At 40.0% G+C, this 62,185-nt stretch overlaps 2 protein-coding genes across 2 annotated transcripts; both read left to right on the top strand.

Moving 5' to 3' along the window:
• Positions 1–15,381: 15,381 nt before the first annotated feature.
• On the top strand, positions 15,382–16,093 carry LOC111142582 (centrin 1). The gene has a single exon (XM_022495871.1). It carries the CDS (start codon positions 15,408–15,410, stop codon positions 15,924–15,926), a length of 519 nt encoding a protein of 172 aa, XP_022351579.1. The 5' UTR covers positions 15,382–15,407; the 3' UTR covers positions 15,927–16,093.
• A 21,796-nt stretch (positions 16,094–37,889) lies between these two features.
• LOC111142735 (clusterin like 1) lies at positions 37,890–61,647 on the top strand. The gene is made up of 8 exons (XM_022496024.1): positions 37,890–37,940; positions 38,822–38,940; positions 40,056–40,204; positions 41,985–42,152; positions 44,106–44,538; positions 49,849–49,986; positions 57,655–57,869; positions 61,425–61,647. The coding sequence occupies exons 2-8, from the start codon at positions 38,835–38,837 to the stop codon at positions 61,611–61,613; spliced, it is 1,398 nt and encodes a 465-aa protein (XP_022351732.1). The 5' UTR covers positions 37,890–37,940; positions 38,822–38,834; the 3' UTR covers positions 61,614–61,647.
• The last annotated feature ends 538 nt before the right edge of the window (positions 61,648–62,185 follow it).

Raw genomic sequence — 62,185 nt, 5'->3', positions numbered from 1 at the left:
GGGGGGGGGGGGGGGGGGGGGGGGGGGGGGGGGGGGGGGGGGATTATCTAATCACAAACCTCTGGTGGCTTTTTATCTTTCAAAAGACAGTGGAAGAACAACATCAAAGGCAAAGTTCTACTTTCCAATCCACACCTTTAGGAGAAGCCTTAAGACTCTACGAAAATAGAATTCACTAGTTCTCTATTCCTTGGGAAAACATTTTCACTTATAGAGAGGTAAATGCTACCCTAGGAATCTTCTTTGACTGCTCTCCTTAAAAATAAGCACTGAAAAGGCTGTAAATAAGGTTAAAACTGAACTGGCCAAACTTACTAAGCGCTCCTTTTAACGGAGACGTCCAGATACGAACATACGCAATTCCTCTCTCTCCCTTTTCTCCTTTCTTTTCTTCCTGTTTCACCCTTCCTTTATTTCTAAAAATATCTTGCACCTACTGGGTGCAAGCATTATGATAGATACTTGCGTTACAAAGGAAAATAAGGAGTGGTCCCTCCCTTCAGATCAGTCTATGGAGGAAGCCAGACAATTAGGTCATTCATTCATTCATTCATTTACACATTCTCCCAGCCACTACTTCTTGAGTGCCTACTGTGTGTGCCCGCATTGCAATGACACCAAAATCTGTTATCTAGAGAGGTAAGTGAATGCTAAGGCCACCTGGGTCAAAAATAAAGAGATGGAGGAAATTCATGTTCTCAACTTTTCTACCTGCCTGTTTGAAATATATAATAATAACATATAAAAATAAGTGTTTCTAAGTGTTCTACTATCTAGGTCTTTGACATAAAAAATTATGATTAAGATAAAATGTAATGAAATACCCATAAGGCAGATGGAGGCTTCAGCTGAAATGAAACTTAGTAAAATGTTTTATGTCAAAGATTAAAAAACAAAGAAAAGAGAGAAAAGATAGTCTGTGCAAAGTATGTTTAGAAATCTTTCCATTATTATGTAACTTTCTTGCCGAAAAGATGTTTCACCTCTTAGAACTCATTTATCTGTCTACTTGGACTTGGAGAAAGATTTTTTTTTAAACTCTTCTAAATGAAGAATATCAGTGTTTTTTAAACCATCTGCCAAATATAGAGAGAAGCAACATCCACAAATAAGTGACGATGGAAATTTCCTAACCAAATATTAAGAAAAACTTTGCATAATTGGTACCAGAACTATTTAAAAAATAAAGATACCATCATTTGTAAGTACACCCAACAATGCACATCTTTCATTTTTGTATTATATGTTATTGTGAGGTATCTTTTTCAGCTGTGATCATCATTAAAATGAAATATAGAAATAAACTGAATTTAGAACTAGGCTTTCAAGTAGTTGTATTATAAGCTGTTAAACGAAAATTTTAAAACATGATGAAATGTATTTCATGTCTTAGTAAACTCACTGCAAAGATTGCTTAACATTAACAGTGCTTATAATATCTCATATTAATAATTATTGCTTTATTAAACATTTAGATATTCTAAAGGGGTAGGGAGAAATTTTACAGCCTTAAATGCTTATAATGATAAAGAATAAAGGCTGAGAATTAGCAAGCTAGGTACGCTGCTTAAGGAACAAAAGGAGGAGCAGGGAAAAAAAATAGAAAGTAGAGGAAGAAAATTATAATAAAGATAGCAAAAATATACACTCGTGGTGAGCATAGCATAACATAGTTATTGAATCACTATATTGCACACTGAAACTAATGTAACATTGTGTCAGCTATGTTTCAATAAAATAAATACATGAATACATAAATCAATGAGTTTAGAAAGGTAGATTTTTTTTTAAAAGGACAGAAATATTAATGGGAGGAAATCCTATACTAAGTGAGGATCAACAAATCCAAAAATTGATTATTTGAAAAGACAAATATTGCCAAACCTTTGGCAAGCCTGGGCAAGAAAAAAGATAAATCATTCATAAATAATGTTAAGAATAGAAAGGAGAGGGGTGCCTGGGTGGCTCAGCGGGTTAAAGCCTCTGCCTTCAGCTCAGGTCATGATCCCAGGGTCCTGGGATTGAGCCCCGCATGGGGCTCTCTGCTCAGCAGGAAGCCTGCTTCTCTCCCTCTCACTCTCTGCCTACTTGTGATCGCTGTCAAATAAATAAATAAAATCTTAAAAAAAAAAGAATAGAAAGGAGACATAACTATAGTTGCAGAAGAGATTTAAAATTCTTTGTAATAATACTGTGTACAACTTCATGTCAAAGTCATAAGTGAAATACACAAATTACTAGAAAAATTTTCATGATCAAAATTGACTCAAGAAGAAACAGAAAATCATAATGACCTTATATACATTAAAGAAATTGAATTCACAAAAGTAATTGAGTTAATTCAAAATATTCTCTCAGAAAAAAATACTAGACCCATTATTTTACTGTTGACTTCTAACATACAAGGATTAAACAATTCCAAGTTTTACAATATTTTCAGATTATAGAAAAAGAGAGACTAATTCCAAATTCCTATCACGATGCTAGCTTAACCTTAATGTCTAAACTTGACCAGGACAATCGGAGAAAGGAAGAATATTGGCTAATCTCAGTCATGGACATAGAAGAAAAACCTTAAACAAAATATTAGCAAACTTGTGGCCAGTAATGTATGAAAATATAATATTTTATGACCAAGTTAGATTTATTCAGAATATAAGGTTGCCTCAATGTTAAAAAGTCAAGTAATATGACAGCTTCAAAAAGGAAACAATGATTTCTCAGAATATGCAGAAAAAGAATTCAATAAAATCCAGTTACCATAGTAGCCAAAGTAAGGAAAGAGCCCAAACATTAATCAATTGATGAATCAATGAAGAAGATGTGGTATATATAGAGAGAGATAGAGATAATGGAATATTAGTCAGCTACAAAAAAAAGAATGAAATCTTGCCATTTGTAAAGATGTGGATAGAACTAGAGATTGTAATGAACAGAGGGAGAAAAAAAGAGAGGCAAACCAAGAAACAGACTCTTAACCATAGAGAACAAACTGAGGGTTACTGGAAGGGAGGTGGGCAGGCGGATGGGCTTAATGGGTGATGGGCTTTAAGGAAGGCACTTTTGGGGATGAGACTGGGTGTTACATATAAGTGATGAATCACTAAATTCTACCCCTGAATCTAAACTAAAGTAAAAGATAAATGAATGTATTGGTTGTTTAAAGAAAAATAAAAATCCAGTTACCATTCAGAAGTATAAAACAAACGCCTCAACAACTAACAATAGAAGAGAACATTTTTAATCTGTTTAAGGTATACATCCATGGATGAATATTTAAAAAAAGTTAAAGTAGAAAAAGTCACAGAACAATATTTCAGTGATTCTATTTAAATGATTTTTTACTTCTATATGATTTTTGTTTTTATATGACTGTATTTATAAGATTCAGTGATTCTATTTCTATGAAAAATTCACAATTAGACAAAACTAAACAATATATTGTTTGGAGGTCCAAACTTGCATATAGTGAATACACACACAGCTCTGTGTGGGGGAAACGATGAGCCTCAATTTCAGGACAGAGCGTAACTGGAGGGGAGAGATAAGATAAGAAACAAACAAAGGACCTCAAAGATTCTGGTAATACTCCTCTCTCTCTAGCTCAATCATGGTTACATGTGTGTTTGCTCTAACATTATTTTATTTTTAGTTCTAATATTATATGATATAGAAACATTTTGCACATATACTGTATTTTTAAGTAGCAAATGGCTTTTCAGTAAATTGCTCATTGAGGACAAGTGCTCTGATGACAATGAACAGAAAAAATGATACTTTTAAATATGGCCAAAGTGGGGGACATTGGATTAGCATGGGAATCAAATTTTTCTTTTCACACTGAACTATTTATAGATGAAATGCTGAAAATAGCTTCAAAGTAACCTGAGCATAGGGGTAAGGGTGAAAATATTGACCATGAGTTGGTAATTGGTGAAGCTGCGTGATGAGCGCATGGGGGTTCATTTATACTATTGTCCCTAAAGATCAAATGATTGTGTGCGCTTGAGACGGGGGAAGGGAGGAAGGAAGGGGTGGAGAAATCTCACAGATGGGAACTGAAACAAGTGAGGATATTTACTGATAGTCTGAATGTTCAGCATTCCCTGGTATAAAGAATAAAGCAGGGGCACCTGGGTGGCTCAGTGGGTCGGGCCTCTGCCTTTGGCTTGGATCATGATCCCAGGATCCTGGGATCAAGCCCAGTATTCGGGCTCTCTGCTCAGCGGGGAGCCTGCTTCCCCGTTTCTCTCCGCCTGCCTCGCTGCCTGCTTGTGATCTCTGTTTGTCAAATAAATAAATAAAATCTTAAAAAAAAAAAAAAAAAGAATAAAGCAGTAGATTTAAAAGGAAGAGGAACGAAATAAAGGCAGACCGGCCCGTTTTTGTTTTTTGTTTTTTATTTTTAAAGTTATCTCTTACACCCAGTGCTGGGCTCAAACTCACCACCTGGATATCACGGGTGGCATGCTCTACAGACTGAGCCCGCCAGGCACCTCCTTGCTGGCTCTTTACACATGGAGAAGGCAGCTAGAACTCATAAAATGTGCAGGCATGAAGGCATAAAAGGTCTAGCCAGGCTGGCAGAGCAGGTGTGACCCGAGGTGAGATGGTGAGAGCCAACTCTGGGCAATCCTACACACTGTGCAAGAGGCCACTTCTTCTCTGGCTGCTGCTGAGGACCTCCATGATCTTGCCGCAGCCCTGAGTCTTTGGGGAGGTCAGGGGAAGACACAAACTGATAAAACACTGTGGGTATCCTGCCGTGCTATACTGGCCATCAGCCACCTGAACTGGGTTGTCTACAACACAGAGAGCCCTATCTCCTCCAAACTACCACATTCCATGGTTCTAATTCTCCTTCCCACGACCTCCATGGCTTGTGCCTGCCACCCCACTGCCTTCCATATATGAGTTCCCAGCAAACCTCATAGGGGCTTACACTGTCCCCAAGCATACCCCCTCCTCACGTACCCACACACACGTTCCCTACTCATCCCCTACTGAACCTGCTGTTCACTTTCTTGCTTCTACTTCTTTGTACTGTAGGTGTTATTCCCTTATCAAAAAGTCCCTTGCTCTTCTGTCCTCCTGGACAGTTCACAAACGCCCTCCCAGAATGCTGGAGTGGGACCTCCTTTAGGAGGCTCTCCCTGACCCACAGGGAGGGGAGGCCTTGCCCCACTGTTTTAAAGCATCATCCTCAGTACTACGATTATTTGCAACACTTCTGGCTTTTTCCATGCTGCTGAACTGCTCTCTGCTGAATATTCCACAATTGTGGAAAAACTCTTTTTTCCTGTCTCTATGACCATCATTCTACATATGGAAATCACCTAAAAAAAAAAAAAAAGCACACGTTTGCTATTTAAAAGATTGTAGAAGGTATCAAAGGAAGGTTATTATGTGCACAGAGGGATATTGTAGTTTAATCCTAGCTTTGTTCTTGATTTTCTGTAATTACATGTTGCTGTGATTTAGATGGAGTTAGTGGAGAGAAGTTCCTGCTGAAATCAAGGACTGCAGCTGATGCCTTCTTCACCTGAGTATTTGTCCCTACTCCACATTACATGACTGTTCTTGCTCACACCCAAAGCCAGACGAGCCCCCAAACGAGCCAGGCATGGGGAGAGAGGGAGATGGTAGAGTAGGAACTGGTTTTTAGAAACTCACAAAACAAATACCTTTCTTTCAAGGACAGACATACCTGGTTCATTAAATATTAAACTATTCTTTTTTAAAAAGGCAACCTAAGGGTGCCTGGGTGGTTCAGTGGGTTGAGTGGACAACTCTTGATTTCAGCTGAGGTCATGATCTCAGAGGTTGTGAAATCCGGCCCCAGGTCGGGCTCCAAGCTCAGTGCAGAGTTAGCTTGAGTTTCTCTCCCTCTGCCCCTTCCCCCAGTTCACATGTGTGCATTCTCACTCTCAAATAAATAACTAAACCTTTTTTTTTTTTTTAAAGGCAACCTAAACTATATCATGAAATCTATGCTAAACCAAAGCAGGATGCCGTTGGACTGAAGTTAGTTTTTCTGTTCCACCTTCAGAACTCCTAGTTATTAATCCTGGGAGAAGGATAGCTGCTAGCTGCAGTCAAACTTGGCAGTTTAAATGTCATATCCATGGTATCTGTTTTTATTTAGTAGCATGATATATCTTTATCCGCACTGTTCTATTTCGCCTATGACATTTAAGTGCACGCACAATATTTCGGATCATATCTAGGTACAGAGGCCGATCACTTTAATTTATGGGTGACCCCAATTGTCACTTTCCCCCAAACAGCAATGGAATTTTTCAATATCCCCAGAATAAATCCCTCCTCTGGAGCAGTAAACATAATATGACAGTGTGTCAACCACAGATTTGTTTCAAGATTATTTACTTACAATTCAACAACACTGCTGGCCCAGGGAGTGCCCCGTCAGCAAAAGCTGCATTGTTTGAAGTAGCTCAGGGAAACGGCCAGGGTTTCAGAATCCAAAGAATGTAGTTTTCCTAAATACCTCAGGATTACGAGATGCTATAGAACTAATAAATTTGCTCCTTAAAATAGTCCAGAAGGAATCCTTAACTATTCCTACATGTTTGAAAGTTTAGGTTATTGATGGAGAGAGAGAATGCAGTTTTGTCCCTTAGGCTCACATAACAAGTGTCATGGGTAACTTTTCTCCCCTGCCCTTTTCTCCTCGTGATTATTTTTAAAAGGATAAATTCCAAAGGTAGAGAATCTTTTGGAAGAGAAAAAAAATAATGATGAAATGAAGAGAGAAGATCTGCAAAAGCCCACTTCAGCGTAACCTTTTAAGCACCAAATATTTACCTGGTGCTGATCACTGTTTCCCAGGTTGGTGGGCTGGGTGAGCTCGCCCACCCAGGGCGTGAATCGGATTGCACTCTGTCGAAGTCCAGTCAGGTAATGTAGTCACAGAATGAAAGGAGTTACTACTATCACCATTTTAAAATGAAGACATTTGGGCCCAGAAGACTCAAGCAACATGTTTAAGTTCATATAGGAAATGGGTCAATGAATGCAGACAAAATCTCAGGTCCCTTAGTTCAGTGGTCATAACCCCTGGTCTATGCAGGATGCATTTAATTCTGCAAAGTCACATCTGTCTAACTAAAAGAAATATGCACATGAATCACGTGCAGAGATGTCCTCTGCAGTCATGGACTTTAGCTGGGAGCATGGCAGCCCACAATAAAGAATGCATTTTGGGCGACCTGGGTGGCACGGTCGGTTGGGGATCCAGCTCTCGGGTTCAGTTCAGGTCCGATCTCAGGGTGGTGAGATTAAGGCCGCACGCAGCTCCGTGTTCAGCAGAGTCTGCTTGAGGCTCTTTCTCCCTCTGTCTCTGCCCTTCCCCACTGCGCTCACTCTCTCTCTCTCTCACCCTCTCTTTTTCTAAAATAAATAAACACATCTTAAAAAAAGAGAGCAAGAGAGAAAATTCACTTCTCAATCTGTCTGGTAGCTACCTGTGTCCAATTGAGTGTGAGCAGAAGGGATGTGGGCCACTTCTGGGTCATGGAAGGCTTGTGGAGCCCCCTCTCTTGGCCTGAGCTCCCCTGAGAGTAGAGTCTGAAGCTAAAGCTTGACTGCAGATTTATTTGGGAAGTGATTCCAGGGAGCAGGAGTGAAGGTGACAAAGGCGAGTGTGACAAGAAAAGAGGGAGAGCCAACGCAAGAATGTGTCAGAGTTGGCCACCATTACAGGTGACTAGCACTCAATGGCACAGTACGTTCTGATGGGGAGACACAAGGGGAGAGATACCCACTGGTACTCGTCCATCATCAGTCAAGGTGTTAGCTGTCCCACACCACTGGCTTGTACTTGCTACAATGTCCAAAAAGCTCCAGAACAGAAAAGTGAGAGGCTTGGGCTGAAGTAAGGCATGGCCAGATCGCACCTATGCAAACTGGCAAAGCCTGCACAGTTATGGGCACCAGAGGAGTGGTTAGGTAGAGTGGAGAGGATTCGTTTCTCAAGAGGAACTCAATACATCTCCCTTCCTGCTGGTGAGGACACTGGTGATGGGGAGCCACCTTAGACCATGTAACAATGGCAAACTGCGTAGTAGGGCTAGAACAGTAATACTGAAGGAGCTTGGTGTCCTGGGACGATCTGAGTAGCCAGGTGAGCTGGGACCATACAAAAGAGAGAAATAAATCTCTTTTATTTAAGCAACTGTTATTTTAGAAACTAATAAAAAGGAAGCCTGATAATCGTAAGTTATAAACATGAAACTGGAGGGATCTGTTTAGACAGTGAATAAAATCTTTGGGTGTTAGCCAACAGGTGACAGAGCCCTGGGCTACGTGACAATCACCTTAAAAATCTCACTGTCATGTGGCTCAGTCCATGACACCAAATCACATGGATTATCTCATTTTACCACCACCACAATCTTGTGAGTTTACTGCTTTTCCACTCCCATTTTATAGGAATTTGGAGCTTACTTTGCCTGAGGTCATGTACCTAGTAGTGGATGGGGCTGGTATCCAAGGACAGGCACCCAGGGCTCTGAGCTCACCCCACTGCTGCCCCATGCCCATGGACCATATGGGCACTACCTATGTACTTATATACCACCAATGTAATTTAGACAACTTGTCTGAGACTAAAATGTAATCTATAGATGCAGCCTCTCTGGCTTCTCCCCATCAGGGCTGCCAATAATCCAGCAGAGCTGGAATAACCACAGTTATTTGGAGGATAGAGACCTTTCTGCTGGTGAGTTGTTTTTCATCAAGCTAAAGAATACTATTCTGAACTTGTTCTTTGTCTTCTTCCATTTATCTAGACATTAATCTTTGCCTTGTAAATTTCAGGAGTTCCTCCATGCTAAATTCAAATGTATTTGTTTTGTGTATTCTAAATTAATCCCTAATGAACCAGGAATTCCAAAGTGCCCTTTCCTTTGTTTTGAACAAAATGTAAGGTAAAATGTCTAGTTTATGCCTTAGTGTCTAGAAGTTGATTGCTAGGAAATCAGGATGTTCACAATTTTTAAGCAGAAAGAAAGGCTAAATAATGACCACTTTCTGAGGATTCACTAGATACTCAGGATTTTGATAAATTCTCATAGACAAATCTGTGTTAAGATATGAATCCTCCCCATCTTTTTCAACCCAGCTTGGTAGATGAGTCAGAAGTGTAAGTTTGTATCTAAAAGCTAACATGTGTCCTCTTTCTCCCCTTGACTCATTCCCCTCTGTTATCCTTAAGCTGTTTTTTAAAATCCTTAAGTTATTTTTCAAAGTGCATGTATGAAACCGTTCTTAGAGGATGTGGGGAGCTTTAAAATTAACCAACTATGGACTCACACTAATGCAATGGGGTCCAAAATCACCCTGGCAGGCAAACACTTTGTATGAGGTGCAACTGAAAACAATACCACAAGTAAATGACCCAGTTTCCATTCTAAACTTTATCCCATGCATAGCACTCTGAGCAAAAGGAACCCTGGCTAGTGCCAAGGGGGGAAAAAAAGAACATGGATTTCAGATAAGAATGATCCAGAAACCAAAGGAATTTGGAAAGGACTTTGTAGATGCAAAGTAGCAAATGCGGAACATCACGGAAAGTAGAGGGACAGTAATTCCCCATGGTGAACCCACTGAGTTTCAAAAGATGTTTAACCAACATCTGAATGAGAAACCTCTGTGGGGAGGTCAGTTGCCAACTGAAACGGCTGAGAAGACATCATCTCCTCCTACACTAATTTGTACCCCCTTTCCCATTTAAAGGCTTAGCAGGAGGGAGCTGTAATATGATTACTTGTTGATGAAGGGATTCTTAACATGACCTACTGGTTTCCTTTGATGCTTTGTTTTCTGACACACTGCTAAACTCTGAAATGCAGAAAAACTATAATTTAGTTCAGAAGATTATTTTAAAACATACATTGCAGTCACAGAACTGATTCTTATTACCTTCTTCTCAAAATTTTTGGTTAATGCAAGACCCTTCTTCACAAAATGCATTACGTTTCCTTCTACTGTCACTTTCATTTGGTTTCCCCAATTTCCAATGAATTGGGGAGAAATCTGAAAACACGGCTATGTGGGAAAGGGCCTCTGTGGGGAAGGGTCCCAGTCCCAGCTTTTCTGCTCCCTCACTGTGCCTTGCACAGGACTTCAGGTCTGGCCTCTAAGAAAGGACCTGGATGGGTCTCACCGCCAATCACAGGGGCCCCTAGGCCAAAGGGAAGCTGGTGGATGAGGACGTGGAGACATGGCAGGCAAGGAGAGTTTCTCCTTTCCAAGCTGGTTCAAGGGAGAAAATCAAACAGATTAGTGCATCTGTAGCAGTTCACTTTCCCCTATGGGGCTGACTCGGCACAGTCTTCCCTTCCGGAACGATCTTTATGCTGTACTAAAGGAGCTAGGCACGAATAGGCTTTGAGCTAGGATTCAATCTTCCCTCTCTCTCTGTCCTTTTCTCTGAGAGGCATCCTTAGTACACGAACCCCAGCAGAAGTGACCAGTACAAGGACTGGATAAACAACATGCAGGCCACAGGCCAAGTTCCGCCTGACCTGTTTTCCGCAAGACCTGTTTTCTTGGGCCTGTGCAGTTCTTTAGTTTGTTCTGTTTTTACATTCGAATGTTGATGTCTTTTAAAAGGGCACAAACTCTCCAGGTCACTGCTAATCCCTAAAAACGCCCTGAACGCGCAGCCCACTTGGCTCATCTTGTGTTACAAACATCCCTGTGGGCTTTTGACCTTTCAATCCCTGGTAAGCAGAAACTTCTCCTTGGTTAACAGCCTCGGAGCCAGTTAAGAGGCTGATGTCTCAGAGGTCTTGGAGAATAAATGAAGGTGGATCAAAGGGTAAGTCAATAGCTTAGTTTAGGAGATATTTTAAAAAATCCAAGCAAGCCATTTCCAGGCTTCTCGGTTCAGCATTCTCTGTCGCATGTCTGCACTTGGGGGCCCTCTGCAGACAGCAGGGCAGTATGATTGCTGGCTCACAAATCCCGTGAGGTTTGGCTTTGAGTTTATATCAACATAGATTGTATCTTTTCTCAGCATGCTTCCATCAGAGCAATGCTTAATTTGGACTGATCTGGGCTCCCAGAAGGGAGGATAGTTGTTCTTTCATTGGATGCATTTAATTTCACCCTCTCTTAAGTTTAAAATGCTCTGGACATGCATTTACCCTCCTTCCTCTCTTCCCCACACTTTTCCTTCCTCCTCCTTTTATTTCTCCCAAATCCAAATGATGTATAAGTGGAGTGGACCTCGGTTGGGAGTGGAAGGGAAACACTGTCAATCTTTATTTTTTCCACCTCAAGCTCTACACTAGATCCTCCATCCAAGTTTTCTAAAACATGTAAGGTTCTTCTCACCCCTGCTTACATCCTTAGGATATACTTAGTCACAAAACAAGCACAGTGCATTTTCTGCGAGGGAATCAATTTCCTGGATGGTCAATCATTGAAAACCATAATAGAACTGGCAAATGTTCTATGAAGCAAAAAGCAATATTCATTTTTTTAAAAAAGGATAAAACACAGAATTATAAAGGCCTTCATGCTTGGTGGAGGCTTCTTTCAAATGTTTCCTTGGATCGCAAAGAAGTCCTTTAGACCTATTTTGCTATTAGGAGTAACTGGGCGAAAGTTTGAAAAACAGTGTGAGATTCTGGTAAATTCTTTTCTAAAACACAGCCTGATTTTGTATCTGAGAGGAGTATTTCTTTATTTCTGGGGTGCATGAAATGAGAAATTATGTAGCCTTTGGCTGGACACTTAAGTCTATTCCTGGGCTTGCCAAAAAGGCTTGGGTTGAGTCACTGGACTGGACTTCACAGTCTCATTCAGAGACCACCGGGATTGTAAAACTCTTGCTGCTGAGGCCATTTTTTGTAAATGACTCCACGTATTTAAGAATAAATAGCGTAGTTCTCTTATTGTTGGTTTGGGAATCACCCATCCACCATGCTGGCACAGTTGTCCTGCTTATGCACAAGTGTCAAACATTTGCATTTTCTCTGTTCTGCATTTGTTGGAAAGTAAATAGGCAGCAATAAAGAAACTTTATTATGCATGTTTTCTGCCTTGGGTGGCACCTGGAATTTGCTGAATTTGCTGAGTGCAACTTAAATTTTAAAAGACTCCTGAGCCTCACCTTTTTTAATGCCATGTAGGTCAAATGGAAAACCAAATACTTAGAATAATCAAGCTGCATGGGTCCTTTCTCTTGGTCTTGACTGACTCCAGACCCTGTTGTGGAATTCCAGCACCTCTTTTTTTCCCTCTTCCAGCCGTTAAGCTTCCATGACCATTCCATTAAACAAGCATCTCCTCTCCCCCTCTCAGAAAATCAACAACTGATTTAACATATTACCTAGGACACTGCAGTACAAAAGCTTTAATGGGCAAAAACAAAACAAAACAAAACAAAACAAAACAAAAACACTCCTATCCACTGACTTTCCAGGACATCTTGTTTACTTTATGTCGCTCTTAGTGGAACTTAAAATGTGACTTACAGGCAATGAAGCTGATTTCACAAGCACTATATAGACTCTCACTGATGACAACTGAAAGGACTTTGCCCAGACTGCTTCTCGCTACCTTGTACCAGGAGCTGAAAGCAGGGAATGGAATGAGGCAGAATGGAAAAATAAATGTAACTATCAAGCATATTGCTCTTTTTTTTCATTCCTCACCCCAGAAGGGGGCACCATCTAAGATCCTACAAAATCCTATTAAATCTTTCTAGGCAAGATGCTTAATTATTATTACATTTAGGGAAGAAGAGCAGGATCATATCTTCCCAGTGATACTACCTCTTGGTAATAATCTCAATTTGTAGAAAAGGAAGCATGGTATGGTGAACACAGCCTCAGCATTGGACTCAGACAGGCCAAGGTTTAAAATCCCAGAGCCACCATTTATTGGCTGTGTACCACTGGATATGTTACCAACCTCTTGTGGGCCTCATTTTTCTTCATCTGCAGAGTGGGGAAATGATGGCGAGGATTTAATGAGACCAAATGCAAGGAGCAAGTGCAGTGCTGGGCACACAATCCATGTAAAATTTTCTTCCCTTTTTAAATCAGATTACAGATTATGAACATAAAGTAACTCCCCAGCAACAGCTGACTCTGGCTGAGGGCACTGTTTTCTATGAAGGGTGCTCTTGGTGGCCCCTAGTTGTGACTGCTGATTGCACACATCTGGAAACTATGACAACTGCTTTGCTTTGAGCTCAGCTTGGCCCAAATGTAGCTCTATATAAGGCAGCTTCTATCCTTCAGTTTTTCCCAACACATCATAGCTTGGCTTGAATTTGGGCAGAGGAGTGGGTGTCAAAAGAAATGCACAATGTCTAGGAAAAATTCAGATTCAACTAACAATTACCCAGCCCTGTTTGGTTTCCACTGGGGAACCATTCCTGGAGTAGCTCACAGAACACGCACAGGAGCCCTGTTAGGAAGCTATACTATTATGTCTACTTTGCAGATGTCTCAACTGAGTCTGGGAGGTTAAGTGACTTTCTCGAGTCACAGAAATAACAAGGCATGGGGTTGGGATAAGATCCCAGGCTTTTTGACCCGGTTAAGAAAGCAGGAGGATTTACAGTGTTGAAAGATAGGCAATGACAGTGTCTACTTGCCAAAGTCTACTTTGGGTTGACACTGTGACAAGTGCTGGGAGGCAGGAGATGGGAGATGCCAGAGGTAAGTTTTCTTGACTTTTAGAAACACTATACTAAGGCCCTCAGTCCATCATGTCACATATCAATTGGGGCAGGTAGTAAGATGTAGCTATTAAACAGATCATGTAAATATATCTGATCACTAACTAAAAAACAACACTGAATTTATAAAACACTCCCAGCATAATTTAATCTGGGAGTGGGAGTGGGGTTGGTCTTATCTGGACAAGTTAGAACTATTTTAAAACCAATAGTAACTCTCATTCACTTATTCAACAAATATTTATTAATCTACCTACTAGGTGTCAAGCACTGCTCTAGATACTGGGGATACAAAAACTCTTCAATAAAAGCTTTTGAAAGTGCCTTCTTGGTGACTGATCAAGTAATAATAAGTTGAGATTTGGGGGGAAAAGGATGCTAAAATGTCAGATATTCAAAAAAATTTCCTTTATGGGCTTATTTGAGGACTCTTTTCTTTGTTTTCACTTAAAAACCTCCCATTTTTCTCTTGCCCCTTTGTTCCCCAGAGGCAATTTTTAGTCCCAATATGTGCTGCACCATATGCTTCCATTTCCATGACCAAAGCAGGACAATGGTGGGGGGAGGGGGGGTTCAGCACAGCCCCAACTAGATGATAAACAGTGAGCGTAATATGCTGCTAGAGTCTTTAAAAAATACCGGAAAGTAGTATTTCAACCCCCCTCCAAATGAAAAGCCTAGTGAATGAAATTAAGACTGTTATTTGCGGGGCGCCTGGGTGGCTCAGTGGGTTAAAGCCTCTGCCTTCAGCTCGGGTCGCGATCCCAGGGTCCTGGGATCAAGCCCCACATCGGCTCTCTGCTCAGCAGGGAGCCTGCCTTCCCCCCCCCCCCCCCCCCCCCGCCTCTCTACCTACTTGTGATCTCTGGCTGTCAAATAAATAAATAAAATCTTAAAAAAAAAAAAAAAAGACTGTTATTCGAGTGTAATTACACTGAGTATGTAAAATTGAAACACTGAAAGTAAATCATACATTTGGATATTACATTTCATATTTCAGCATATGCTGAATAAGCCAGTGAAGTTTTATTATTGTTGGGGGGATTGTCAGGAGAGAAACTTCTACAAATTTTATATATAACTTTTTCCATTTTATCTGTTTTCCATTTATGTCAAGTTGAGCACATGCTGTGACTTAAGATTCTCTCTCCTTCTTCCCCGCATTTAATGCCCAGGGACAAGCTCCATCTTGATTATCCTAAATTTCGCGTTAGGTGACCTCAGACTAAGAGGGGGCTTTTAATTTTGTTTTGTTTTCTTAATTCCACGAAGGTTTTTGTTTGTTTGTTTTTGCTTGTTTGCTTGTTTTAATTTATATAGAAAAGGAGAGAAGAAGGACTTCCAAATAACCCTATAAACATGGTCTTCTGGGTGCTGGCAAACGGCCCGGATAGTACAGCAAGTTACAATGCATTATGGAAGACAACTGTGGCTGCAGTCACTTCTTGCCGGCCCATGTCTCAGCTCATGGAAACTGGATGACAATCGAGGGAATGGTGGGTTAGAATGTAATAAGATGCCGCAGAACTGGCCTGCTTACTGAGCTGCAACTCACTGGGAGAACGTGAGGGAAAGCTTTGGGAATGAATGGGGAGAGGCCCCGCGCCTGCGCTCCAGGGAGGGGTCACCCCTGCGCAAGCGCAGTGACTGCAGTGGTGCCGTTAAAGGTAACAACCGCCGAAAGAAGATGGCTTCCAGCTACAAGAAGTCAAATGTGGCCTCTACCAGCCAGAAAAGAAAGGTGGGTCCTAAGCCTGAACTCACGGAAGATCAGAAGCAAGAAGTTCGCGAAGCATTTGACCTCTTCGATGCCGACGGAAGTGGGACCATCGACGTGAAGGAGCTGAAGGTGGCCATGAGAGCGCTGGGCTTTGAACCCAGGAAGGAAGAGATGAAGAAGATGATCTCCGAAGTAGACAAAGAAGGCACAGGGAAAATCAGCTTCAATGACTTTTTGGCCGTGATGACTCAGAAGATGGCCGAGAAAGACACTAAAGAAGAAATCCTGAAGGCTTTCAGGCTCTTTGATGACGATGAAACTGGGAAGATCTCTTTCAAAAACCTAAAGCGTGTGGCCAACGAGTTAGGGGAAAACCTCACCGACGAGGAGCTGCAGGAAATGATAGACGAAGCCGATCGGGATGGAGATGGCGAAGTGAACGAGGAAGAATTTCTTCGGATCATGAAAAAGACCAACTTGTATTAAAGTCACTTTCTTCTGCAAGCATGTGTAGAGAAGTCAAATGGCTTGCTGGGTTCTCTGATTCTGTTTTGTGAGACCTCAAGTTAGAGGACAGCGCTATCCTCTTACCCCCAATTTCTTTAGATACTTCTATTTCCAAATCTCTGGCTCAATTATAGAATTTTAAAGAAGCTTTTTAGTGTGTTTTGGTTTCTAATTCTCGCAATCAGACCTGGAGTACTTTAGGTTGAATAAAGAGCCCTGAGGCTTCCGTCCCCTCGCTCACCTTCTGCCCTGCTTTGGTGGATAGCCATTGAGCTGAAGGAAGGTAGGTTGGCTTCTTGGGACAAAGAGCCATGCGATTCCCTTGTTATTTCTTTGGTGGCCTTATATTATCTTGCTTCACATACTATTCCTTGAATTCGAGCCATTCTTTTAGCATGATGAGGTGGAATTGGCCAGCATGTCATTCTAGCCATTACTTTTCATTTAACTGAATATTGGTTTGAAGAAGAATGGTGCAGCCACTTACTAGGCTCAGGAAAGGTGCTCTTCTAAAGTATAAGCTTGCAGTTGGGTGTTGGTAAATTATGCAGTTTTGTCTATTCTTTGACTTCCTCACATACAAATGACTCTTCCTTTGTGTATAAATTATCTACTGTGTATTACCCAAGGCCAGATGTATATCAGGGCTATAAAATAAAATTTAATTTAATATTGGCCCAAGCGAAGCATCGTTTGCATAAGAAGTTAAGCTAACTAGTGATTTTGAGTAAATATCTTACAAATGTAAGATCTTCGTTTAGTAAAAATAGAACGTATTTTAAGCTACTTATCTGTCCTTGGAAAGATCAGTTAGCATTTTAGTTACACTATATTATATCCTTCCCTTTATTACTGCTTTACATTACACGCCAGTGTCTACATGCTAATTCTTAGAACATCTTAGTTCTTGATTTGATTTCCCCCCTCTGTTGTATAGTTGATGCCAGAGCATTTGGCATGTAAGTGGTTCTTTATTTTATAATCCCAGGACACTATTTCACTGTGGTGTGTCTATGTGTTAATACTACTTGTTTTCTGTTCTAAATTAAGCCTTTCTTGTTTTGAAATAAGAAATCTAGCCCTTTTGAGTGTCTATAAGCCTGAAATTAGAGAGAATTTAAATAATATGACTGTGAGAAGATAATATAATCTGCTAAGATACAGCCTAGGTTAACGTTTTGATAATAGGCAACAAAACTATTAAACAGGCAAGATATTTTGGTCACAACTGAATGTAATTTAAATCTTCATACAAAGTCCCATTAAGATAAATGTTGAAATTCTGGAAAATTTTTCACTTGCTTTGCCAGCAGTTGTACCCTTCAGAGGGTGGTGGATATAATCAGGGAAACTACTACTCTGAGCTTAATTCTCATTAACAGGAACTAATTTGTCAAAGCAGTAGTACTAGCTGAAGTGATGGGTATGTGGACATTTGTTGTGAGAAAGAATTTTGCTGAGGTGGCTGTCACAGGGCAGAGGAACTCACCCAGGCTGCAAAGGCTAACAGTTCAGGTTCAGGGTCTAGGTGTGGATTCAAGTTCAGTTATAGGGGATACAGGTGCAATTTGGGTGCACATCAATCTGAAGGGCCTGATCTGAAGGCAGGGGGAGGAGTATGGCATTCTGGGAAGCAAGACTTCCTGGGATCCTGTTGACCAGAATCTTGGCCCAACGATCTATGTATGGATCAAGGTAGAAATACCAGAAACAAAGAAAGTTGGCAGAAACTAAGAAAAAGGGTCAGAGCCTCAGCCAACTGGCCTAGTTTCAGTCTCGGCTCCTGTCCCAGGTGAGGACAGAAGTGAAAACCAGGAACCTGGGCTGAAGCCCAGCAGTCAGGCTGCCCAAATGCCCTGGGGTCAACTGTGGAGGCTGTAGCCCAGTACATAAAGGGTTGCCCTGAAGGCACAATCCCACACAAGGGAAGGGAGCTCCAGACTATTTCTGAATCCCATTTACTGCTAAGGAAGAACTTCACAATGAACTATTAGTCTTGCTTCTCAATTGACTCATACTTTAGAGGATGGAAGGTAAAGAGGAGAAAGGCGGATGATGAGAGCAGGACCAAACTGGCATTTGAATTTGAATTTTTTTTTTAAGATTTTTTTTTGACAGAGTGAGCACGCAAGCAGGGAGGAGTGGCAGGCAGAGGGAGAGGGAGGAGCAAACTTCTCATTAAGCAGGGAGCCCTATGTGATGCGGGGATTAATCCCAGGACTCTGGGATCATGACCTGAGCTGAAGGCAGTTGCTTGACTGACAGAGCCACCCTTGAATTTGAATTTTAAGAGAAGTTAATCATATATGTCTGGCTCAGTCTTACTCTTTACATATGACCTAGTCTTTGTAAAAGTAAATCACAAGAAATTCAAAGAAAACTTACAGATACTTTTCTGCAGATGAGGAAACACAGCTGTAAAGCTTAGAAAGAACAAAAAAAAAAGGTAATTTCCACTCAGCTATTACAAATGACCCCAATAAAGGAGCAGGAAGCAGACCAAAGAAATCTATATGAACTGTGTGGAGACCTCATTGATAAGCCCTTGCTTTCTAATAACAAATGGAACATGAAAAGCATAGCTTAGAGCCAAGGATGAAAATATGACTGTATTAAGATTGTAATAATATCAAGAAAGTGGGGCACCTGGGTGGCTCAGTTGGTTAAGCATCTGACTCTTGATTTTGGTTCGGGTGGTGATCTCTGGGCCCTGGGATCAAGTTCTACCTCAGGCTCCTTGCTCACTGGGGAGTCTGCTTGAGAATTCTCTCTCCCTCTGCCTGGGACCCTCCCCACCCTCATTCTTTAAAAAACATATCAAGAGAGTGAATGCTCCAAATAAGCAGAGAACAGTAAAAGGTTTTTGTTGTTTTCCCTTAAAGACATCTTAGTTATGTTTAAGAAGATATTGGAAGGAATAATTCCAACTCTTTTGATTGGTGTAGGTTGGTTTTCATGGGAAGGAGACTCTGAGTCTGAGGTTTATGTGCAGGAAGTTTATTCAAGTTTATTCAAGTGTGTTCTCCAGATTGCATTTATGGAGAAGGGAAGAAATCAGGACTGGGCAGAGGGAGGTGAGCTGTGGTTCAGTCACAACAAAGGACTCAACGGATCCCACAAGGAGTTCTGGAGTGAGGATGACCCTGCTGAGCTGTCTCAAATTGGGACAAGGAATTTGGGCCTTTCAGACTTTTCACTGATTGACAGTTACTTTTCCAGGAAAGTGGTATGACTTTGAGCAAGGTGGCCCTCCTCGGCCAAGGGTAACACCTGGGAGGGAGAACTCAGTTGCGGTTACAAACCATTAGCTGTCAACCCTCTCAGCACCTAGAGGAATGAGGACTGCAATTATGAAGTGCAAGGCCAGAGGGGAGATGTAGGCAGTGCCCCACAGCTTCCACAGCAGTCTACCCCTTACACCACTTAGATCCACTAGCTTTGTCTAAGTTCTGGGAGAAATAAATTCAAGAGTCAGATGAAGCTCTCTTCATGGGAGAATCTTACAAAAGGAAGATTAGAGGGACAATCTACAGCCCCAGCTGCAGAAGCTGATCTCTACACCACAAATAGTACTTAGCTCCCTCCACTATCCAATCTAGATTCCCCTCACCCTCAACACCTCTGTTGATGTAGGTAACTTACTGAGTAGAATGATCCAGATCTTCCTTTTTAAGAAGTCTGAGCTTCTGGTCACCAGGCCCTTGTCAGGCTGTGGCTGCTGCACTTATCCCTTTACCCTCAAAAAATGAGTGAAAGGGCACTAAGTGTATTATCTGGATGCCAGACATCCTCTTTCCATATTCTTCCCGCAGCTTCACCTCCTCCTGATGACCGGGATTCCTTACTTATGGATGGCGATTCCTTTACTTGACTATTGCTCTCTGAGCATGAGGAACCCACCATGACTGGGTGGCACACAGAAAATTAATAGCTTTGTTACTGTGCCCACTGGTGGGAGCAGTCCCCGTCTTGAAACCAAGATGTTTAAATACACATTATCCAAGGTTTGGGGAATGAGAAGCACAAATTAAAAGCAAATGAGTGAGAATTAAGGTGAAAACTACTTCCGCCCTTGGTTTATTGGACCCAAGGGTTCTGCTTGAGAGATATCACAGCATAAAATGGGTAATTTATTTAGAGCATAAGCTGCATCCTGGAGGGTGGTATCCTATCTTCTTAGTTATGACATTCAAGCTGACACCTCAAAAAGGATCTTCAACAGGATTTCTTTTTCTCTTTACCAGAAATAAAATTTGTAGAAGCTTTCAACCTCTAGATTCTGGATCACTAGATTCTGTGGCTATATGCCTACTCCTGCACTGCTGATTATCATCACTGGTCACCACACCTCCTTTCCTGTGGAGTGGGTCCCTTGGTCCAATGTAATATTATGTGGGATCCTGTGTCAGTGGAATAAACACCCAGATACGGTGTCGGCTGAAGCTATGTAAGCAAAGGCAAGCTCATGACCAAAGTATGTGTCTGGTCCAATCAAGATGAGTCCCTGGTCTTTCCAAAGTAGAAGGGATCCAATTAGGCTACTTGACATTAAGAGGACAACTGATCTCCTTGAGAGCAGTGCTGTTCAGCATTTGTCAGCAGCTATGCTGTTAGGCTTGTGCATAATTTCTGTCTCTGCCACAATGACTATTCCATTTGTGTGCCTGTTGTGCCAGCACTCGGGCAGCCAGGACCGAGGCAGACTGATGTCCAAGGACCAAGTCATCCTGTCTTCTTGGTTGGCTGGTGTCTCTTCTATGATTGACACTCTGATAGCTAAGTGATATTTAGCCCTGATGTTTCCTTTTTCAGGGCACTGAAAAATCAGCGAACTGGTTGCTTACCACTCTGTGAGTCCACATATATTCTGATCACTTCCTACAGAAAATGGAAGTGCTTATTGGTTTAGTTGGATTAGTATCTCCTACATTTGTTACTGTTTTCTATACACTGTCTCTGTTCATTTGTTCATTCTTTTTCTTCCCTTTTTTCTGCCTTATTGGTTTTAATTGAGAATTTTATGATTCCATTTTATCTTCTCTGTTTGTATATCAATTATACTCATATTTTTAATTTAGTGATTACCCTAGACTCTACAATATATACACTTATGACAAATTCGAGACCATTTTCAAACAACACCATACTGCTTCACAGATAGTGCAAATACTTTATTCCCAACTCATCCTTCTCTTCCCTTATAACATTTGTTAACCTTAACATTTCACTTATTTATATACTACAATCACTCGATACATTGTTGTTGTCATTGTTTTGATCAATTAACATAAGAAAAATAAAATGTTTTATTTACCGTCATTTATTCTTCTCTCTTCTTTTCTCTATGTAGATCTGAGTTTTTGACCTAAATCATTTTCCTTTTCTCTTAAAGAGCTTCTTTCTTACAAGACAGGTATATCAGTGACAGGTCTGCTAATTCCTTCCATTTTGCTTGTCTGAGAGAGTCTTTATTTCTTCTCTACTTTTGAAGGATGGTTTTCTTCTCTACTTTTGAAGGATGGTTTCACTGAATCCAGAAATCTAAATTAGTGTTTTTTTCAACACTTTAAATATTTCACTCCACTTTCTTGCATGCTTTCTGAAGAGAAGTCAGTGAAAATCTTATCCTTATTTCTCTACATGTAAGATGTTTTCCACCCCTCTGGCTTCTTTCAGGAATTTCTCCTTGTCTTTGATTTTCTGCAGTTTGAATGTGATAATTACATGCAGATTTTTGGTGTTTTCTGGGCTTCCTGGATCTATGGTTTGTTTCTGTCATTAATTTTGGAAAATTCTCAGCCATTATTACTTCCAATATTTCTTCTTTTCTTTTCTCTTTTTTTAAGGATTTTATTTATTTATTTATTTATTTATGAGAGACAGAGACAGAGACAGAGACAGAGACAGAGAAAGTGCATGCACTCAAGGGAGCATGAGCTGGGGGAAGGGCAGAGGGAGAGAGAAGGATAAGCAGACTCCCCACTGAGCAGGGAGCCCAATGAAATGCGGGGCTCAATGCGGGGCTCAGTGTGGAGCTCAATCCTAGGACCCTGGGATCACGACCTGAGCTGAAGGCACTTAACCAACTGAACCACCCGGGCACCCCGCCTCTCTCTCTTTTTCCTGGCATTCCCTTTATATGTAAGTTATACCTTCCATAATTGTTCCACAATTCTTACACATTCTGTTCTTTTTCATTTTTTTTTTCTCTGTATTTCTCAGTTTTGGAAGTTTCTATTGACATATCTTCAAGCTTACTCATTCTTTCCTTGGCTACATCCAGTTTGTTAATGCACCCAGGAAAGGCATTCTTCATTTCTGTTCTAGTGTTTTTTATTTCTTATTTATTTATTTATTCCTTTCTTTCTTCTTCTTCTTCTTCTTCTTCTTTTTTTTTTTTTTTTTGGGTTAAGTTGCTGCATTTATTTAGAAATGTGGATGAGGAGGGACCATAGTTTTGTTTTTGTTTTTTAACATATAATGTATTATTTGTTTCAGGGGTACAGGTCTACGATTTTCTTTTCAATTCTTTCCTAGAGTTTCCATTTCTCTGCCTACATACACAACATTCCTTCATATTGTCCACTTTTTTTTTAGCATCCTTAGCATGCCTATTATATAAATGATGATCAGCTTCTCTTGGTTGTTGGTGATGATGAGTCTTTGTATAACACTGATGATTTTCTGTCTATTCTATCATTTGTTGAGAGAGGGATGTTGATGTTTCCAATTTTAATCGGGGATTTGTATATTTCTCCTTTCAGTTCTATTAGTATTTGCTTCACATATTTTCCATCTCTGTTGTTTGGTTATGTAGACATGTAGGATTGCTATGACTTCTTGGTAGAATAGCTCTTTTTTTATTATTTAATATTTCTCTCAGTCTCTGGTAATTTTATTTGTTCTGAAGTCTAAGTTACCTGATACAAATATAGCTCTTCTGCTTCTTTTCATTAATGTTTTCATGATGTATCTCTTTTCATCCTTTTACTTTTTATCTCACCTGTATCACCTTATTCCATATCACCCAGTGTTCTTGGAGCCCCTACACATTCAATTATCATCTTCACTTTAACAAAGAGGAAACTGAGACATGAAGAGATAAAGTAATTTGTGCAAGTTTACATACCTACTAAGGGGCAAAAGGAAGACTTGAACCCAGTCTGTCTGGCTCCTTAATCCAAACTCAAAACTTACAGATTCTACCATTCTAACTCTTTATTTAGTTTAATCAACTTCTCAGGACCTTTCCAGTCCAATACAAGGTATGTCTTTTAAAGTTCATACACCTAATCAGTGGTGCTCCTGGGCTCAGAATAGTTTTGGAACCCCTGTTTAGAAGACAATCTTAAAACATCCAGCATATTCTTTTCTTTTAAGATGTTATTTATTTGTTTGAGAGAGAGACAGAAATAGCAAGAGACAGCATGAGTGGGGAGGAGAGGGAGAAAGAGACTCCCACTGAGCAGGGACCCTGACTCGAAGCTCGATCCCAGGACCTTGAGATCATGACCTGGGCTGAAGGCAGATGCTTAACCAACTGAGCAACCCAGGTGCCCCACATCCAGCATATTCTTGTGAACATTCTCAAGAAGCAAATCTAATTCCATTGAGACCGGGGTTAATTAATTTTTGGAAATCGCTTCAAGTTACTTGTACTCAAGTCTGATAACAGACTTGAAAAGTCTGGAAAGGCTGAATATCATCATTTAAGGATTAAAGCATTAGATGCCACTGAAATGATAAGCCTAATTTCTTGGAATGGTATGTAAACTGCCTTTGAAGGTACTTCCAAAAGAGAAGCATTGGAAAGGTGATGACTGATGAAGACATCGTTGGAGTAAGTCTCTAATCACCAAGGCAACACAGTATTTTGAAGGAACAACACACATTGGGACATGCACATCTGGTGTTACTGTGATTTTCAAAGTTATACATTACACAAATACATTCTTTGCTTTATAAAAGAATTGTTCTTGCATTTATTAAGAAATAGAGGGGAGAGGAAGGTACCAAATAGAAGATCTCCATGCACTAAGAAATAATTTATATAAGGTGCTCTGACACATAGCAGACCAATAAAGGGAAGATATTAAGAAGAAGAAGAATAAATGAAGTGTACCAAAAAAGAGAAAGTAAACAAAGAAAGACATCCTTCTCACATACAGACTACATTGACCTTCGAAAAAAAATGCCATCTAAAATCCTGGTGTCTACTGATCCAACATTCACCAGCCAGGATGACTGAGAGGAGGTTTGGGGGACCCAGTGAAGGGGGAAATATTTTTAAGTTTTATGGCCCCTTAGAAAGGGTAGGGTTGCAATTTCTGTTGGCCTCCCTGCTCTCTAGCTACATCTTCCATCATCCAGAGTTTGTGAACCTGAGGCCCAGGGGCAGAATCTGGCTTGTATGAACACACTTGGCAGTGGCGTGAGAGCTGCCTGCAGCTGTGCGGGGTGAACCTCCATGAGCGCCCAGCCAGCAGTCAAGGGAGGAGGAAACCCGGCCAGGACTCACTCGTTAAGCCAGCAGCACAGGGAGCAACTGCTCAGGGGGACCTTTTTACTTGGCACGTTGGCACTGGGGTTTTGGTCCTGCTCTATCTGCCCAGAGGGGTGCTTTTATTTTCTAATTTACACACGACATTATATACATTACCCATGGTCCTGCCATTACAATGTTTTTCTGTTTTGTTTTGTTTTGTTTTTCCCAATTGAGTGAGTTTGCCAAGTTTGAAAAGTCAGGAATCTCAGCAAGAATCTGTATTTCTAGCTTCTTTTGGAAATCTGGATGTTCTTTGTACTGTAGGTCCACAATTGCTTCACGACGGCCATTTACCTGGGGCCAAATGGCCACTTCTCCTTTCAGACCTGGTAGCAGCTGCTTCTCTGAAAAGAAAACCTACAAGCTTGTTGGGTTCCCCCCATTCAGGTGGAGACTATCTTGGGACCAATAGGGCTGACTTCTGGCCAGTGGCATAGATGCCTCCAGAGGGCAGCACTTGAGCGATTACGAGTGACAGGTGAAGGAGGATAATCCTCTAGGCTAGAGACATTCCTCTTCTGGCTGCTCCTGCCCACTTCCCTGGAGGGCCAGAAAAGCCCCTCTAAGATCAGGCAGGACAAACTCAGTGGATGTCCAGCCTCTTGGAAGGCAGAACAAAGCCACTTCCTGTCCTTGCCCAGGAACGTGGAAATGCTGGTGGCTCCTTCAGAGGCTGCCAGCAAAGCTCAGGTGACCTCCTGGGCTATACTAACTCATTTCTTGTCTTTGTCAAAACAGCCAGCAGTGTGAACACAGGGAGACAGCCCAGCCCTACAAAACCATTGGTGGGGGGGTGGGGGGGAGGGGAAGCCAGGCAGAAAATGAATCACTGTGACAGGGATGTGTGATGAATGCTCGGACAGTTCATGGAGCTCTCAGAGCAGTTCTGCAGAATTCAGCATTGGTGGAAGCGTGGAGGAGCCCCCTGTTGTCAATCCGTGTGCCTGATGGGCCCTGGTTACTGACGAAAATGAGACAAAGAGCTGCGTACACTATTTAGGGCTAGATTAAGCTGATTACTCTAGCTTAGCCTACTTCCAACGTACAGATCTTACCAGTGCTCTCTTATCTGTTTTTCTTTCCCAGGGACTCTTCTTTGGACATTGAAAACAGAAATCCTAATAAGACCATTTTTTTACCTGTCTCATTCGAGAACAGGATTTTCAAACTCCCCCAAGATGGATGAAACCCCTCAGTCCCAGACTGTGACCGTGACCAGAAATATGCAGCAGCACAATTACTCAGAGAGATGAGATGCTGTTACCTAATAAAAATGTCATAAATATAGAATGATGAACTACCATGGGAAATGCATTGATGGAGAAGGACACATTGGAATGCAGGATAGTAAAAATCACTTAAACTTTGTGTGACCTTGAAGAAAGTCATGGCGGTATGTTTTGCCATGTCCCTCAGATAGCATTTTGAGATACGGCTGTTTTCCACATCTTACTTTCTAATCAGCTGAACTTAGACTCTTCCTGAGGCTTCTTCCTTGGACAGCGTGGTGTCCCTCTTGCGTCCAAAGGGTTGTCAAGTTTCTCTCTGTACTCAATAACCCTTAGGCAGGATCAGTTAATGAGACAATGAATTCCATGGAAGCATCTTGTTTGTAGCAATGGGGACAGAGGTGCCTCTCTTTGATAATTTAGAACAGTGGTGAGCGGAGGGTCAGATCTCCCTGGGGTAGTGTCGCGAGCTAAGAAAGTGGCTGTGGCACTGCGTTCCTCTATGGTTTTCTACAGCTGTTCCAGATTTTCCATGGGCTCACCTTTAAATTAAAAGAATTTCTGCACTTTCAAGAATTTGAAAACAAAGCCATGTGTGAGAATATGAGATCCACTCATATGCCCTTGTAAGAAATAGGTTGCATTCCTTTTTCTGCACTTAAAAAAAAAAAAAAACCTCCTTTTATTTTCCAGAATGCCATTTATGTAAATGATCCCAAATTAATCTTTAGCATGTGCCCATATTGTTTTGATTTATTAAGCTTTAAAAATATGCCCATTGTTCCCTTTTAACGGTTTTTGGCAACTATTTCAGAAATTGAAATATATGAGCAAATTAGTAAAATAAGTAGAATTACCAAGTACCATTCAACAAGCACTAAAGGTACAAATACCTCTACAATACACAAAAAGCATCATTATAGATCTTATAATGTTATATCAGGTTTCTTATTTAACTTCACTTTTAATTAGCAAAATACAATGAAATTACACAGGGAGAAGCAAAATAATACCGTTACTAGAATGGTATTTTTACATGTCTTTAAGTGATTTTGGTTTTATTTCTAAGGCAATTACATGATGCAGTGGAAAGAACAAAGAGATTTTTGTGACACTGGGCAAATTATTTAACTTCTGTGATCCCTGTGTGTAAATGAGGTTGGATGACACTCATATCATAGGGTTGAAAGGATTAAATGAGGTTCTATGTAAAATGTCTAACAGGGAGCCTGGCACTGTGTAGCCAGTAAAGGCAGCTCTCGTTTTTTTTCCTCAGGTGATGGTGACTTAAGAAGCTTAAGTAAATTTTTTAAAACTTTCAAAACAGTTGACTTTCCAATTATTTAAATTATTTCCTTTTAGCACCAAAAATGTCAGTGACTGCCATAATCATAAAAATTAATAATGATTTAAATCGTAAGTGTTAACTAAATTATTTCCCTTAACATTGCATCACATAGGCAATTCTTGATTTTGGGGACTGATTTAATCTATTCGTCTTAGCAAACTGTTGTTTGACCTGTTATCATTTGCATGCTGTTACTGTTCTCAGCAGTTGGATCTTTTTTATTATTATTTGCTTCAGAAGCATTCGCCTTTCCCACCAAAATTCAAAGCAATCCACTTGCCAGTTTTTCTTCTAAAATCTCTCATAAGTTATAAATACTATATATTGGCTAAATATTTCCTGTACTTACATAAAGGATACATAAATCGGTACCTATATGATGTTTTCACTAATAAAATAAGTTTATCTTGCTCAAGAACCAGGCAGTTTTATGGCGTATCAAGTTTCTATAGTTCAGCCAAAAGTTTGAACAAGCTAGACTTGCTGCAAAAAGTTAAGTTGTTCTCAACCATTTCCTCACTTAGCAGATACAGAGATCAGAAATGGCCATGGGTACAAGAGCTGTCTGTGCATATCCCTCCTGCAGATAGCTAGAACAAGGGCTTGCGGTTTACAGCGAAGGCTGGCAAAATGTTTAGAAATACACCCAGAAACCAATGCAAAGAAAGGTTTGTTACTTCTACGAATATGCTATAATACATGATTTTACACCTGAGGACCTGATTAGATCAAACCGTTTTGCAAGGTTTGAGGTTAAGAGAATACAGGCAGTGTAGGGTTTTTCTTAGAAATTCTTGACTAGTTTTTAAGACTTGACTACTTCTTAGGACTTCTTGACTAGTTCATCAGTGAACTGTCAATGAGCTACAGTAGCTTGAGTCATCTTTGAATAACACCTCTTAAGGAAATTCTATTCAGGAGGGATTAGACTCTATTTTTCAATTGTATTTGTAATTGTAATTGTAGGGTACCCAACTGTCCCAGTTAACATGGGACTGAGGGTTCCTCAAGCTGAAGGTTTTCAGTGCTAAAACTGGGACAGTCCCAAGCAAACCATGACAGCTGGTCACCTTACCTGATGGCCCCCCAGGTATCATCAGAGTATCTGGATTACTCCCTGTCTCAAAAACCTACCTGGCTTACCTGACCCTATATGGTCAACAAGTTTTTAGTCATTGTCTCCTCGAGCCAGGACCCAGAGACGATGTGCAATTAGTAGATGAGCATCACTAATTGAAATATTTTGTAATTCTAATGCTTTGGATCTTAGGCTGATAGTCTCACATGGTACTTTTATTTCCAGGTTTATGTTGCCTTGGGGTTATTAGATTGAACTCAGCAAAGCAGGATGACCAAAATTAACTCTTATAGTAGATTCTGTCCTGTTCATACTATTGTCATCTAAGTTAGATAGGAAATCAAGAAACATTTTTTAAAATTCTGTGTGGAAATGAATGAAAATGGGTCAAAGATTGAAAGTAATTATCTTGCCAGCCTTCCTGCCTACCTTCCTACAAATATTCAATTAAATGTAGTATACACCCTAATGTTATAGTTTACGTCCTCAAGAATTAACTGAATGATCACTCTGAACCAAGCCCTGTGCTGGATTCTAGGGATACGATGATGAATGAGAAACGGCCCTGCCCTCAGGAATCATCCACCTACTGGGGAGATGAACATATGTGCTGGTTGGTCTTTGTTTGCCACCCTCTCCCCAGATCCGTTTTCTATGTTTCTCTGCCTCCCTCTATGTCCCCAGAATTCAGTCTCTATGAACTATGTCTCGGAGGCACCCTAGAGCTTCATGGCTTTGGGTTGAGTTCAGCAAATGGGGGACATTGTTTTGGTGTGGCTGCTCTGGCTGTTTCCTATATTCCAATTCTCTTCTCCAAAGTTCTAGCACTCACTGAAGTCCTGTACCCAGTGATCCATTTCCTTAACTCTGCCCACTTCTGCAAATGGCCTCTTCATAAAATTATTCTTACGATTTCAGCTGAGTGTACGTTCTGTTTCCTGTTTCCAGACCTTGACTGGTTTGATATGTAAACTCTTGCAATAAAGGAGGGAGTGTGCATTAATAGAGGTATATACAATAGAGAATGGTATAGGAAAGCAGGGCCCTATCAAGAATGTCCCAAGAATGGAAATAAGTAAATGCATCTTGATCTGAACATTGAAGAATAAGTAAAAAGTGGAAAAAAGACCTGGAAGGGGCAAAATGTAGCACAAAGAGAAAATAAACTATGAAGTATTCATGTAACCGTTAGAAGTTTAGGACTGCTGGGCCACTAAGTATAGGGAAGGAAGCAGTTAGAGATAGGAGAAATAGACCAGAGTCTGGCCATGTAAGTATGCTATGCAATTCTGTTCATTTTATACACACACACACACACACACACACACACAATGTGCTAGGCACTTGAGGTTTATTAGACTATGAAACAAAGCCCTCTCAGAAGAATACAAATAAGTAATACATATAATATACACATAAATTTTGTAATCTGTTAGCAGCTGTTAAGTGTTATGGCAAAAGCATAAGAAGAGGGTGTAAGTAAGACCAGGAATGAGATGCAGGGGAGTTGGTTGTCCTCTGTTTTAAAAAGAGGGAAATAGACCTCATGTCATTGGATGGGTCACATTGAGAAGGTAATTTGTGCACACAGTTGAGTTAAAGAGTGGCTATCTGGCGGAAAAGCATTCAAGGCACAGGGATTAGCCATGCAAAGGCCCTATAGCAAGATCATGCTTGACATACTCCAGGAACATCATTAAGGCCAGGGAAGCTAGAGTTGATATCCCAAGAAGAGAGTAAAGGGAGATGAGAGCAGATAGTTTCAGAGGGGATAATGTCTTGAGGAGGCTTGTAAGCCATTATAAATCCTTTGGATTTTGCTCTGAGGAAAATGGGAAGCCATTGGAGACTTTTGAGCCAGGAGTTACATGCTCTGACTGAACTTTCCTCTGTGGTCGATGAGAATTAACTGAAGGGATTTAAGTATGGGAATGCCATAGGGGAAAAATACTTAAGATCCTTGCTTCTCAAAGTGTGGTCCAAGACCCATAGGTATCACATGGGATCTTATTTGAAGTGAAGAATCCCAGGCCCCAGCTAGACATACTGAATCAGAATTTTCATTTTCACAAGATTCCCATGTGGTTCATTTACATGATAGAGTTTAAGAAGCACTGGTTTAAAAGTTTCCTTGACTGGCTACCTATAGTAGCCCCTCCCCTTTCAAATTACTTAAAATCACATTACCCCATTTTATTTCTTTGTAACAGCTTTCATTCTCAGATGTGTTCTTACTTATGTTTATTTGTGTATTGTCCTTTTCCTTCCCATTAGAATGCAACATGAACTCTCAGATAGCAGAAAGCCTCTGTTTTCTTCCTGTCATTTCCTCCATGTGTGGGACATAATCGGTGCCCAATACACATTTGCTGAATACGCTATTCTGAGAGCTGAGCTCACCGGAAACAAGGGAAGCATTATGCTGGATATAATGGAAATTTTAGAATGTATTTAGTATTTATATGCATCCTGATCAATAATTAAATTTATGCGGTACTTATCTGTACAGATAAATTCTGACTTGATAATGAGGTTAAGTGGGATATAATTTTTTCATACTGTATTCAAGCTTGATCTTTTTCATTAAAGATTTTGAAGTCTGAGTTCAGTACCTACTTTTGCTGCCTATATTATATGAGCCTAAAATAATTTTAGTTCAGTCTGAATTTTTTTAAGGAAGTTTTAAGTCTACCTTCCAGTTACATGTGTTCTATGGCTCAACACAATATTTTCATTTGTATTAACTAAAGGACACATTCAGCAACTCTGTAAGAGAGATAAGGTCGCTGTAATGTTTTATTTTACAGATTGATTCAACTCATTTATTATACTCAAACTATGATGAAGCTTGGTGACAATAAGTGAATATTAATCACAGAACTTTAGAACTGGGGTTTAGAACGGTTGAGATTATTTTTTCCATTATTTCTCATTTTTAGATGAGGACACAGATGTCTGGAGTGTATGAGTAGCAGAGATTTTGATGAAAACTGACCTCTCAAATCAGTGATCTTTATACTATACCACTGGTCCTTTCTGTCAGTGAGTTAGCCAACCTTTGCCTATAAAGGGAACAATTTTTTAAAAAGATTTTATTGATTTATTTGAGGGGGTTGGGGATGAAGGGCAGAGAGAGAAGCTGACTCTTCACTGAGCAGGGGGCCCAAAGGAGGACTTGATCTGGGACTCCAATGCACAACCCGAACCGAAGGCCAACGCCCAACCAACTGAGCCACACAGGCTCCCTAAAGGAAGCAATTTTTAAAAGAGAACTCTACTTCTCAAATTTAGCTTTGTAATATGAATCATGTCCTTTAAGTTTATTAAATAAATGGCTAAATGAACAAAAATAAAGAAGGAAGGAGAGAAAAAAGGAAGGGATGAAAGGGAGAAAGAAGGAAGGGAGGAAGGAAAGAAAGAAACCTAGTGAAATTGATTACTATTATAATCTACATAATCCACATAAATAATTTGGATTTTTTTTTTTAAGATTTTATTTATTTGACAGAGAGAGAGAGATCACAAGTAAGCAGAGAGGCAGGCAGAGAGAAGGAGGAAGCAGCCTCCCTGCTGAGCAGAGAGCCCAATGTGAGGCTCGATCCCAGGACCCTGAGATCATGACCTGAGCCAAAGGCAGAGGCTTAACCCACTGTACCACCCAGGCACCCCTAATTTGGATCTTTAATACTTGATCTTTTGCCTTTTACTTTTTTAAAAAAGATTTTATTTATTTATTTGACAGAGAGAAAGAGATCACAAGTAGGCAGAAAGGCAGTAAGAGAGAGAGAGGGAGAAGAAGACTGCCTGCCGAACAGAGAGCCCAAAGCGAAGCTCCATCCCAGGACACTGAGATCATGATCTGAGCTGAAGCCAGAGGCTTAACACACTGAGCCACGCAGACACCCTTTTATTTTACTTCTTTCATGCATTCCATCCTTGGGGTGTGTGTGTGTGTGTGTGTGTGTTGGTGTAGGAGAACATCTTCATGTTACTAGGGAGGGACTTCTACCAGGTTAACAGGCCTGCCTCCCACCCTCCCAAGCAAAAGTAGGTTATTTGATTCATGGAGAATCCACTAGTCCATGATCTCATCGGTTGTGAGAATGCATTAGGGATTCACTCTCTTTCCTTCCCTTTCTGAACTTACTGGTGCAAGTCAGCAAATCCCAGCTTGTGTAGAGGACACATGCAGGGCTCCCGGGTGGCACAACTGCAGGGGACCACTGACATAGTATCTTGGAATTGGGCTGCACACAGGAAACCGCACTAATGGCACAGGCTTCCTTGTCTGCTTTCTGCCAAGTAAGCGTCCCAATAGGAAGTCCAGAGGTTGTCTGGCTATGCCAGTGGCAGGCAGGATGGACAAATCCAATCTGGGGTGACTTTAGTATGGCCACATATTTATTATGGCCACATATCTAAGACACTCTGCCCAAGCCTGATCTTAGCAGTGTAGCTGACATTCTGAAGTCCATCTGTCTGACTCTTCAGCCTATGTCTTGGTTGATACTGAACACATCTTCTTGCTGTCCTTCTTAACTAAGATGACCTTGCTCCCTAGTTACCAAGTAGCTATTTGTAATATTTTATAGTTCACTTAATTCTTAAACATAATGACACCATAATTATAAAAGTAAAGGGGTTCGTATGAAATATTGCTTAATCTTAAGAACAAAATGGCAGCTGTGAAAACAGATGAAATAATTACAGGAAGAAACTTTTTGGAAGCTTCAGGATATTTTAAAAGTACTTAGTACTAGTTAGCAATAAACTTGTGCTCTCAAAAACTACACTTAAAGGGGGAACATGGATTACAGAGAGAAAACAAAACAAAACAAAACAAAAAACTGCCACTCTAGGATGAACCACTGGGCCTCCTAAACAACAGTTTTCTTTTTCAACAAAATTTGGGTTTGCCGAGAAAGAGTGTGCAGATGTCAGTCATGACTTCAAATGGTCCCAAACGTGGACAACAGCAAACTAATGTGCAAGGGCTCTCAGGGTCAGAGTAGCACTGGATAATTCCCTATGACTAACATTTCCAGAACTGTGCTCTTCTCTTCCTGAGAAAAACATCCAAAGCCCTGTTTCTTCCACTGGCCAAACAGTCACTTCTCAGGATAGGGCACATCTATTGACAGGTGTGGACTATAGTTGCTCAAAAGTGATGGGGCACCTGGGTGGCTCAGTGGGTTAAAGCTTCTGCCTTCAGCTAAGGTCAAGATCTCAGTATCCTGGGATCGAGCCCCACATTGGGCTCTCTGCTCAGCAGGGAGCCTGCTTCCCTTCCTCTCTCTGCCTGCCTCTCTGACCACTTGTGATCTCTGTCTGTCAAATGAATAAATTAAAAAATCTAAAAAAAAAAGTGACATTAGGCTACTTAACATAATAATATTTCAAGTTTTGCTTTGAGTTGATCTGTTTTCCAACAGAGGCTAAGAGGTTTCCAACTAAAACAGAATTAGCGGGTAATCAAGACCTCTGAAATAGGGCGTGGGCTGGACTTTGAGTGTGTCCTGTAATTGCCCATCCTGGTGCCCAAGTGGAACATAGATAAATCCAAACAGCAGTTTGCTCAAACACAAGGGCCAACTTCTAAGGGCCCTTGAGAGGTAGGTGGACCAGCTCAGAAGAGTCAGTGTGACCCACTTAGAAAGCACTAACCACATAATAAGTATTAACCAGCTAGTCCCTCAAAACTTTAAAGGCACCCATGATGATCTTGAGATTTCAGTAACCAGAGAGACCCAGACTATAACTGGCTATGGTGACCAAGAGTTCTCCAAATTGTTGTTAAACAAATCACTAGCTGAATTTTCGTTCAACCCATCAATTATCAAATTGTAGGGGGCCTGAAATACTATCTGTTGCATTATTTATATGCTAGATTTTATCATTTATCTACTTAAAATGTGTTTGCATATCATCAAAAAATGCCAGACATCAGACAGCTATATAAATAATCTTCAAATTGTTTTATCTAAGAGATTACTTGCTCAACTTCATATTATGGCTTACATTTCCAAAAAAATTTGTTTGGTCTACATAGGAATATACATATCATAAATTTCAATTTAAAAAAAATATTGAAAGCTTTAATGAATCCTATCAAAACATATTTTGTAGAGGAGAGAAGATCAAGATGACAGAGCAGGAAGATCCTGAACTCACCACCTCCCATGGACACACAAAAATTTCAGCTACATATAAAACAACTCTCTCTGAGAACAACGTGCAGACTAGTGGAATAGCTCTTATACACCTAAAGATATAAAGGAAAAGTTACAGCCACATCGAGACAGGTAGGAGGGACAGAGATGCTGTCTAGTCAGGACTCACACCCCTGGTATAGTGAGCCACGTGTGGGAGAAATGTCACAATGTGGAGGTCCTCCCTGAGGAGCAAGGGGTTCAAGCCTCACACTAGGCACCCCAGCTCTGGGGTCCTACACAGGGAAGATGAGCCATCATAACATCTGGCTTTGTAAATCAGTAGGGCTTAACTCCAGGAGAACTGAGCCTCCACTCTCAAAGGGCCTCTGCACAAACACACTCATTCTGAGACCCAGCACAGAGAGAGGAGTATGAAAAGCTCCCAAGCCATGTGCGAAAGAGATTTATTGCCTAGTTTTATGGCGTGTGAAAAAGGAACAGAAAGTTATAAGAACTTTCTCTGAAGATGGAAGTGCTCGCAGACACCATTTTCCTTAATCTCCTTCTACACTTGGCCTGGCACTGATGGATGACATTCTCATACTCCCCATCTACCTTACTACCACCACTCACCCTACCCAGATGTCCCCTGTGGACCTGTCCTGCCCAATTCATCCATTCCATTGAGTATGATGTTAGCTGTGGGTTTGTCATATATGACCTTCATTATGTTAAAGTATGTTCCCTCTATACCTGCTTTTTTGAGAGTTTTCGTCATAAATGGATGTTAAATTTTGTCCAATGCTTTTTCTGCATCTGTTGAGATGATCATATGATTTCTATCTGAATTTTGTTAATTTGGTATAATAATGCTGATTGATTTGCAGATATTGAACCATCCTTGCATCCTTGGAATAAATCCCACTTGATTGTGATGTGTCATCATTTTAATGTTTTTTTTTTAATTTGTTACTGAAGTTTACTTGATATATAGAGCTATATTAGTTTCATGTGTACAACATGGTGATTTGACAAATCTTTACAATACTCACACTCACCATGATAAGTATAGTCACCATATGTCTCCAAATGTTACTACAATAGTATTGACTATAATTCCTTATGCTGTACTTCTAATCTCTATGACTTATATATTTTATAAGTGGAAGTTTGTACCTCTTAATCCCATTCACCTATTCCTCCCATCTCCCTAGCCACCTCCCTTCTGGCAACCACCAGTTTGTTCTCTGTATTTAAGAGACTGTTTTTTGTTTGTTTGTTTGTTCATTTGTTTTGTTTTTTTGGATTCCACATGTAAGTAAAATCTCAATGGTGAAAAGCTGAAAGCTTTCCCTCTAAGATCAGGAACAAGACAAGGATGCCCACTTTTGCCACTTTTATCCCACATAGCCCTGGAAATCCTGGCCACAGCAATCAGACAAGAAAAAAATAAATAAAAGTCATCCAAATTAGTAAGGAAGAAATAAAACTGTCACTACTTAAAGATGACATGATACTATATATAGAAAACCCAAAGACTCCACCAAAAACCACCAGAACTAATAAATGAATTCAGTAAAGTTACGGATACAAAACCAATATACAACAATCTATTGCATTTCTATGCATTGATAATGAACTAGCAGAAAGAAAAATTCAGAAAATCTCATTTACATTGTGCATCAAAAAGAAGCAAATTCATAGAAATTTAACCAGAGGGGTGAAAGACCTGTACTCTGAAAACTATAAGGCATTGATGAAAGAAATTGAAGATGGCACAAATAAATATACCATGCTCAAGGGCTGGAAGAATTAATACTGTTAAAATGTTCATATTACCCAAAGCAATCTACAGCTTCAATACAATTCCTACAAAAACACCAATAGCATTTCTCACAGAACTAGAACAAATGATCCTACAAATGATCCTAAATGGAACCACAAAGACGCTGAATAGCCAAAGCAATCTTGAAAAAGAAGAACAAAGCTGGAGGCATCAGCTTGGTTGATTTCAAGCTATACTATGAAGCTAAAGTAATCAAAACAGTGTGGTATTGGGGCACATGTGTGGCTCAGTGGGTTGAGCCTTTGCCTTCAGATCAGGTCATGGTCTCAGGATTGGGGATCAAGCCCCGCATTGGGCTTCCTGCTCAGTGGGGAGCCTGCTTCTCCCTCTCTCTCTGCCTGCCTCTCTGCCCACTTGTGATCTCTCTCTGTCAAATAAATAAATAAAATCTTAAAACAAAACAGTGTGGTATTGGCACAAAAACAGATATACATATCAATGGAAATGAATACAGAGCCAAGAAATAAGTATATGATCAATTAATCTACAACAGAGGAGGCAAGAAAATTCAATGGGGCAAAAATAAAGTCTTTAACAAATGGTGTTGGATAAACTAGACAGCTAAATGCAAAAGAATGAAACCAGACCACTTCCTTACACTATACACAAAAATAAACTCAAAATGTATTAAAGACCTAAATGTAAGACCCCAAACCATAAAACTCCTAAAAGAAAAGAGAGTTTGTAAATTCCTGGACATTGGTCATAACAATATTTTTTTGGATCTATCCCCTCAGGAAAGGGCAATAGCAAAAACAAACAAGTGAGCCTACATCAAACTAAAAAGGGTTTGCACAACAAAGGAACTATAAAAAAAAAAAAACTAAAAGGGAACCTACTGAATGGAAGAAGATATTTGCAAATGATATATTCGATAAGGGTTAATATCTACAATATGCAAAGAACTCATACAACTTAATACCAAAAACCCCACAATCTGATTAAAAAATGAGCAGAGGCCTGAATAAACATTTTTTCAAAGAAGACATGCAGATGGTCAACAGAAACATGAGAAGATGCTCAAATCACTAATCATCAGGGAAATGCAAATCAAAACCCCAATGGGATGTCACCTCACACCCATCAGAATGGCTAGTATCAAAAAGACAAGAAATAACAAGTGTTGGCAAGGATGGGAAGAAAAAGGAACCCTCAAGCGCTATTGGTAGGAATATAAATTGGTGCGGTTGCTGTGGAAAACAGTGTGGAAGTTCCTCAGAAAATTAAAAACTGCCATATGATTCAGCAATTCCACTTCTAGGTATTGATCTGAAGAAAATGAAAACACTAATTCAAGAAGATATGTGCACCCCTATGTTTATTGCACTATTATTTACATTTATATTTATTATAGTATAGGTAATATAGTCAATAATATTACAATTACTTTGTATGGTGACAGATGTATGGTAACTAGACTTATCATGATGATCATTTCATAAGGTGTATAAATGTCAAACCACTATGTTGTTTACCTGAAAACTAATGTAATATTGTATGTCAACTATACTTTAAATTAAAAAAAAAAAAAAATTTGTGTAAAATGAAGTAACTCAGGGTCATTGTTCCTGATCACGTGCACAGCCCGCCCTCTAGTGTTTCTTTCTAAATCCTATCAAATTTTAAACCATACTCTTAATCTCAAAATGTTAGGTAAATAGGATTAAGAACTGTGTCATCAAATTAATAGAACAAGGCTAAATCCCTGACACGGATCAAAATTAAATCAGATAAAAGTGAAGGACCTTTCAGAAGCTGGTGGCAACCTCACTGGAGAGATACTGCAAAGTTAGTGGTAAATATATTAACAGGCTTCATTTTATAAACAGGATCTTAACAGAAAGAGAAGACTTAGTTCAAATGATAGATCTAGATTTATGTAAAATGTGATAACTTTGTAACTACTAGTATTGGTGTTATTTTCTTTAAAAGATAATCCAAATAGTGATTAAATAGTGAAAATTTTGTTCCAAAATAACAAATATACAAAAAGCAGATAAATATCCCTTTGGGAGAAGTTATTAACTAACTTATTTTATATATTTAACTTCATTAAAGTATACATTTGTGGGAGTTTTGGGGGGCTTGGGGAGCTTTTTTTTTTTTAAAAAGCATACATTTATATTTGGAATGTTTATAACAAAAGCACATCAAATTGAATTTAAAAGGAAATTCATTATCTGAGAAGAAAAAATTTAATTGTGCACTATTCATATATCTTGATGGTTTTATAAGACATATGGGAAAAATCTGTGAGGCTATTTTTACCTAGGTAAAAACTTGCTTAAACTCTCAGAATTTTAACTAATTCTATGCTTCAGGATGTTTACTATTGACAAGAACATAAAATGAGGTATGAATTCTATGGGGCTATGATCCATACTATTCGTTATCTTGGAAGTTCAAATACTTCAGATGATGATCTTATTTAGCTGTCATAAAGAATGTAAACAAAATAGGGACTTAGGTTGTCTTTTTTAAAATTTATATTCCAAAAAAAAAAAAAAATTTATATTCCAAGTCTCCTTATGTCTCGGGCATATTAGCATAACTTGTCTAAAGTCATAAAGAAAAATTGACAGAAAAATGCTTTGGATCACCATGTGTTTTCAATTGATGCTGGCGAAAACGAACCTAATTGAAGGCATTTGGTACAGGTTTATTTTTCCTTTGCAGTAACAGCAGGAACATGAAGCCATCACTCTTGGTGTTTATTGTGTATCTGCTATGGTTGAAAGATTGTCACTGTGCGCCTACTTGGAAGGACAAAACCGATATCCATGGAAACCTGAAGGGTAAGTTTGGTTTCTTTATCTGTGCTGTGTCCTGTTTGCCTGTTTGCATGTCCTGCTGGCATTTGCGGTGATTTACAGTTGAGAGATAACCGTATTCATTTCGGCCTTCTAATTTCACAGTGAGATGTTCTCTAGGCACTTAAACCAAGTAGACATGACGCCAAACATCTGGAATAAAAATAGAAAATTCCAGTCGAGTATCTGAGAAGGTTCACATATCCAGATGTTTGCTCTCATACAGATAAAACTTGCCAACTTTTGGACTGCATTTCTTGGTATCGTCCAGATGTTTGGTGTCCTCTAAGCACAGTTTTAATGAACAGTGAAATTCTTTTCCAGCACTTGAAAAATTTAAACAATTAAAGTAATCTGTGTAGCTATTCTTGACATAGTGGAAGAACGGGTTATAATGACATCGAATCTGGTTGGTCTATGCTCCTTAACTTGTGACCTTTGCTTGATAGTACATGCTTTGAGTACTGAACACTTAGAAAAATATATTAGTTAAAATGTCGCTTTAGGGATGTGTAATATTAAATTTGGAAGCAAGCATAAGCTCCTTTGGAAGCCACATTGACTACTGCAAAGAGAATGATAATGAATTTCATGCCCACTACAGGCTTATTAAAGTTGTGTAAGAGATGTCCAGTAGGTTATTAAAGAATCTTGCATTATATGAGATACTTTCTAGGTTTGATGCCTCCTGGAGAGGCAATTAAAGCTGAAAGAACGGGAAATTGTTCACTGTGTTTGAGGTTCCCAGTTGGGCATTTAACATAAATAGTCTGTGAAGAAGTTTTCAATATTTTTCTAATATAACACACTTGAGTTTTAAGTGAAAGGAAAAAAAAGGATACATGGAAAAAGGCCCTGAGGAAAATGACAAGAATGAGGTTAAGTGAACTCTGACTCGTCTAGTTCAGAAGCAAGGAATAGAAGGTATCCTCTATGTGGCAGCTGTGTCCATGGAGCAGCTGACAGCTGATTTGTTGTCATCTGCTTTCAGAGTCTGATGTGGTAAAAGTCTGAGGTGAAAAGTTGGTGAATTCATTGTAATTCTGATACATTGTAATCTAATCAGATCTCAAAGGAAAAAACTACAATGTATCTTTTAGGTTTTTCTGAGGCTGGAGACATAGATGTAGAAGAAGAGGTGAAGAAGGCTTTGATTGGTATGAAGCAGATGAAAATCATGATGGAAAGAAGAGAGGAGGAACATACCAATCTGATGAAAACCCTGAAGAAATGCAGAGAAGAAAAGCAGGTACAGTAATTGAGAATCACACCTGTTCTTAAATATAGCTAGACCATAAATATTGCATTTCTTAGTGCAATTGATAAATTACTTCTTTCCCCTAATAATGGATCTTTTGGACAGCAGCTCTCAGTAGAGGAAAAGTTTGAGGAAATTTCAAATTTCTTAAGAACACAGTCCTGGCAGAGTAGACCTTTGCAGGACTCCAAATCCAGGAATTTGGGGGATTTGTCTGTTAGGGAAGTGTTAGTTCCTTGAAAAGACTTTATCTTAGTTACTTCTGACTTGGGACATTGATTCAAAAGTGTCACAGAAATTTCTGGCTAGGTCTGTGGTTTCCAAAGGTTTTTTTTTTTTTTTCTTCATTTTATTTATTTATTTAATTATTTGACACAGAGAGAGAGAGATCACAAGTAGACAGAGAGGCAGGCAGAGAGAAGGGAGAAGCAGGCCCTCTGCCCAGCAGAGAGCCCGATGTGGGGCTCGATCCCAGGACCCTGAGATCATGACCCGAGCTGAAGGCAGAGGCTTAACCCACTGAGCCACCAAGGTGCCCCTTCCAAAGGTTTTTTGATCTCCCATCCCTATTACTAAAATTATTATTAGCATTCACTCCTAAATTTATATACATTAATTTATTTATAAATTATACACATGAATTGTTATCATTAACATCTCAAGGGTGAGGTTCATCACTTGCCAGAGTGGGTATTCAGTCCATATTTCAAATAATCTTCTAGATAGTATTCTGGAATTTTTTTATTTTTTACTTTTTTTTAAAGATTTTATTTATTTATTTGACAAACAGAGATCACAAGTAGGCAGAGAGGCAGGCAGAGAGCGGCGGGGGGGAAGCAGGCTCAACGCCAAGCAGAGAGCCCAATGCGGGCATCAGGTTCCCCACTCAGCGAGGAGCCTGCTATTCCCAACCCTGCCTGCTGCTCTCCCTGCTTGTGTTCTTTCTCTCTCCCTCTCTCTCTGTCAAATAAAAAAAATAAAATCCTAAAAAATTTCCTTTAAAAAAAAGTCCACACATGCAAGGAGGTCAGGGGTCTAGGCAGGGGTGCTGGCCTTGAGGGAGGTCCTGGGGCAGGGTTGAGATTCTCAGAGGCAGGTGTCCCTTCTGCCGGATTCCGTATCACCCAGAGCGGGACCTGGACACATTCAGCAAGGCACCACGAGGGGGAGCACTTGGAATACAGACGAGAAGAAAGATCGCCTCCCCCCCCCCACCACCACCGTGCCCCCACCTCTGCCCCCATAACACAACATCTCGGCAATTAAAGTGTAACTTGCTGGGCAGATTTGATTTGATATACAAGAGTTGTACTTTCGTGCAATGTTTAAGCACATACAAAAATTAAAGGCAGCATAAATAAGGGAAATACATTTGTAAGCTCTATAAGCTTTAAAGCCCACTTTCCACGTCTTCCAAGAACTAGATGTAGAGACAGACAAGCACACAAGTAAATTATAGTCGTCCCCCAGAGACGGACCATGTCATGGTTCACCCACATCTAATGTAATGTCTGTCCCTTCGCGAGTACCCAAGAAATAGGTGTTGATGGCACAAATGGATAGATGGAGAAGATTTGCAGTCCCTAGTAGGGATCAAACAGTGCTCGTTTCTTAATCAAACAGAAAGGCAGATTCAAGCTCTGCCAGCAGCCAGGGGCCCGAAGAATGAATGAAGAAGTACATCAGAATATGCATATTTTAAAAAATCAGCTTTGGTACACACAGAGAATTATGAGATGAAAATAGGATGTTTGTTTCTCTTTTTAATTAGGAAGCCCTGAAACTCATGAATGAAGTGCAGGAACATCTGGAAGAAGAAGAAAGCCTATGTCAGGTGTCTTTGACAGGCTCCTGGGATGAATGCAAGACTTGCCTGGAGAATGGCTGCATGAGATTTTATACAACCTGCCAACCTAGTTGGGCCTCTGTGAAAAATACGGTAAGGGAAAAATAAGAGCTCAAGGTTTCAGAATTCTGAAAGTACCTACTCCAGTTTAATTCTTAAAAATTAATTTATTTTACTATTTAGAATAGAGATGCCTGACCTGATATTAGCCTTTTACAATCTAGAATCTAACGTTCATGCTTGCTTATGTATGAACCCCCTACGTACATTCAACACATCAGATCAAATAGCCATTCAGTGTTTGTCTCTCCCTATAATGACACTGTATGTGTCTCTGTTAGCAATATTCTGAATCTTCCTGCCTCTTGTTATTTGTGAACATGTTCCCACTCGATTGTAAGCTCTTTGAGGCCAGGGACCATAATATGTTATCTGTCTTCATGTAAGCATTGTAGCTATCTAATAAATGCTGAATTGAATTCTGAATAATAGTATCATAGTCTCTGATTTCAACCTGCTTGAATTTTTTCCCCTGGAGGCAAAATATTTGAAGACATTTTCAGCCTCCTGAATCTCTCTTTCGATAGGCTTGCCCTCTTCTGGAAATACACACATATGCACACGTTCACGTCCTCTTTAGCCATACCTACACAAGTCTCATAGGACTGGCATGTTTTCTTTTTGTTCCCTTTGGCTATCATCTGGGCAGAGGGAATCACAGAGGGTGGTGACCTGAATAGGATGAGTTCTGCCCCATGGCAGGCTCCTATTGTATTGGCCTGAATTTCTCTTCCTTTCAAGAAGTGAGCTCAATATGAAAGGCAGTGAAATCTCCGTCTCCATATCAGAGCATGCACTAATTAGAGGATGTTCCTGACTTGGCAGTGCCATACCCAATTATAGATGGAGCAACCCTTAGGACAATTCATTTGCCAAGTTAATTTGCCTCCACTGTTAATTGCATCTGCTCTGTTTTTATAGCCCCAGTCACTCTTCACTATACCAGAATATGGTGGACTGAGCACTGGCTGGAAGGCAGGAGATTTGGGAACCATTCCTGACTATCCCAGTTGTGTGATTTTATGAAACTTTCATGGGGCTTTAAGGTTTGTGTTTGTGGATGGATTCAGGGAAATAGAAGCTGGCAGACCGAGGGGCAGACAATCAACCCAGATTACTTTTTGAGGAAGGCACGAGTAATCTAAGAGTTCCTGGAGAATTCTTTGAGCAGGACTGGGATGCTAGTGTTCTGATGTTAGTTGGTATGCTCCATAACAGTCAACATGCCACATCACTACCATATAAGGGCAACTGTGGTCTGGCATGAAATTAGGCACCATATAGATGGAGAGCATGGTGTGACTGCTGAAAAATTCTTCCACTGAGTGTAAAAATTCTACAATTAGAGCTTCATTTCTTTGACAATAACCAGGGAAGGCTTTGATCACTACTAATATATAACCGTCCCTAAGTAACCTATTTAACTCTATCAGGCATCTATAATATAGCATGAATGTGTTTATCTTTTCCTTTTCATGGACTAATTTATGAGACAAGAAAGAAGAGACCATAAAGTCACTAATGACACTCCACTGAATGAAACAAACCAACCTCCAGCCCAAACCCTAAGACAGAGGTGAAAGACAAGAGCCTTTTTCAGAGTTTTGGGGAAACCTAGACTGTTCCAGTTAGACCACGGCATCCCAACCACTGCCAGTATATCAGGCGTGGCTTGTCAGCAATACTGAAAATTTGGCCTTTTTTAGGCCTTGGGAAGAATGTCAGATCCTCTTTCCACAATCAAAGTCAAAGATACAAGAGTGTTAATAAATTATCTTAAGGGGAGTCACCATTTCCTAGCTTGCCCAGAATTGTTTTTGATTTAGAATGACCAGTGTAAATTGACTTTAAAATCTACAATAAGAAATGGTCCGTGTCAATTATTTTTTCCATTTAGAAGTAATAAAATAAAATCGATTAAAAAAAAAAGAAATGATCCAGAAAGGAAATTAATTTCTTATTCCATTTTTGTCCTCCACCCCATAGGTCGAACAGTTTTTCAGGAAGATATATCAATACCTGTTTCCTTTTCATGAGGATAATGAAAAAGATCTCCCTGTGGGTGAAAAGTTCATTGAGGAGGATGCACAAATGGCTCAAATAGAGAATGTGTTCAGCCAGCTGACTGTGGATGTGAGATTTCTCTTTAACAGAAGTCTTAACGTCTTCAAACAGATGCAGCAAGAATTTGACCAGAATTTTCAATCATATTTCATGTCAGATATGGACTTAATGCAGCCTAACTTTCTTCCAGCTTTATCCCAAGAGCCAAGGGCAACAGCGGATCCCGTGCAAAGCTGGGACATTCCCAGCTTCTTCCAGCTGTTTTATAATTTCAGTCTCTCTATTTATCACAGTATCAGCACAACAATCACGGAGACCCTGAATACAATAGAGGATTTACCAAAACAAGGCAAAGGCAAGTATTAAAAGCCTAGCTTTACTTAAATGTCAATACTAAGGTCAAGCTTTGTTTACTTTTGGAAATAGTAGACATTTCTAAGTCATTGTTCAGTGTTTCTGAGAGTGACAATTTATGGGGTATCAGTTTCAGAGCCTCTTAGAGGAAGCTTTGAAGTCTGCCAAACACCATCCCTCCTCCATCATTGTCAAGAGTCCTGAGGGGCTGGTATCTCTTTTTAAAGCAAATTTTCAAAGCTGAGAAAGAAAATGTTAGCAGCGTGAGAAGTGGAACAGAACAGTTGCCTCCTTTATTGAAAGTCATGTAGATATGCTGAGCTCTTTTCTGCTTGAACATCAGGGGGTTTCTTTAAAATCAGTCTAGACTCCTCCACTCTCAGTCTGGTTAGGAGCCTGGTGTCCCGTATGAACCAGGTCACGCTGAGTGCTCTCCACAGCCTCCTCCGAGTCTCACTGCCATAATCCCTTAAATCGTAACATTTATGCATAAAATCATAGAAGATGCTCACTGACAAACCCAAAACTACAGAAACCAGAATATCAGTAAAGGATAAGAATTGCCTTCTACCGATGCCAAACATGCCCCCAAGATATTCCACATTGGAAGCATAATGCTGCTGTGTGTCCTCAGGCAGAAGGAGATAGCTTCCTTGGGCTTCTGTGGAGTGGCTGGGAAACAGCATTTCAGAAATGAGAGCTGCTTGGGGGGCCAAGGTAGCATGTACATTTCCTTAGACTTATGTCTTATGGACCATAAGCCCACAGGAAAGAATGCTCCCCTCTGACATGAAAAATAATGTGGGCTCCCTCTAGAAATCCTGCCATTTGTAACAACGTGAATGAACCTGGAGGACATTATGCCGACTGAAACAAGCCACACACAGAAGGACAGATGCTATATGATACCACTTATATGAGGAATCTAAACTAGTCAAAGTCATGGCAGCAGAGAGTAGAATGGGATTGCTGGGAGCTGAGTGGAGGGAGAATGAGGAGATATTGGTCAGAGAGTACAAAGTTCCTGTTATGCAAGATGAGTAAGTCCTAAACTTAGAAGTCCAACTGTGCAGGATAGTGCCTATCGTTACAAACACAGTACTGCATACTTAAAAATTTCCCAAGAAATGTAGGTCTTACGTTAAGCATTCTTAATAATGATGATGATGATAAGATGGCAGGAGAACATTTTTGGAAGTGATGGATAGGTTTATAGCATAGACTGTGCTGATGGTTTCATGGGTTTATACTTCTCTCCAAACTCTCCAAGTTGTATATATTAATTACTCACAGCTTTTTTTTTTTTTAAGATTTTATTTATTTATTTGACAGACAGAGATCACAAGTAGGCAGAGAGAGAGGAAGAGAAGCAGGCTCCCTGCTGAGCAGAGAGCCCAATGTGGGGCTCGATCCCAGGACCCTGGGATCATGACCTGAGCCAAAGGCAGAGGCTTTAACCCACTGAGCCACCCAGGTGCCCCAACTCACAGCTTTTTGTATGTAGAAAGAAATGGGCTCCTTCTAGCTATTTCCCCTAATTATATCAGCTGTACCTGGCAACATCTGAATGAAATTCTCAAAATTACCATGACATTGCACCACTGGTCTCTATACAGAAGGGACCTACCTCACAGTACCAGAAACTGAAGCCAAAAAACAACACATGACATCCTTCCCGTACCATTGTTTCCTGAGCAGAGAACAGCCATCATTACTGGAATCCTTTTTGGGTTCTATTTCAGGGTCTGGAAGACTTTCTTGTAAGTCAGATGTTTTCTCTGGCATTCTATTCTAAGGTTTCCAATATTCAGGAAAAGCATCAATGCAGTAGACTAAATAGATCAATGCTGGGGTGATATTAAATTATTTTTGCCTGAACTTTTAAACAGATGGCAATTGTTGGGGGATAATATTCAAAATGTGTTCATTAGAACAAAATAATGGCCCCCATCTTTCACATTGCGTACAACCTTATATGTGGGTTGCTGCATTCAAACGTGCACAGGAGTGTAGAGTGATTCACTCACTTTGAAATCGAAATAACTTGCTAATCATTGCAATTCCCTCCCACCCCACGGACTAATAATGCAGGTTTCCACCAGTTCTGCCCCAGCTTCCTCCCCATTCTCACAGCCCAGAACCAGACCCGGCTCAGCTGGCCCTCTGCGCAGCCTCCACCTTGAAGGAGACCCACATATCAGAGTACCCTGTCATGCAAAGGGAATGTAAATGCAAATAGGAAAAACAAAAACAAAAACAAAAACAAAAAACAAAAACAAAAACAAAAACAAAAAAAAACATGTCCCACCCTTATACTCTTTTTCCTCTGCTATCCCTCCCCTAACCGTTCAGTGCCCAGGTAGCTCCACAGAGGAGACACTCTCTTCTCCGATGAGCACCTGTGGACTATTTATCAAGAAGAGTCAGACAAGGGCTCTAGGGTATTTGCAAGTGGTTTCTGTTACTTTTCTAGGTGAACCATAAACCTAACACTCCTGGAAAATCTGCCTAAAGAGAGGACATTTTGAGCTTTGCCCTGTGTAGACAGATTACTAGCTGCCCATAGATATCTACACCCTAATCCTCAGGACCTGTGAATATGTTGTGTTCCACGACAAGGGGAAAGTAAGTTTGTAGATGGTATTGAGGTTGATTGTCAGCTGACCTTAAAATAGGGAGATTATTCTGAATTATCCACATGGCTACAGGGATTCTTAGAAGTGGAAGAGGGAGGCAGAATAGAATCTATAGAGATGGTAGCATGAGAAGGACTTGGCCCTACTTTGCTGGCTTTGCAGGTGGAGGAAGGGGACTCTAGTTTGGCCTCTAGAAATTGGAAAGGCAAAGAAACAGATTCTCCCCTAGAGCCTCCAGAAAAGAAAATCGTGGGCAACATCTTGATTTTAGGCGAGTGAGACCCATTTCAAACTTTTGACCTACTGAACCAGAAAACCACTGGTGTCATTCCAAGTACTAAATTTGTGGTAATCTGTTACAACAGTAACAGGGAACTAATACAAGCCTCCTGTCAGTTACAATGCCCAATAGTGACTGAGTGATCGCTGTGTTTTCTGACAACCTTCATGGATGGGCTTCATTTATCAAGATTGTCCTAAGAGCTAAAATTAGAAAAATAGCTAAAATTGAATAATGAACACCATTAAAAGAAAAGAAGTAATAGTAAAAATTACTATTGGGACACCCGGGTAGCTTAGTTGGTTAAGAATCCAACTCTTGATCTCAGCTAAGGTCTTGCTCTCAGGGTTGTGAGTCAGGTCTTGTGTTGGGCCCCATGATGGGCCTGGAGCTTACTTAGAAAAAAAAAATCTGAAATATTTTGGTTTTTAATCTTTATATTTAGTATGGTTTCATTTTAGTCTTCATATGGGAGAATTTCTTTCCTACTTTGATCTTTCTAAACCTCAATTCCTGAATCTGTTGAAAGAGTAAAATAGCTCTTGTAGTTGTCCTCTCTTGCCTTATAAATCCCTGGAAAGGATAGATAAGATTATGTTCAATAAAACTGTGTGATGTAGTAGCTTGGTACAGTGCCAGACACCAGGAGATATGAGTTCTAATCCAACCTTAGAGAGCATTTGCTGACTTTAATTTTCCCTATGAGTGGGGCGGGGAGACAGAGGCATGTTGGGAGAGTAGATGGTTGATATGAGTGATGGCACCAGAAGGAGCTGCCTAGAGGGGTCTGGAGGTTCTGGGATGGGTTACTGCCATGTCACAGGATGAGAAATTGGTATCAGATGGCCCTGGAATTTGTCATCCCTGATCTACATGCCAGATATTGATCAAGATACTGAGAATAAGACAATGATTATAACACAGCCCCTGACTTTCAGGAGCTCAGTCCAGAGAAAGGAAAACAGATCACTGGGCAATTACGTTATCTCCATTACCATATGGTGAGCAAAATGACAAAGAAGGTACAGAAGAACAGCATGATTTCAAATGACAGGACCAAATTCCTTCCCTCAGTGGGGGAGGGGGGAGTCTAAAGAGAGGATAAGAGAGCAAATAGTACATAAAGCTAGAGATAAGCTCTGTAGCAGAACTCCTCACAGGAACTCTGGGGGGGGGAGGGGTGGTGACAGGGGATGCCACCAATTCCACGGGGACGGTTCTGGAAGGCAGTTGGGAGGCCACAACTTTGTAGTCAACCAAAGGAGATGGCTGCCTTATACACCACATGATCTAACCAGGGCCTCAGGTTTTTAAGCAGCAGACATCACAATTCATCTCAAAATGAAATGCTTCATTTTAAAATGTGGTAAATTAATAATAAATGTATCCTAATAAATGTGAAACATTGACACTGAGAAGTGTCAATTTTCTATTGGACAGACTTTTTTTACAACATTTTTTCATATGAATTATTAATTCTTCCAGAAAAAGAAAAGGGTCTCTCAAAAGTTGATCAGCTTTAGATGTTTTCCCAAATCTTTGACCCACCAACCATAACTTATACATATGAAATACAAAAGGAATAGTAAGAAAGGAAATGCCTACCACCCAGCTTTAGAAACAGACATTACCAATATCACTGAAACTCCAATGTACTTCCCAATTATAGCTTTAAAAAATTGAAATAAGTATCAGAAAATTTTTAAATAGAAAGAAATCCAAAGAGAAAAGTGGCCCACAATCCCTTATTTAATCCATTGACATCAGAAATAATAATGACACTAAACTTAAAATAATTCAAATATAGAACAAACAAATGAAAGCTGCCTTCTCTCACCCCACCAGTTATCTCTTCCAAAAGATTCTTCATGATTCCTTCCAGAAAATAAAAATTATATGCATTAATCCTTTTGGGGGGAGGAGGGACATATACAAATAATCATAGTAATGTGATTGTTGGATCAAAGAATATAAGCAATTTTTAATAGATGTCAAATTGTCCTAGCAAATGGTTGCCACTATATGCCCTCCTATGATGGAATACAGAAAGATTTTGAAAGAACTGGTGAGAAAAAGAAATGACATCATGTCCACACCTTTAAAATACAGACTCTAGGAGCGCATGGCTGGCTCAGAGGGTTAGGCCTCTGCCTTTGGCTCAGGTCATGATCTCAGGGTCCCAGGATCGAGCGCCACATGGGGCTCTCTGCTTAGCAGGGAGCCTGCTTCCCCCCACTCTGCCTGCCTCTCTGCCTACTTGTGATCTCTCTCTCTCTCTCTCTCTCTCTCTCTCTCTCTCTCTCTCTCTCTGTGTTAAATAAATAAATAAATAAAATCTTAAAGAAAAAGTACAGACTCTAATGACATTAATGTGCAAACACTATGTTACCTGCAGATTCTAACCACGGAAGCCTGAATTCAAAGGTGTCGCCTGTGCAGGACAGAGGACTGTGTGGAGAACTTGGCCAGAATTTGTCAGAATGTTTCCAGTTTCATGCCAGATGCCAAAAGTGTCAGGATTACCTGTGGGAAGGTAAATACTTATTATTTTCCAGCGTTTCAATGCTATTCTGGTCAGAGGCCAAAATCTCACTTTTACAAGCATCATGGGTTCATCTACTTTCCTTCGAGCACTTTTTTTTGCATGCTTATTGCTGTTTGGGGGTGCTCAGTGTAGGTTTATAAACTTTTATTATTCAAAAGTAGGCCAACTCGCCTTTTCTCTTATTTAATATTTCATCATTGCTGCTGTGACATTTTTTATGGTTAAATGTGTGCAAAAGAGAAGGTAGGAGCAAATTAGGGCACTCCTTTCTTCTTACTGCAAGGAAAAAGCAAGCCCCCCAATGGAAGCAATCCTCCCATTATATAAACAAATTATTAGCCAAGTGAGTGTTTTTTTTTTTTAAGTGGTATTAACTCTTTCCAGTTGGTGGGTTAATTACTAATTAGTATTTAAGTATGTAAAGTGGCTCCTCCTCAGAAACCACATAGACTTTCTCCTCCCAGACCTGGCCAAGAGAAGTGAGAAATCCTTCTCTCCCCTGGCTCCTCCCTATCCCCCCTCCTTCCCTCCCCTCATCTCCTTTCCCTAAAGGGTAACTAAAGTCACCCCTCCCACCCACTATGGCCACCCCCCAACACATTTTCTCACAAAAGCCAAGAGATTTTGATTCCCATGCTTCTGCTTTTTACCTCGCTAAAGCCCCGAAGGAGTTGCTGAAAAGCCAGAAGGCTGAGTATAAACTGGGCCTTTTTGTTATTTCTCCTGAATTACTGATTCAGTGACTCTGCACCTCTGTTTCATCACAAGGAGAATGGAAAGAATGTGTCTATTTTACACGGGTGTTTTGCAGATTACATGAAATGTCTACCATACTAATGATTTTCATTATTTAGGGTTTTGCTTTTTTTTTAGTTTTTATTGTGTTGTATTAGTCACTGTACAATAAAGGTTTTGCTTTTTAAGTCACGGTTACAAGGTTGCATGCAGAAACAGAAGTTCTTATAAGAGAAAAATACGCACATGTACCCTGATCACTTACAAAAACTGTCCCACTCAAACATCCCATCTACATATCATTACCTTCCTTTCATCCAGTTAAAAGCTTTGATGACTAATCTCTTCCTTTCATAAAATCATACAGAAGATGGGGAGAGGGAATCAGAGGAAGGCGGTCACGAGGGACAAGCTTCCAGTTCTAAGATAAAGAGGTTTGAAGCAGGTAGGCTACGTATGGCAGGATGACTCTCGCTAACACTGCTGTGTGACGTACGGGAAAGTTGGTAACAAAGTAGATCCTAAATTCTCATCACAAGGAGAAATTTTGTTTTCTTTCTGTTTTATCTCTATGACATGATGGATATTAGCTAAGCCTATTGCAATAATTATTTCACAATATATGTAAATCAGAGCATCACACTGTACAGCTTAAACTCCGTGATATGTCAATTATTGGTCAATACAACTGGAAAAAATATGGAAGAAATCAGATAATATAGTACAAATGCCTTGGATAATCATACATTGGACTGCGTTAGCTACAGTGCACATTGGATAACACAGAAGGCATGAAACGTGAATCGGCAGCTGCATAGATAGAACATCAAAGAAAGGAGGCTCTATTGCGTTCCCACACAACTTAAAGCTTTCATTATAAAATGCATTTTGTTATAACGGTATAGAGGATAAAAGAACAAAAACCCACATGCCTACAACTGGATTCAGAAATAAAACATTGGGGTGCCTGGGTGGCTCAGTGGGTTAAGCCGCTGCCTTCGGCTCAGGTCATGACCCCAGGTTCCTGGGATCGAGCCCCGCATCAGCTCTCTGCTCAGCAGGGAGCCTACTTCACCCTCTCTCTCTGCCTGCCTCTCTGCCTACTTGTGATCTCTGTCTGTCAAAGAAAGAAAGAAAACATTACCCAAAGAGATGAAGCCCTCTCTGTGTTCCTTCCAGATCATATCTTCTTATCCCCCCAGAAAGGAAACTTATTTTGAATTTAGTGTTTATCATTCCTTTACTTTTCTTTATATTGTTATCACATGTATATACAACACACACAACACACATAGCAATGTTTTGCATGTTCTTAATTTTATATTATTAAAGCATGATTTTTAAGTTTAAAACTATGACTCGTACAAATATAAAATGAGCACGTGTCAAGATGAATTTATCCTATTAATGAGGGAATCCACAAAGTGTTAAAGCTGTTTCTAAGGAGTATAAGAGAGACTGGAGAATTTACTTATTTATTTATTTATTATTATTATTATTTTTTAAAGATTTTATTTATTTACTTGACAGAGAGAGAAATCACAAGTAGACAGAGAGAGCAGAGAGCCCGATACGGGGCTCGATCCCAGGACCCTGAGATCATGACCTGAGCCAAAGGCAGAGGCTCAACCCACTGAGCCACCAGGTGCCCTGAGACTGGAGAATTTATAGTCAAAGATAGAACGTGGAAGTTAGATTGCAAAATTAAATATAAAACTAGTTACTCTTCTAACAGGCAATAAAACAGTAAGCTTTGCAGTGATGTTTTCTATCTGACCAAAATAATTTATATCTCTACTGGACAAAAAACACTTGCAACTTTTCAATTTAGAATGTTCATCTAAGCACACAGAATTTGGCCCTGAGCACCAGTAAATGGTAAACCCAACAAAAGATCATTTCCCTAGCGAATCAAAGAGGCTTTAGATGGGTCTCTTGGACAATGGTGTATATAACGTTGAAAAGAATGCAGCCATTCTTCTGCCCCTATTTCCAAATTTGGGGTAATTTTTCTTAACAATGTAAAATATTATTGCTTAGCTGTTCTTTGGCAACTTGGCTTGTCACAGTATAGTTAGTAAGATTTAGCCATGTGAATACATGTTCTAATTCATTAATTCACTGCTCCGTTAGTCTGTGTGGGCATATCACAATATATCCATTCCCCTGAAGTCTATTTAAGTTGCTTCCATGTTTTGCTATTACAAACAACTCTTCTACATTTTGCCAAACAATAATTTTGCCTCTTCAATCAGCGTTTGATTCTTCCCTTGTTCTAAGAGCACATAGCTACAATTATAGATGTAAGATCTTATAAATCTTATAATAAATAAATATTGTATTTGATAAATATTTTCCAAGACATCATAAATCTTTTTTGTTTTCCCACTAGTTACCATACATTTTTGGTCTTGATTTTAAACATATTTGCTGTGACTCTTTTCCTCTTCTCCCATATCAATTACTAGTACTGCATATATACACCCAAATTCAAAATAGTAGTTTCCCTTTGAGAGGACAGAGAGGGCTTTTGATGTGGGAGGGGCACAGTGGGGGGCTTCATCTGTTTAGGTAATATTTCATTTCTTAATATAAGTGATAGGCAAATGGATTTATACCAAGGAACTCCTGTCTTCTGCCCATTTTGTTATATAAGACCATATAATTATCAGTTAAACTAGATCTCTTTTGAAAGTGATGTGGGTATATAAACAATTACTTAAGAACAATAGGCATAAACTGGGAACTCTCCTAGGCAGAAGGGGATGTATGTATAGATTAAAAACAAAATTAGGGACGCCTGGGTGGCTCAGTTGGTTAAGCAGCTGCCTTCGGCTCAGGTCATGATCCCAGCGTCCTGGGATCGAGTCCCACATCGGGCTCCTTGCTCAGCAGGGAGCCTGCTTCTCCCTCTGCCTCTGCCTACCATTCTGTCTGCCTGCACTCGCTCTCTCTCCCTCTCTCTCTGACAAATAAATAAAATCTTTAAAAAAAAAAAAAAAAAAAAAGATTAAAAACAAAATTATCACAGTAATTTGTGGTTACTTCCAGCAAGAGAGATCTTATTTTATATTTTATATTTATTATATATATTTTTTTATTTTTCCAGTCCATAAATTTGGCTTGGCCATGGGTCTGTCCTTAGTGAATGAGGCATTGGCAAACATGACCAAAGTGGAGGCTTGACATGTGCTTATAAATGAAAGGTTGTTCTTGGGCATCTGGGTGGGTCAGGCCATGAAGCATCTGCCTTCGGCTCAGGAGGTGATCCTGGGGTCCTGGATCCAGCCCCACAGCAGCAGTGGACTCCCTGCTCAGAGGAGAGTCTGCTTCTGTCCCTCCCCACCCCATTCATTCTCTCTCTCTCTTTTATTTTCTTTAAGATTATTTATTTATTTATTTGACAGACAGAGATCATAAGTAGGCAGAGAGGCAGGCAGAGAGAGAGGAAGGGAAGCAGGCTCCCTGCTGAGCAGAGAGCCCAATGCGGGGCTCAATCCTAGGACCCTGAAATCATGACCTGAGCCGAAGGCAGAGGCTTTAACTCACTGAGCCACCCAGGTGCCCCCACCCCATTCATTCTCTCTCACTCACTCTCTCGCTCTTTCAAATAAATAAAATCTTTAAAAAAAACAAACACAAAACTTCTCTCTTGCCGTTGGACACCTATCTACCACCATGTGAACATTTGTGTATCTCCTTTGGAGAAATGTCTACTCAAATCCTTTGCCCATACTTTAATTTTGTTATTTGTCTTTTTATCATCGAGTTGTAAGAGTCCTTTATATATTCTAGATACTAAACCCTTATCAGATATATTATCTATTAATATTTTTTCCCATTCCCACATGCTGCCTTTTTACTTTTGGAATGGTGCCCTTTGAAGTATGAAAATTTTTCATTTCAATGAAATCTAACTTATCTGTTTCTTCTTTTTTGTATTTTGATCCTACATCTAAGAAGCCATTGCTGAGGTTCCTGGGTGGCTCAGTCCATTAAGCATCTGACTCTTGATTTCAGCTCAGGTTTTGATCTTAGGTTATGATCTCAGGTCATGAGACAGAGCCCTACATGAGGCTCCGTGCTCAGTGGGGAGTCTGCTTGAGATTCTCTCCCTCTCCCTCTGTCCCTCCCCCCACTCACCTCACTTGCTCTGTCTCAAATAAATAAATTTTTTTTAAAAGAAGCCATTGCCTAGCCCAAGGTCACATAGATTTACACGTGTTTCACCTATAAGACTTACATATTTAGTCCATGTGTTCATTTTTGTATGGTGTGAGGCGGGAATCCAGTTTCTCTCTTTTGCAGTGGATATTCAGTTGTCTCAGTTCTACTTCTTAAAAAGACTGTTTTTTCCCTCACTGAATTATCTTGGGATCCTTATTAAAAATTTATTAACAGCAAATAGGGTTTATTTCAACTCTCAGTTCTATTCCATTGATCTATATGTCTATCCTATGCCCATGCTACACTGTCTTAACTGTTGTGCTTTGTGGGAAGTTTTGGCAAGTGTGAGAGGTCCAACTTTAGGGTTTTGTTTTGTTTTTATTGTTTGTTTGTTTTTTTAAGATTTTACTTACTTATTTGAGAGACAGAGAATGAGAGAGAGAGAGAGAGAGCAGTAAGGGTGTGAGGGCCAGAGGGAGTAGCAGACTTCCTGTCAACCAGGGAGCCTGATATGGGACTCCATCCTGGTACCCCAGGATCATGACCTGAGCAGAAGGCAGATGCTTAACCAAGTGAGTCACCCAGGCATCCCTGTTTTTTTGTTTTCAGAGTTGTTTTGGCTATTCTGGGTCCCTTGTATTTCCCCATAAGTTTTGGGATCAGTTTATCAATGTCTGTAGAGAGGAAATTCCGCAGGGTATTTGATAGGAATTATATTAAATCTATAGATCAACTTGTGGAGTACTGCCATCTTAACAATATTAAGTCTTCCAATCCATCAAGATGTCTTTCCATTTATTTAAATCTTTAATTTCTTTCAAAGATGTTTTTTAGTTTACAGTATATAAATCTTCCACTTAAATTTTTTTCATAAGCAATTCATTCTTTCTAATGCAATTGTGAATGCAATTATTTTCTTAATTTCATTTTTGGTTTGTTGATACTGTATAGAAATACAATACTGATCTTGCATTCTGCTGAATTGTTTATTAGTTTTTATAGTTTTCTGTGTATTTGTACTCTTTAGGACTTTCTGTATACAAGATCACATCATCTGTGAATATAGTTGTACTTTTTCCTTTCCCATGTGATTCTATTTTACATGAGGTTTCACCTTTCTTCCACGAAAATCTTTTTTCCTGGGTGGTACTCTCTAAAAGAAGAAATGAGTATCCTTTGTAGAATTCTTCTTGCCTAAATCATGAGGCAATCACCATCTTCTTCCCCTGTCATTACAATATGTATATTTTTATTACTATTGTAAAAGTTAACAACTCTGAAGTTGCCAGTGAAGACATTTTAAAAGAATATTCAAACTCTTCTTAAATGTATACCCTATCTTTTTGTTTGTTTGTTTTTAGAGGAAGAGAGAGACTGGTGGGGAGGGGCAAAGGGAGAGGAAGAAAGAGATCTTAGGACATGGGGCTTAATCTCACAACTCTGAGGTCATGACCTGAGCTGAAATCAAGATTTGGATGCTTAACTGACTGACCCACTCAGGTAGCCCTCAAGTGTATACTACATCTCGTTGACTGTGACTCCCTTTGTTGTCAAAATGTTATCTTGAATCACTTTCCCAATGCATGTTACTGCAAAAATTTTTTTAAAGATTTATTTATTTTGAGAGAAAGTGAAAGCGCACACAAGCGTGTAAGTGTGGGAAGGGACAGAGGGAGAGAATTTTTCAAGTGGACTCCCCACCAAACAAGGAGCCCCACACGGGGCTCTATGCCACAGCCCATGAGCTCATGACCTGAGCTGAAATCAAGAGCCAAATGTTCAACCGACTGAGCCACCAGGTGCCCCAAATTTGTTTACTTATAAGTACAAGGAGCTCCCTCTCCTAAAGATCTCAAAATTATATGAAAATGTGTGAGGTGCCAGGGAATCTTGTGTTATATCTTAAGTATCCAAAAGAAACCTCAGATGAAATAGTTACCCACCTCTGGTTGGTGGATTCTCTCCTGCCCCTGTCCTCCTGAAGGCATGGCTCTTTGGTAAACAGTTAAAGACATACTGTAAAGAGTCTGTGGTCTTTTCTCCACAACAACAACCTCCGATGATCTTCAACACCCTAACACATAGACACTTCCATAATTTTCAGATAATCTTTCCACAGTATCCAGCCACTCATCAGCACAGCTGTATAAATTCCTAGAATCCTGATTCGGTTCAGATGGGCTATTATGCAATACAGCACCGAGCTGCAGAATCACAGTGTCTTGTCAGCACAAAGGTTGATTTCTCACCGTGTGCCATGTCAGTTACAGTTTGAGCAAAGGCCCTGCTACCCCTCTCACTCAGGGCAACGCAGCCTCCACTCTACGGAGCAAACCTAGTTCTGCCATCAGGGGAAAGGGAATGTGCTAAATCCTTAACTGTTCCTTATGCTTCCCCGGAAGTGAGACCCATCACCTTGAAGATGGCCCCACTGAACTTCAAGGTGGCGGGAAGCACAATCTCCCAGGTGTCCTGATCAGAATATCAGTGAGTAGCCCTAATGACCGTTCAGAGACACTACAGAAAGGAGGAAAAGAAAAAGGAACATTGGCTGAATCTCCAGTGTGTGTCTGTCCAATGAGCAGGCACTTCACAGTATCATTTCATTCACGCCTATTTTACCTCATTGAAAACTCACTGAAGGTCCAAAGGCTAGAAACAGAAATAGCTTAAGAGCTAGGATTTAAACGCTCCTCACCCAACTCCAAATTCCACAGACATTTCCCTTTACCACGTTACTTTCTTCTTTACTAGACTGTCCTGATGTACCTGACCTCCACACAAAAGTGGACGAGGCCCTCGAATTGGTCAACATATCCCACCAGCAATATGCCCAGGTTCTCCAGATGGCCCAGCATCACCTAGAGGACACGGCATATCTGATGGAGAAGATGAGAGAGGAGTTTGGCTGGGTGGCTGAACTGGCAAACCAGACTCTAGCAACTGAGAACATCTCCAGTTCCATAAAGGTAATGGAGAGACCCGAGAACAAAAAAGGAGATTACATGTGCATCCATCGTTTTTTTGTTTTTTTTTTTTTCCCTGTTAATTCACTTCTTAAGTACATCAGCATTTGAAAACAAGCTGTGGGAGCATATTCATATTTCCACAATGACTGTATTCAGTCTGACTTGATATAATGTGTGCATGATTCTTAGAAACAAGAAACTCTATAGGGAAAATCCATTAAAAATGCAAAATACTTTCTAATCCAGACATGGCCAGTTCCACTTAGGGCTAGAGGGATGTACTCAACTGATTCAAGCAAACTTGAAGAAACCTGACCAATGTAACTTTCAAGAGAGAAGATTTCCAGGTGAAGCAATGAATTCAAATGCTGACCCTGATACTTAGCAGCTGAGTAAGTTTGGAAACGTTCCGTAACCTTTCTTGGTCTCAGTTTCCCCCCCTGAAAAAATGGAATAGTAGGATACCTTAAAATAGATGTCTGTGAAGCTATTAGCATAGGTTCCTTATCCAAAGCAAGAGTCTGTAAATTCTAGCTCTCAAAAGTTCTGAAACAAAAAGCTGCTGACTTACCTTGAGAGTTAAAGATATTTGTCTACTAATATTCACATCAAAGCATATTGCTATCTTAATTGGCACTTAGACCATGTCTCCCACCATCAGTCAAGAACTCTTGTTGCATAACATGAAACAGTGACTGAATTTCTCTTCTAACCAATTGCCCCCACCCCCACTCCCACAACATGCATTACGTTAACATACAAGTGTACCAGGTTAGTTATTGACAGGTTCCTAAAAAGACCTGCATACAGAAATCACCAGGCAGAGCAACTGAAGAAGCAATATTTTGTGCAACACGTTATGTCAGTGCCTGACCCAGATTCCCGGGAATCCTTTTACCAACTTTGGCTGGTGCCGCTGCTCACTGTTCTTCCTAGCCCCAGATCTCCAAAAGGGTTGCCCTAGGGGCCACTTAAAAGCTTTCTGCAGCAAAAATAAAACAAGTCAAAATCAGAGAGGGAGACAAGCCATAAGAGACTCTAAATCATAGGAAACAAACTGAGGTTTGCTGGAGGGGCAGGGGTAATAGGTGAAGGGCGTTAAGGAGGGCACGTAATGCGATGAGCAGTGGGTTCACTGATGAATCACTGACCTCTACCTCTGAAACTAATAATACGCTATATGTTAACTAATTGAATTTGGAAAAAAAAAAAAAAAAGAGCTCCCTGCAGCATCAAACTAAGGCCAGAGGTCACCTGAAGCCGCATCCTAGATTAGCTTTTCCCTTTTGTCTGTGTTGCTTGCCTAATCCCCCCAAAAGTTTCACCTGAACCCAACCTTAATCAATTACGTGCATCACAGTCTCAGGTTCTGCTTCCAGGGAATCTGACCTATAACATTCTGTGTGCTAGTAGTTCTGTCTGTTTCAGACTGCAAAGCTGTGGCCCCTGTGTGGTTTGAGACATAGGTTTAGATGGCCAGAACCAGCACATTAAACAAACAAACAAAACAGAATAGGGCAAACTAGGAGAGAAAATATGAGAGTGCATTATATTTAACAAGTCAAATGCATATATCATGGAACTTTCATTTCCATTATGTGCATGTATGTGTATAAATGTGTATACATATATGTAAGACGTGTGTTTTTGAGTCATGATGTAAAATGTATTTGTAACTGGGACGCCTGGGTGGCTCAGTTGGTTGGACGACTGCCTTCGGCTCAGGTCATGATCCCGGGGTCCCGGGATCGAGTCCCACATCGGGCTCCCAGATCCATGGGGAGTCTGCTTCTCCCTCTGACCTTCTCCTCGCTCATGCTCTCTCTCACTGTCTCTCTCTCAAATAAATAAATAAAATCTTTAAAAAAAAATGTATTTGTAACTCCCAACCACATTCAAAAGGTTCTGAAAACCACCCTCCCATCCTTGCTGATTCTGATTCATTTCCTTCGTTAGATAGATCATACCCTATAGAGTAAAATAATTCAGTATATCTGATCATCCTCACAAATACAGACTTTCAGCTAATGAGGAAAAGGTCTTGTCTTGAAGAATAAGATTTGAAGAAAAAGTTGAGCAATGCTTTCAAAGTTATAGCCAAGAGTTAATTGCTTTTATTGTCATCAGTATTTTCCATTCTATGTTCAGTTTGCTTCTATTCTAGTGTCTCTGGGTAACTCTAACAGATTTACCAGAAATTCTTTATATTGATAACAAAGGCAGTTCTGTATAAAAAATCTCCATATGAAATAAAATTGTGGGTTTCAGGGATACATTGTTCTAATAATCATTGTCACTAAAGAGCACTTACTATGTGTCAGGCAATGTTTTTGGACTTTTTTCATACACCAGACTGTTTAATAATCTCAGTGATCCTACAAGGCACTGTTTTTCACATTTTACAGATGAGGCACAGAGAAGTTAAACAACTTGTCTGAGGTCACACAGCTAGGAAATCGGTAGAACTAGGTAGGATTCAAGCCCAAGCAGCACTTCTCCAGAGTTGCTGGACTTAACCACTTTGCTGAACTACCTGTAAAAGTTATTTTTCTCAAAACAGCTCTTATTTCATCATGTAACAGAAAGTGCAAAGCCATAAAACAGCAAGGACTGAAGAGGAACACATAAATTCCAGCAGGTAAAAAAAGTTATGCCCCTCAGGTTCTAGTTACACGGTGTTAGCTTTATAATTATTTATTAAGCTAGACAAAAATGCTTTATGCAGTTTTTATGTGGGTCATATTCACCAAAAAAAAAAGGGGGGGGGGACATTGTTAGCTATTCCTTTATAAATTAGAATTAAGAAATTATCAGTTTTTATTTGACCTAATATTTTCTTTTAATTTTTTTTATAAGGGGGTTATTTGAAACATTTTCAAAATAGTTCTCTTGAGGTTACATCAACTTGCATGTCAGTATGGTTTCATTTAAATTATTACAATCACAGCATATGCACTTGAAAATTCATTAAGAGCAACCACTGTGACTTTCAGACGACTGGTTCTCACAAACACATGCCACCCTAAATTGTAATTGTCCTAGGAAAGCTCAGGATAAAACTTGGTGCATCGCATTAATGTTTGTGACAGGTTTGTGACACCGACAGTTGTGCTCACCAAATATTCCATCTGCTCACTCATCTTTTCTAGCTGCTCTTGCTGCGAAGTGGTGCCGTGTGGCAAGTTCTGGCCAAAGAATTGTGATCAAGACTGACTGGGGTTATTTCTAGACTGAGATAGTGCAGGGCTTGTGTGTGCTGATCTACTCTCTGTCTCTGCCAGGGGCACAGAGAAAGCCAGGTGTTCCTTGGACTACGACGATGAGGTGACACGCCACTGTCAACCAGGCCCCGAGCGGTAGAGGTTATACAGATTCCCTGAAATGGACATGAAACATAAGTGAGAAATAAATGTTTGCTATATGAAGCCACTGGGATGTTGGGGCTACTTTGTTACCTCAGCACAACCTAGCCTATCCTGACTCATGTGTTATTAAATTAATTCTGAATGTGCACTGGGGATGAGTAATCTTTTGCTGCATAATCCTTCTTCTTAGGTGGTTCCAAATGTTCCTGAAGGCAATTTTTCCAAACAAGATGACACGATGATAGACTTGAGCATTCTGTCTTCCCCCAACTTCACACTCAAGATCCCTCTTGAAGAAAGTGCTGAGAGTTCTAACTTCATTAGCTATGTGCTGGAGAAAGCTGTGCAGCATTTTAAAAAACATTTTAAAACTTGGTAAGCAGAGTGCCTTGTTGATTGGAATAGATGATTCACAAAAGAGAAAGACAACAAAACTAGTTTTTAAGTATCTGGAAAATAGGGGTGCCTAGCTGGCTTGGTCGGAAGAACATCTGACTCTTGATCTCAGGGTCATGACTTTAAGCCCCATGTTGGGCATGGAACCTACTTTAAAAAACAAACAAACAAACAAAAAAACCCTAGAAAATGTGTTCAACCTCACTGATCATCAAAGACATAAAAATTAAGACAAGATAGCATTGTGTGCCTATCAAATGTATAAATTTAAAAACATACAAAATTGTGATAGAAGTGTAATGAAATGGGAATTTTTATATGTTATTGTGACACAAACTGTTTCTGCCTTTTTGAAAATACCTTTTTGAAAAGCTATTTGATTATGCATGTCAAGAGCCATAAAACTTCTTTTTGATATAATAATTCCATTTCTGAAATCAGTCCTAAGGAATAAATCTAAATTTGATTAAAATTTAGGTGCAGGTGCCCCTGCCCCCTGCAGGTGCACCTGGGTAAGCTTTGTAGGTTGAGCTGACTCTTTTTTTTTTTTTTTAA

This window comes from Enhydra lutris, unplaced genomic scaffold (genome assembly GCF_002288905.1).
Source record: "Enhydra lutris kenyoni isolate GAN:26980312 unplaced genomic scaffold, ASM228890v2 scaffoldscaffold8, whole genome shotgun sequence".
NCBI classification, from domain to species: domain Eukaryota; kingdom Metazoa; phylum Chordata; class Mammalia; order Carnivora; family Mustelidae; genus Enhydra; species Enhydra lutris.
This window is presented reverse-complemented; position numbering and strand designations above follow the sequence as displayed.

Coding starts and splice junctions, on each gene's coding strand:
- LOC111142582 (XM_022495871.1), top strand. CDS start 15,408: ATGGCTTCCAGCTACAAGAAGTCAAATGTGGCCTCTACCAGCCAGAAA.
- LOC111142735 (XM_022496024.1), top strand. CDS start 38,835: ATGAAGCCATCACTCTTGGTGTTTATTGTGTATCTGCTATGGTTGAAA. Junction 44,539..49,848: donor TTTACCAAAACAAGGCAAAG/GCAAGTATTAAA, acceptor TGTTACCTGCAG/ATTCTAACCACGGAAGCCTG. Junction 57,870..61,424: donor ACATCTCCAGTTCCATAAAG/GTAATGGAGAGA, acceptor CCTTCTTCTTAG/GTGGTTCCAAATGTTCCTGA.